Consider the following 72,089-nt stretch of genomic DNA (forward strand, 5'->3'; position numbering starts at 1 on the left):
ACATTTTACCTCTATCATTAAAAGTCTGTCATTTTGGCTTACCTCTATACCCAAATGTTTCTGTCTCCTTACCAAGCTTATTTTTGTCCTTTAAAATATAAATAAAAATATTAAGTGTAGTGACACTATTGAAAATCATGTGGGTGGAACTCTGAAATCCTTTTCCTCCAAGGAAGCAACAAATAAACTGACAATAATAGAATAAACTATCTCATGATTCTATAATCAAAAGTTTACAACCACCAGTGGTATACTTACTTAATGAAGAACAAAGCTGCTGAATTTTGTAATTTAGCTCTGTGATATTTTAAGTCATCTTGTTACCACCCTCCAAACCCCCCAGGTCAATGGTAGCCTTGAAGACAGTAGCCCATACTTCTGGTGCAGGTTGCAGGTGCTGACTGGAACAATATAGACCTTCTTTGTGAAGAATTGTAGTAGTATGATATGACCTGTCTGGTGGTCCCTTGAAGAATTAGCTCAAAGAATTGCCTTTGTTTTATTTACTTTTGATCTTACCCAGAGCTAAGGTAGCCTCTCAGGTGATCTTTTTCAAAAATTTAAGTGAAAATGAATTAGTTGCTGTTGTCTGAGACAAGAAATAATTATTAAAGAAAAAAATAGACAATCAAACCTGAGAAGAAAGAGTTTCGGAAAGGAGATACTTGAGAGAATAAAGGCTTTTAAAAATTCTTGCCCATTCTGGGAATCCAGAAGGCCAAGCACAGGCCAAGGGCTGAAGACATTCCAGCAAAAAACCTGAGAAAAACTGGAACTTTCATGCTTCAGTTGAACTTGGGGATCTAAAAAAGCAGGATTTGAAGGCTAAGGCAGAGTTGTCATCAGACATGGCCAAACATTACAGAGATTTAAGTGACCTCAAATGACAACAAATACAGACTTTAAGACATTAATTCAGAAAATCACTTGGCAAACAAACAGCAACAACAATCCATGCAGAAGGTGGAGAATATAATTTCCAAAGTTGTCACAGGAAAATATTAAAAATATCCAGCCTTTAGAAAGTCAATGTATATGCAAGTGATCAAGAATGCGTTGTCCCCTCAGAAAGGAAGTAATATAAGCTGTGCCAGAGGAAGCCCAGATATTAGACTTCCCAGGTGAAGATTTTAAATCAAATGTTTAATTTATGCCAAAAGTGTTACAGGTAGTTAGACAGGTATGATCAGGGCAGGTCCCAACCAACCTGCCAGGAATGTCAAGTGCTCCAGTGATGGTTCAACAATTGTCACATTGCCTTTCTCAAAATGATAATTTAGCAGCCTGTATCAGGCAGAGACAATCTCCTGCTGATTCACAGTTGTTAGTATTACAATGTTAATTGAATGCAGGCTCCAGGGAGCAACAGAAAGGGCTTCCTGGGCATGCGCATTAAGAGAGAGAATGGTGAAGTATAACCTTTTGGGGGACACTCCACCAGAAAAGGGAAGAAAGCCTCAGATGGACGTGAGTACAACTTCCTAAACACACTGCTTGTGCTCACTTCCCAAGGGCAAGAAGGGCAATGTGAATGTGGGCAGCCCACCATAAGGGAAGAATCATGGGAAAGGGTACAAGAAGCTAGAGGTGGGCCAGTGTATAAAATCCTAGAATCAAGGTCAAATATCACAGTTGTTCTTCAAGTTGCCTGGTTGGGTCTATTCCCAGTGTATCTTCCTTTCTTTCCTGTTCTATAGCTCTTTAATAAACTCCCACTCATGCTCTAAAATTTACCTTGGTTTCTTTTTCTGTTTTATGCTCTTCAGTCAAATTCTTTCTTCTAAAGAGGCAAGAATTGAGGCTGCTACAGATCCCTATGGATTCACCACTGATAACTCGAACACCTTCCATCAGTAACAAAATAACTGAAGGAAGCCATGGACTAAATATACACATACACACACGCAAAAACAAGTAAAAAACCAAACAAGAAAAAAATGTCTTACCAAATAAAAATAATCAATACATTTAACAAAGAGAGAGATAAGTAAAAGTAGGAGTGGGTCATGGTGATGCCTATAATCCCAGAACCTTGAGAGGTTGAGGTGGGAGAATAGCTTGAGCTCAGGAGCCCAAGGCTGCAGTGGGCTATGACTGTGCCACTGCACTCCAGCATGGGTGATGGAGCAAGGCTCCATCTCTAAAAAAATACAAATAAAATATTAAAAGGAACCATAAAGAGACATATAAATAACACTCTTCTACACAACAAGGGAATAGACATTCTTTTCAAATGTACTCAAAATGTCCTCCATGACAGACCATATTTTAGGTCACAATGCCATTCTCCACAGTTTCGATACTAATTAAAACAATTTTATGTAATCATAAGAGTCGAATCAAAGTATCATCTCTAACCACATGAAATGCAACCAGAAGTCAAAAACAAAAAAAATTGAAAAATGTACCATTGTGTAAAAAAAGAAAATATATTAATAAGCAACTAAGGGCTCAAAGAATAAATAACAAGAGTAAATGCTTTGAGACAAATTAACACAAAAACACAATATACTTTAAGTTATAAGATACAGCAAAAAAGTGAGGATTAGAGGAAAATATATAGCTGCACTGACTACATTAAACAAAAAAATCTAAAATCAATAAACTAATTTTATACCTAAAATAATAGAAAACAAAGAGGAAATTAAATCCAGTTGGGCAAATGAAGGAAATAATAAAGATTACAGCAGAGATAATTAACAAAATAATCAACAAAACAAAGTTTGCCCTTGAGAAAATCAACAAAATTGACTGATTAAGAAAAAAAGAGAGAAGACTAAAATTACTAAAATCTAAAATGAAATGTGGTAATATGATCAATCTTATAGAATTAAAAAGAATTATTATTATTATCATTATGATGATACACAGTCTTACTCTGTCACCCTGTCTGGAGTGCAGTGGCACAATCTCAGCTCACTGAAAACTCCACCTTCCAGACTCAAGCAATTCTCATACCTCAGCCTCTGGGTAGCTGGAATTACAGGTGTGCACCACCATATCTAGCTACGTTTTTTTGTATTTTTAGTAGAGACAGTGTTTTGCCATGCTGGCCCGGCTGGTCTTGAACTCCTGGTCTGTAGTGATCCACCCATCTCGGCCTCCCCAAATCCTAGGATTATAGGTGTGAGCCACTGTGACTGGCCAGGAGTGAAAATAATCATCACAGAAAAGTATGAACAATGTTTTATTAAAGTATGAACTACCCTACATGAAATGTGCACCTCATAGACATACATGAACTACCTTTTATAGACTGACTTGTGTTCCCCCAAAATTCATATGCTAATCCCAAACTCTAACATGTCCTTATTTGGAGATGGAGTCTTAAGGAAATAATTAAGGTTAAATAAAGTTATAAGAGCTTTGATCCAATTTCACTAGTGTCCTTTAAAAGGAGAAAATAGATACCAAAGAGATATCTTCTCACTCTCTCTTTTTTCTCATACATGCATCAAGGAAAGGTCATATGAGTACACAGTGAGATGACTATCTGAAATCTAGAAAGAGACTTGTTCTGGAACTTTCAGTCTCACAAACTGTGAAAAACATAAATTTCTGTTTTCTAAGCAACCAAGCCTGTGATGTTTTCTTATGGAAGCACAATCAGACCGATATAGTTTGGTTCTGCATCCCCCCCAAATCTCACCTTGAACTGTAATTCCCACGTGTCAAAGGAGCAAACTGGTGGGAGGTGATTGGATCATGGGGGCTGATTTTCCATGTTGTTCTCATGATAATCAGTAAGTCTTGAGATCTGATGGTTTCAAAAGTGGCAGATTTTCCTGTGCTCCTACTTCACTTGTCACCTGCTGCCATGTAAGCTGTACCTTCTTCCCCTTCTGCTATGACTACAAGTTTCTTGAGGTCTCCCCAGCCATGCAGAACTATGAGTCAATTAAACCTCTTTATAAATGACCCAGCCTCGGGCAGTTCTTTGTAGCAGTGTGGAAATGGATTAATACAGTAAGTAGGCACAGCAGTGAGTGAGATACTGCTGTAAAGACACTCGAAAATGTGGAAGCAACTTTGGAACTCGGTAACAGAAGAGGCTGGAACAGTTTGGAAGGCTCTATAGAAGGCAGGAAAATGTGGGACTATCTGGGACTTCCTAGATAATTTGTAAATTGTTTTTGCCAAAATGATGATAGCGATATGGATAATGAAGTATAGGCTGAAGTGGTCTCGGTGGAGATGAGGAGTCTATTGGGAACTAGAGTAAAGGTCACTCTTGCTATGCATTAATGAAGAGAATGGTGACATTTTGCCCCTGCCTTAGAGCTCTGTGGGACTCTGAACTTGAGAGAGATGATCTGATATTGGACCTTATGTTTAAAAGGTAAGCAGAGCTTAAAAGTTTGGAGCTTGCAGCCCAACAATGCAATAGAAAAGAAAAATCCATTTTCTGAGGAGAAATTCAAGCCAGCTGCAGAAATTTGCATAAGTATTAAGGATCCAAATATGAATAGCCAAGACAATGGGGAAAATGTCTCCAGATCATGTTGGAGACATTCACAGCAGCACCTCCAATTACAGACCTAGAGGCCTAGGAGGAACAAATGATTTCCTGGCTGGGTGCATGGCCCTGCTGTACTCCAGATCCAGCCAGCACTAAAAAGAGCTAAGATACAGCTTGGGCCATGGCTTCAGAGGATGCAAATGCTACAACTTGGTAGCTTACATGTGGTGTTGGGCCTGCAGGTGTGTAGAAGTCAAGAACTAAGGCTTGGGAACCTCTGCCTAGATTTCAGAGGATGTATGGAAACTCCTGAATGTTCAGGAAGAAATCTGTAGGAGTGGAGCCCTTATTGAGAACCTCTGTTAGGGCAGTGCAGAAGGGAAATGTGAGGTTGGACCTTTGTACAGAGTCTGCACTAACTTACTGCCTAGTGAAGCTGTGAGAAGAGGGCCACCATCTTCCAAACCCCAGAATGTTATAACTACCAACAGCTTGTATGATGTACCTAGAAAACCAAAGACACTCAGTGCCAGCCTGTGAAAGGAGGCAGGAGTGGGACTGTACTCTAATGTAACCACAGAGACAGAGTTGCCCAAACTAATATACTTAAAAATTAAACATTTGCAAAAACTTATTTTATCAACAAAGAAAAATAAATGTCCAGTAAGCATGTAAAAAGAAGGTCAACATCACTAATCATTAGAAAAATGTGAATCAAAATCACAATAATATACTACTTCTCATGTAGTAGGATGGGTATAATTTTTAAAAGTAGAGAAATTTAAACCCTCACACATAGCTAGTGGGAATGCAAAGTGTTACAGTCACTGTGAAAAACAGCTTGGCAGCTCCTCAAAAGGTTAAACATAGAATTACATGTGGCTAAACAATTTTATCTCTAGTATATACCCCACAAAAAGGAAAAGAAGTGTTCAAACACAAGCAACGTAATCATAGAAGAACTATTTCCAATAGTTAAAATGGCAAAATGCACAAACAAAAGTGTTTATCAAATAATGAATGGATAAACAAAATTGTATATGTATATAATAGAATGTTATTCAGTCATGAAAAGAAATGAAGTACTGATACTTGCTACAGCATGGATTATCAATGAAAACATTATGCTAAGTAAAGATAGCCTGACACAAAAGATCACATATTGCATACTTCTATTTATATGAAATATCAATAAGAGGTAAATCTATAAAGTTAGAAATCAGATTAGCAATATTTAGGAGGTGAAGGGAGAGAAAAATGGGAAATGATGCTAAAAGGGTAAAGGGTTTCCTTTTGAGATGATGAAAATGTCCTAAAATTGCAGAGTGGTGACAGTTATACAACATTGCAAATATATTAAATACTATCTAATTGTACTTTCTAAAATGGTTGAAGTGATAAATTTTTCCATGTAAATTTTAGCCTAAAGGAAGAAAATTATTAAAAGATAAGTGTTTACTTTGTAGTGATAATGAATTTATAAGGAAAAAAAGATGAAAAGAACAGTAAAGGTTTACAGTGAATTCATAAAATATTTACATATATTGAATTTGCAAAAACAAATTTCAAAGAGTAAATTGAACAGTTTAATATCTGTAATATCAGAAACATTTAAGGGCACATTGCTGGTAATATTAAATGATTGAATAGTAAAAAGAACTTATCTACTCCCTAAACCTTAATTTAAAAGAAATAATTTTTGAGTTGTGTCAAGATGGCAGACTAGAAGTAGCTCTTGTCCACTGCTCTTGCAGAGGGGATAAAAATGGCTAGGAACACTGATCCTGCAAGCCAGTTTTCTAAGGAACCACATTGTGATCCATCAGGTCAGCAAGTAGACACAGAGAACAGAGAGGAGCAAATCTGGGCAGCAGCCCACTGGAATTAGCATGGAGCCAGGAGAAGCTTCTTAACACAGGTAAAGAATCAATGGGTCAGAGACCCTCCAGTGGATTTACATTCGGCAGAGGGACCTGTGCAAGCCTGAGAATTGGAGAATCCTCCTGACCCCCACCCACATGCCTCTTAATTGAGACAGCCACTCAGAGTTTTTGCAGAAGCAACTCTCAGCTCCATGATGACCTCTACAAGCCCTTGTCCTTGGGACAGACTAGCATCAGTGCCATAGTTCCAACAGAGGCTGCAGTTGCGGTGCCTGGGAGCAGTAAGATTGCTCCAGCAGCCCTGTCACCAAAAAACATTCAACACCAGCATCCAACCTGGCAGTCCCACTTACGTTTGAACTCTGGCAGTGAGTGCATCCTCCCATTCCCACAGGAAACATCCAGATTGTAGGGCAGGTGGTTCCACCCACCCCCACTGCTCACAGCCAGACAGGCAACACCTGTGAGAGATTCTGTCTCAGTGGTCCTGCTTCTGTCTAAACTATGCCAGTATTCCATCCTTCTGTCTTCCTGAGACAGTCCTGAAACAAGAGGGTGGGTAACTCCCAACCTAGATTGTAAGAAGGTCAGTGGGATCAAGGAGAAAGTTGAAACTCAGTCAAAGAAATCCAGATAACAATTCAGGATCTGAAAAATAGAATAGCCATTTTAAGAAAGAACCAAACTGAACTTCTGGAACTGCAAAATTTACTTCAATAATTTTACAATACAATTGGAAGCATGAATAGCAGAATAGATCAAGCTGAGGAAAGGATTTCAGAGCTTCAAGACCAGTCTTTTGAATCAACTCAGTCAGACAAAAATAAAGAAAAAAGCATTTAAAAAAAATGAACAAAACTTTTGAGAAACATAGGATTATGTAAAGACACCAAATCTATGACTTAATTCCCAAAGGAGAAAGAAAGTAAAGAAGTTACTTGAAAAATGTATTTGAGGATATAGTCCATGAAAATTTCCCCAAACTTACTATAGGAGGAAAAATTCAGAAAATACAGAAAACCCCCTCAATACACTAGACAAGATGACCATTCCTAAGGCACAGAGTCAACGGATTAACCAAAGCCAGTGAAAACAAGATAAAACAAAAACTTTAAAGGCAGGTAGAGAAAAATTCAGGTAACCTACAAAGAAAACCCCATCAGGCTGACAGCAGACTTCTCAGCAGAAACTCTACAAACCAGAAGAGATTGGAGGCCTATTTTCAGCACGCTAAAGAATTTCCAACTAAGTATATTATATCCAAACTAAGCATCATAAGTAAAAAAGAAATGAACTCCTCCTCAGATAATACCTCCTCATTTCTACAAGATCACTCTTAAAAGAGGTCCTTATGGAAGTGCTAAACATGAAAACAAAGCACCAAAATGTGCTAAGTCAAAAAATATATTTACGCATATAGCCCACAGAAATTGTAAAGCAACTACACAATCAAGTCTACCAAACAGGGAGCCAACAACATGATGACATATAAATCTCATATATCAATACTAAACCTGAATGTAAATTGTCTAAACACTCCATTTAAAAGACAAAGAATGGTAAGCTGGATAAAAAGGCAAGACCCAAAAGTCTGCTGTCTTCAAGAGATGCATCTCACATGTAATGATCTCTACTGGCTCAAAGTAAAGGGATAGAAAAAAATCTACCAAGAAAATGGAAAACAAAACAGAGCAAGAGCTTCTATCCTCACAACAGATAAAACAGATTTTAAATCAATAACAATCAGGAAGAATAAAGAAGGGAAGTACATAATGATAAAGGGTTGAATTCAACAAGAAGACTTAACTATTCTAAATATAAAGATATCCAGCATAGGAGCACCCAGATTCATAATACAAGTGCTTCATGACCTATGAAAAGACATAGGCAGTCACATAATAATAGTGGGTGACTTTAACACCTTACAGCATTAGACTGATCATAAAGGCAGAAAACCAACAAAGAAATTGTGGACTTAAAGTCAACCTTTGACCAATTGGACCCAATAAACATCTACAGAGTATTTCTCCCAACAACTACAGAATATATATCCTTCTTATCCATGCACAGAATTATTCTAAGATCAACCATGGGCTCAACCATAAAGCAAGTCTCAATATATTAAAAAATAATTAAAATTGTACCAAGTACACTCACAGATCACAGTGCAATAAAAGAAAAAAAAAAAAAAGAAATGGAAATTAAACAACTTGCTTCTGAGTAACTCTTACATAAACAATAAAATTAAAACAAAAATTTTAAAAATTGGAATTAGTGGAGGTAGAGAAAAAACTTACTGATACATTTGGTGTTAAGGCAGTGTTAAAAGGCAAATGTATAGTTCTAATAAATGCCTTTATCAAGATGTATCAATTTACCATACAATCATCACCATGAACACATGAAAAGCTTTCAATAAAATTCAATGTCCCTTTATAATAAAAATTCTCAATAAAGTAGGCATTGAAGGAACATATCTAAAAATAAAATGATCTATTCATGACAGTCCCACAGCCAACATCATACTGAATGGACAAAAGCTGGCACCATTCCCTCTGAGAACTGGAACAAGATAAGAATGTCCATTCTCACCACTCTTATTCAATATAGTACTGGAAATCCAAGACAGGGCAATCAGGCACAAGAAACAAATAAAAAAAGCATCCATATAGGAAAAGAAGAAGTCAAATTACTCCTCCTTAATGATATGATTCTATACCCAGAAAACCCTAAATAATCTGCCATTTATCACTCCTGAAAGTGATAAATGATTTCAGTTAAGTTTCAGGACACAAACCCAATGTACAAATAATGTTCTAGCTGAAAACCAAATCATGAACACAATTCCATTTACAAGAGTTACAAAGTAAATGAAATACCTAGAAATCCATGTAACCAAGGAGGTGAAGATCTTAACAAGGATAACTACAAAATATTGTTGAAGGAAATCAGATATGACACAAGTAAATTTAAAAAAATCAATAATCACATACTAGAGAATCAATGTCATTAAAATGGGCACAAAACCAAAGCAATCTACAGATTCACTGCTATTCCTACCAAAATCACAATTTCACTTTCCACCAAATTAAAAACAACTATTTTAAAATTTCTCTGGATCCAAAAAAAAAAAAAAAAAGCCTGAATAGGCAAAGCAATTCCTAAGCAAAGAGACCAAAGGTGGGAGCACCACATTGCCCAACTTCAAACTATTTTACAAGGCTACAGTAATTAAAACAGCATAGTACTGCTACAGAAGCAGAAACATAGGCCAATAGAACAGAATAGAGATCCCAGAAATAAACCTGCATATGTACAATCAACTGATTTTTGAAAAAAATCAACAAAAATAAGAAATTGGGAAAGCATTCCCTATTTAATAAGCTATACTGGGATTATTGACTAGCCATATGCATAAGAACAAAACTGGACTCCAGCTCCTCATTGTATGAAAAAGCAACTCAAGATGAATTAAGAATTTAAATGTAAGACCTCAAACTATAAATATCCTAGAAGAAAACTCAGAAAATATTCTTCTTGACACAGTATTTCACAAAAATTTATGGCTAAGTTCCCAAAAGTAATTGTAAGAAAACCAGAAATTGACAAGTGGGACCTGATTCAACTAAGAAGCTTCTAAACAGCAAAAGAAATAACCAGCAAAGTAAACAGAAAACCTAAAGAATGGGAAACTATACATATTTTGCAAACTATGCATCTGACAAATACATAATGTCCAGAATCTACAAGAACATAAACAAATCTGTAAGCAAAAAAGAACCAATCCAAGTAAAAATGGGCAAAATGCATGAACAGACACTTCTCAAAGGAAGACATATAAGGGGCCAACAAACATATGAAAAAATGCTTAAACATCACTAATTACTAGAGAAACACAAATCAAACCATCCTGGAACTGGCTGTCTTTTGGTTCCCAGAGTTACACATTACTAAGCTGAATCAATGTTTATTATAGGACATGTTATAGACAACATCACATTTTCTCTATGGCTTTGTGGGTTTCAATATATGTAGCATGAGTTGAAGTCTCATACCTGCAGTTCTCTCAAGCTGGCATTGGATAGCAGTGACTCTATAGTTCTGAGGTCTTGGAACTGAGCCCATCTCCCAGCTCCAGTAGGTCTAATGTGAACTGTCTTCAGTCGGTCTCTTCCCACAGTTCTGCTGAGCATTGCCTTAGTGGAGTATCTTTGTAGTCAAGCCCTGTGGAAAAAGTCTTCCTGAGCCCCAGGCTATCTGTAAAATCCTTTGAAGTCCAGGTGAAGGAAGCCATACTCCTACGTCTCTTGCATTCTGCACTCCTACAGAATTAAGAAAACATGGATATTGCCAAGAAATACCACTTGCTCCTTTTAAAGCTCAGCTCTGAGCATACTTGGGCTTTCTTGAGCCACACTTGGGGCAGCTGAGAAATGCTGTGCCAGAATGCAGGGGGCAGAGACTTGGGGAAGCCCTAGGCAGTGAGTCCTATGGTCCAAAGTGTGCCCTAGGCCTCTCTTTTGACATATTTTCTTTCTCCATGTCTTGGCCCTATAAGTCTGTGATGAGAAAGGCTGCTCCAATAATCTCTAAAGTGTCTTTATGGGTCATTGTCCTACTGTCCTGATAGATGGCCTGTGGCTTCATTTTATACATATTAATCTCCTCATTAGGTGGTCACTTACCACACCTTCGGTTTCCTCTCCTGAACATGCTCATTCATTCTCTGCCATACAGGAAGGCTGAGAATCCTTCAAATATATACATTATCTTTCTGTTTAATTATAAATTCCATCTTAAAATTACTGACTTCTCATATTTTACCATATATACTTAAAAGAAGACATGTAACACCCTGAATGATTTGCTGTTAAGATAGTTCTTCCACCAAATGTTCTAGTTAATTGCTCTTAAATTCTGCTATATGTAAAGTGCCTGGGTATGGACACAATTCAGCTAACTTCTTTGCCACATTATAATGAAGATGGCCTTTATTCCAGTTTCTGATATCTTATTTCTCATTTTTGTCAGAGACCTCATTGGAATTACTTTTACCATTTATATTTCTAGAAGCATTCTGATCAGAGTCACTGATCATAATTTCTAAGAGGTTTTAAACTATTCCTATAATTATTTTGAACTTTCATCAGAATCTCCCTTATTGCTCTGTTTATGGCAACTTGGGCTATTTCCAGCCTGCTATTCCAACTGCTCCAACTCTACTACTTGATACCAGTTTTCTTCCTTAGACTGTTTCATGCTGCCAGAACAGAAACTTGGAAATTTACAAAGAACAGAAATAGGCAAATTTATCCTTTTAGGATGGCATCTATTTCCCCTCCTGCCCCCGATTACCCTTACAGCTTAACCTCTTAAGGGCCCTATTTAATATTTTTTATAATGGCATTTAAATTCCAATGTGAATTTTAGAGGGGATACATTTGAACTACAGTATTCTTAAGATACCTTCTATTTTGAAAATAAATATCTTATGTTTTAAAGTATCTTCTATTTTTACAACTTTTATTTTGGTTGTTAGCAAAATCAGCTTAAAGCAGTTATTTACATTGACTGCTTTATTGATAATAAAAACACATATATTAAATAAAAACTTCTATCAAAAAAACAGAGTTCATTTCTTTGCATTATTTCTAGAGGCTCTATTTATTTTAAAATAACACATTTAAAGTCATTTGTTAGGTCCTTACTTAATGTGAAATAATTAACACACATAATTTTTCTCATCCATTTCTACCTCACTTTTTTTCTTTCTTACCAAGTTTACAGTGTTCAAATGTGTGGTATTAAATTAATGTTTTAAAACCGTAATTCCTCATATTCTTTAGTTTGTGTGCTGATATACAGATGAATTCACTTAACACTTTCCTCTTGTGGTTTCTCCATCAGTTAAAACTTTGTTTTGATATATCTTTCAGTTCTCAGTATGTTATCATCAAATATTTCTTTCCCTCCAAGTGTGACTCATAGGTACTGCTTTTCCAGAATTCTTACTGATCTTAGAATAATACAACTCAACTACTTATAATTTCCTGGTAACGTTTTCTTTCTTAAGAATTTTGTTGGAATTGTTCTACTTCTTTGAAATTGAGTGTCAAACTTTTTAAAAATCTAAAGTAAACAGTTACTTAATCTAAGTGACTTCCCCAAAACTGAAAGATTAGTAATTCTACCAAAGTATATCTTAATGTCAATAGAACTATAATGTATTTTATTCAATAATGTGTGACCTATTCTTTTATAAATTTATATTTACATTTTTATTTTTTTCTATAATCTTCCTTGGGAAAATCTGTTATGTTTACATTTAATTTACATCTTCTAGGTTGCATAGCAATTATCTTATTTACAAACTTTTGTGTACAATTGAATTTTTAAAAATTATTTTTAGGTGATTTAAAAAACTACTATGGTTTTCAATTTATTTATAGTATTGTTTCTCTGATTCCATTATTTAAATTATAAATTTGATTATTTTTATAGTTTTTAAGATTGCATATTGGAGATTTTGTTAGCATGCCTCATCCAATTGGAACAAACAAAATAGTGTCTAGAGATCCATACTGTAAACTTTTATCCAAGGAGAGAAGTTACAGGTCAACAGGAAAAGTGAAAAAATTTTAGAATACTTTGAAAGGACCAGTGGGCAGCAAGCAGCCTGATCCACTGGTTTGGTGAAAGACTGCAAGGTTTCAGAGCATTAAATGGGGGATAGACTGACCTCATAGTAGACATTTCCAGTGGGGAGCCAGGCAATTCAGGCCATGAGGGAGCTCCTTGATTCTACTAAGCCCTGGATCTGACTTGGTGAGCAGAAGGGAGTTTATGAAATAGAGAGGCATCAGGGGTGTTTTAGGACTCACAGAGCCTGGTGCCAATATGACGAAGCCGTATTTTATCTTAATTCATAGAGAACCTTGCAAAAATCTTTTGGCTAACTCAGTTAGTAGTTACAGACAGAGAGGCTCCCAATTGAGATTAGCAATCTAACCTTGTTGGGGGATGAATCCCCATGGCCAGATCTGAGAGGTAAGCAGAGAGTAGACTTTTGTTGCAGGAATATAAATTGAATAACGCCTGCTTTGTGGGCTGGACCAAAAGGAGTATGGCTGAAAGCTGGGATTTATTTCCCATGAAGGGAATCTGGGGCAAATTCACAATCTGAGCATTGACTTCTTGGGACTCAGCTGACTGTTTTGGCTTGCTGTCAGTGGCAGGCTGTCATGTCAAGGGTGTGGGAGCTGAGTGACTGTCACTACCAGGTTTTTGGCTGTGGAGTCTGGGCTGCCACTTTCTTCCCATGAGGGCTCTTTTGAGCAACAGAGGTGCTTCTCCCTGCACATTGCTTCAGCAGCCAGGGAACATCTTCTGACCTCCATTAGGTGTCCCACTTTGCCTGTCATTAGAAAACTTAAAAAGAGTTTTTTTTGTTGTTTTTTTTTTGACCAAGCCCTCACCCAGCTTTTCTCTCTCATTCACCTTGTTGGCAGAACATGAGAGAGAAAACACCAGAAGTTCCATGGCTCTGCCCATCTCCTGGCACATATGAGTACTTCTGGTTAACAAAGGTCAAACATAAATCTCATAGTCACCACTGCAACTGGCTGTTTTCTTCAAGAACCACCTACTGGTCAGGTGTTCACCCTATATAGCCCATTAAAACATCTGCTGACATGATTGCACAGCACTCAGGAATGAGACAAGCTTTGCACAATTTCAGCTACCACCATCTCTCACAACACTCCAAATACTTAGAAGGCCCCAACCCTACTCACTCACATGATACCTTACTACTACATTGGCATTTGAGAAAACCACCACACTAAGTCTAACTATAACCAAGGAATTCATACAGAGCTTTGACCCCCTGAAAGCACCCAGAAGCAAAACCAAATGACCTATTCAATGTACATTACTGTCACTTCTTCATTGGGGATGTGGAGTCTCATCCAAATAAAAATAACTTAAAAAATAAGAAGGGACAGTCAATCCCACCGATGAAGATAGGTCCCTCAGACATCCTCCCTCTTACTACTGTTACAATGATATTTAATATTCTTACATTATAATATTACCACTTTTTTTTTTTAATTCTCCAGATGAGAAGAAACCAGTGTAACAATTCTGGCAATATAAAAAGCAGGGGTGATGACACCACCAAAGTATTATTCTGGTACTTTAGCAATGAATTCTAACCAAAATGAAAATTCTAAATAAAGGACACAAAATATGGATAATACAGAAGCTCAGTGAGATCAAAGAGAAAGTTGAGAAATAGCACAAAAAAATCAGAAAAACCATTCGGAACATGAACAAAAAAATTACTAAAGAGAAAGACTTCTTTTAGTACCAGACAAACAAAACTTCTGGAAATAATAATTCATTTATAAATTACCAAATTCATTAAAAATTTTAACAATAAACTCAAATAATAAGAAGAAAAACATCTCATATCTTGAAGACATGAAGACAGATTTTTTTTTATTATTACACTTTAAGTTCAAGGGTACATGTGCAGATCATGCAGGATTGTTATACAGGTATACACATTCCATGATGGTTTGCTGCATCCATCCCCCCATCATCCATCCCCCCGACATTAGATATTTCTCCTAATATTAGCCTTCCCCAACCACCCCCACCCCTTGCTATCCCTCTCCTAGCTCTCCCACCCCACAACAGGCCCCAGTGGTTTTTTAAATTAACCCAGTCAGACAAAAATAAAGAAAAAAATTGAAAATGAACAAACCTTTAAGAGATGTGGGATTATGTAAAGCAACCAAATACCTGAGTTACAGTTATTCCTAAGGGATAAAAATAATAAAATATTTTGATGACCTATTTGAGAAAATAATTGAGAAAAACTTCCCTACTAGAGATTTAGACATCCAGATACAAAAAGATCAGAGTACTACTGGAAGGTACGCCGCGAGAAGGATTTCACCAAGGCATATAGTCATGAGACTATGTAATGTCAATGTGAAGGAAAAAGTTCTAAAATTAGCAAGAGATAAATGTCTAATCACCTATAAAGGAAATCCTATCAGACTAACAATGGACTTTGAAGCATAAACCTTACAAGTGAGAATATATTGGGATTCTATTTTTACTCTTCTTAAAGAAAAAATTGTCAGACCAGAATTTTATATTCTGCTAAATGAAGCTTCATAAATAAAGAAGAAATAATGTAGTTCTCAGACAAGCACATGCCACAGAAATTTGTTACTACTAGATTGGCCTACAAGAAATACTCAAGCCGGGCACGGTGGCTCAAGCCTGTAATCCCAGCACTTTGGGAGGCCGAGGCGGGTGGATCACGAAGTCAAGAGATCAAGACCATCCTGGCCAACATGGTGAAACCCCGTCTCTACTAATACAAAAAATTATCTGGGCACGGTGGCGCGTGCCTATAATCCCAGCTACTCAGGAGGCTGAGGCAGGAGAATTGCCTGAACCCAGGAGGCGGAAGTTGCGGTGAGCTGAGATCGCGTCATTGCACTCCAGCCTGGGTAACAAGAGCGAAACTCCGTCCCAAAAAAAAAAAAGAAATACTCATAGGAGCTCAAAGTAAGGAAATGAAAGGCTGATATCATCATTAATACACACAAAAGTCTGCAGTACACAGTTTTCATAAAACAATTACACAATTAGACTATAAAGTAACTAAAATTTAACATTGCTATAGGAAAAAACCCTCATATGTAAATAGTAATCCTGAAGGTAAATGAACTAAGTGCTTCACTTAAAATATGTAGATTGGCAGAATGGATTAAAAACGTAATAACACAGGATTCAACCATGTACTGCTTATGAAGAAACCAACCAACTGGTAAAGACATTCATAAACTCAAAGGAAAGAGGTGGAAAAACATATAATTTCATGATAACAGAAACCAAAAGGGAGCAGGTGTAGCTATACTTACATCAGATAAAACAGACTTTAAATCAATCACAGGGGAAAAAAAAGAGAGAGAGAGCCATTATGTGGAGATAAAAGGATTCAATTCAATAAGAGGATACAATAGTCCTAAGTATATATTCCTCCAACACTGGAGCACCCAGATGCATAAAAACAAATTCTACTATACCTAAGAAAAGAGAGAGATAGTAATACAATAATAGTGAGGGACTTCAACACTCTACAGACAAAATAGACAGACAATCTTGGCATAAAATCAATACAGAAACTGGACTTAAATTATTGCGGCACTGTTTACAATAGTAAAGACGTGGAACCAACCCAAATGCCCATCAATGATAGAATGGATAAATAAAATGTGTTACATATATACCATGGAATACTATGAAGCCATAAAAAAGGATGAGTTCATGTCCTTTGCAGGCACATGGATGAATCTGGAAACTATCATTCTCAGCAAACTGACACCAGAACAGAAAACCAAACACCACACGTTCTCACTTATAAGTGGGTGTTGAACAATGAGAACACATGGACACAGGGAGGGGAACATCACACACTGGGGCCTGTCAGGGGCTGGGGGGCCAGGTAGAGGAGGGATAACAAGGGTGAGGGGATTGGGGAGGGATAACATTAGGAGATATACCTAATGTAGATGATGGGGGGGGATAGATGCAGCAAACCACCATGGCACGTGTATACCTATGTAACAAACCTGCACATTCTGCACATGTACCCCAGAACTCAAAGTACAATAAAAAAAAAAAGGGATGAGATAAAAAAAAATTGTACTCTGGGCCAAATGAACCTAACAGATATAAAACATTCTACCCTACAATTGCAGAATATACATTCTTCCATGGTGAATGAGTTACTTAAGTGACTGTGTTTGAGACCAATCTAAATAACATTATGAGACCACATTTCTATAATTTTTTAACAAAATTAGCCAGATGTGATGATGTATTTCCATAGTCTTAACTATTTTGGAGGTTAAGGTAGAAAGGTTGCTAGGTCCTTGGTCTTTGAAGTTATAGGCTATGATAGTGCCCTAAAATCTAGCCTGAGTGACAAATCAAGATCCTGTCTCTCTCTAAAAAAAGTTTTTATCTGTGCATAAATCATCCTCCAAAACAGACCATATGTTAGGTCGTAAAACAAGTCTCCATAAATATTTAAAAACCAAAATTTTATCGGATATCTACTTAGAGCACTGTGGAAGAAAACCAGAAATCAATACCATGTGTAGCTCTCAAAACCAAAAAAATCATGGATGTTAAACAACCTGCTCCTGAACAATCTTAGAATCAATGAAAAAATTAAGGTATAAACTTAAAAATCTTTTGACATGAATGAAAACGAAAGAACAACATACCAAAACCTCTAGAACACAGCAAGCACAGAGCTGAGGGAATTCTAGAATGTTAAATGCCCACATAAAAACGATTGAAAAAATCACAAATTAACAAAATAACATTGCACCTCAAAGAACTAGAGAAACAAGAATATGCAAAGAAAAGAAATAGCAAATATCAGAGCAGAACTAAATGAAATCGAGGCAAATGAAGGATTAACAAATTCAAAACTTGGTTCCTTGAAAAGATAAGAAAATTTGAGAAACCACTAGATAGATTATCCAGGCAAACAAGAGAGAAGATTCAAATATGCATAAACAAAAATTAAAAAGGAGACACCATAACTGATACCACAGAAATACAAAGGATCATCAGAGAATACTTCGAGCATCTCTACACACACAAACCAGAAAACCTAGAGAAAAAATAGTTAAACTTGTAGAAACATACAACCTCCCAAAATTGAACCAGGAAGAAACAGAAATCCTAAATCAGCCAATATCAAATAGTGAGGTTGAATGAGTCATAAAAATCTTTCAATAAAAACAGAAGCCCAGGATAAGGTAGATTCAGAGAAGACCTAGTACCAATCCTCCTGAAACTGTTCAAAAATTCCAAGAGGCAGAAATCCTCCCTAACTCATCGTCTGAAGTTAGTATCACCCTAATACCAAACTCATGCAAAAAATCAACAATAGCAACAACAAAACTACAAGCCAATATCCCTGACAAATCTAAAGCAGTAGGGTGGGATTAGTATCTTGATCAAGGGGGTTTTATTCTAGGGATGCAAGGAAGGTTCAAAATTGACAGATGAGCAAAAGTGATTTGCCACATAAACAGAATTAAAAACAAAAACTCTATTGTCTAAGTAACTACAGGAAAAAAAATTAATAAAATTTAGCATTCCTTCATAATAAAAACTCTCACAAAATTAGGCATAGAAGAAACATACCTCAGTGTAATAAAAGCCATATACAAAATCCCACAGCTAGCATTATACTGAGTGAGAAACTGTTGAAATTATTTTCCCAAAGAACTGAATGAAAACAAGGATGCCCTTTTTCATCACTTTTATTTGACCTAGTACTGGAAGTCCTAACTAGAGCAATTTGGAAAAAGAACGAAAGAAAAAACATACAATCTGGAAAAGAGGAAGCTGAATTATCTGTTTTCTGATTATATGAATGCATATCCAGAAAACTCTACAGACTCTTCCAAAAGACTCCTAGATTTGATGAATGACTTTAATAAAGTTTCATGACACAAACTCAATATAGCAAAATTATTAGCATATGTATATACCAATAATAATCGAGCTAAGTACCAAATAAAAATCTCAATCTTATTTATAATTGCTTCATAAAATTAAATAAAATAACTAGGAATACATTTAAATAAATAAAGATTTACAAGTAAAACTATAAAACACTGATGAAAAAAATTATAGATGACACAAATGGAAAAACATCCCAGACTCATGGAAGGGAATAATCGTTATTGTTAAAATGAGTGTACCACCCTAAGTAATTTACGGTTTCAATGCAATTTATATCAAATTACCAGCATTATTTTTCACAGAATTAGAGCAATAATTCTAAAATTTATATAGAATCAAAGAAAAATCTGAATAACTAATACAATCCTAAGCAAAAAAACAAATCTGGAGGCATCACATCATTATCTGACATAAAAGTATGCTACAAGTCTATAGAAACTGAAACAGTATGGTACTGGCATGAAAATAGACACATAGATCAATGAAACATAATATGTCACTAGGAAAATAGGCACATACCCACAACCAGCCAATACAACAAAGCTGAAAGAAAGGTACACTGATAAAAGGACACCCTATTTGGTAAAAGTTGCTGGAAAGTTGGATAGCCATATCCAGAAAAATGAAACTAAACCCAGAACTTTCATCATATACAAAAATTAACTCAGATTACAAAAAAGCCTTAAATATAAGATGCGAAACTATAAAAATCATAGAAAAAAATAGGAAAAATTTCTGGACATTGGTCTAGGCCAAAAAAAAAAAATACGTTTAATTAAGACTTTAAAAGCAAATGTAAAAAGAAACCAGTAGAAAAATGTGACTTAATCTAAAAAGCTCTTTACAGCAAAAGTAAAAATCGATAGAGCAAACAGACAACCTACAGAATTGGAAAAATATTTGCAAACTATACATCTCACAAAGGGCAAATATCCAGAATCTAGTAGAAACTCAATGCAACCACAAAACCAATTGGCAAACAAACAAATAACTCTATTAAAAAGCAGGCAAAGGGCCAAGTTTGGTGACTTATGCCTGAAATTTTAGCACTGTGGGATGCTGAAGAAGGAGAATTGCTTGACCCAGGAGTTTGAGGATGCAGTGAGCTATGATTGCACCACATTTCACTTCAGCCTATGCAACAGAGTGAGACCCTGACTCTCTCTATATATATTTATTTAAAGTATGTAAAAAATATAAACAGGTTTAGTTTTACAAAAGAAGACATACAAGCAGCAAACAAACATGTAAAAAAAAGTTCAACATTTCTAATCATGAGAAAAATGCAGGTGAAAGCAAAAAAATACCATCTTGTACCAGTCAGAATGGCTATAATTAAAAAGTCAATAAATAGCAGATGTGGACAAGGATGCCTGTATAGTGTGCTTGTACACTACTGGTGGGAATGTAAATGGGGGGATGGATGCAGCAAACCACCACGGCATGTGTATACCTATGCAACAATACTGCACGAGCTGCACATGTATCCCGGAACTGAAAGTATAATAATAATAAAGATATGGAAAACAGTATAGAGATTCCCCAAGAACTACAAACAAAACTGTCATTCAATCCATCAAATCTACTTCTGGTTTTCCACCCAAAAGGAAAAAAAAAAGTCATTTCAAAAAATAAAAATAAAAACCACTTGCACACATATGTTTATTTCAGCACTATTCAAAGTAACCAAAGTCATGGAATCAACTTAAAGTGTCCATCAACAGATGATGGGTTAAAGAAAATGTGTTATACACATATACTATGTAATACTATTCAGGCATAAAAGGAATAAAATCATGTCTTTTGCAGCAACCTAGACGAAATTGGAGGCCACTATCTTAAGTGAAATAACTCAGAAATAGACAGTCTAATACCAAATGTTCTCACTTGTGGCATTGAAATTTCTGGGAGCCAAACAACAGGTCCATATAAATGTAAAGAGTGCAGTAATAGACATTGGAGACCTGGAAAGGTGAGAGAGTGGGAAAGGAATGACAGATGAGAAATTATCTATTAAATACCATGTATATTATTCAGGTTATCATTACACTAAAAGCCCAAACTTCTTCATTATGCAATATATTCATGTAATAAGACTGTACTTTACTCCCTAAATTCATAAACGATCATAAAAATAAATTTTATTTTTATATTCCAATTCTGTTCTAAACAGTGTAATATGTATTTAGAATGCAACTTACTTCAAGAATAGATATGCTCATTGTAAAACCAAACATTATTTGCAAATAATCATTATTACCTATTTATTTAAAATGTACATTAAAATATATATATATATGCATTTGCTCAAAAATATTTATTGAGCTTGTCTAACACATAGGTGGGTTTAATAAATACTAAGACATAAGCTGATATGTTACAATTTAAAAAGTGGTATACTTTAAGATATACATAAAATAGTAATGCCATAGACACTTTCGATTAGTATAGCACTGATAAAACATAAAGTTAACATGTAAAGTCTAAAAGATGATTAGACACATTATAATATTATTTACAAAATTTTAAACTACTGTTCAAATTCCTATTTTAATTTTAAATGTAAATTCATAGGGTATGTCTTAATAACTCATATTGGCCTGGCTTAGCCTCTCCCGATACAATACTTAGAGATAAGACTTAAGTCAAGGTAGTTAACCCTCTTCCACTTCAATTTCCTTCTTTCAAATAATGATAGTCAAGTTTTCTTAAGTGCTTAATATGTGACAGGAGTGAAGCTCAACATTGAATCATTTAATTCTCTTAATTATTGTGTAAAAGAAAGCAGACTTCTTAAAATTTAAGTTTTTATATAAAAAGTATACTTGTACATATTTATTTATAAAATTCTGGGAAAATCCAAAGTGATCTATAGTAACAGAAGGACCTGTAGGTTATAGGTAGATGAAGAGATGGATAGACTTTTGAAGCAGTATTAAAAATATTTTTGATATGTATACTAGTAATGGTTTTACAATGAGATGTGTGTGTGTGTCAAAACTTATAAACTATATATTTTAAATATGTGTAGTAAATTGCATATTAGTTGCACCTAAGAAACCCATTTAAGAATTATATATACATATTCCAAGTATATATATAATTATATATACTTTCATTTCTCTTCCCAAGTTTCCTTATCCTGGTCTTCCTTTCCTAAGGCATCAATATGGCAGCTAATTATACGTAGCTGTGGGGTAGAGTTTGTGAGCAGTGCAGGAGCATGAACTGAAGTTGGGCACCCATGCAAAGTGCTGGCTTGAAGTCCTACTGTCCAGTGATGTGAATCCATATAAATATATAATGCATAATTAGATAATATGTATGTGTATATATGTCTATATATGTGTGTGCATATATATACCCATATATGTATATTTATACGTGTGTGATTGTTAGTAATTGTTGTTTGTTCTGTTTACCTGTTCTGTTTAGTCCTGAGTCTAAAATGTATCTTGAAATAAATTACATTTATTAAGAGTACTATTATAGAAGACATTTCCACATAAATTATAACGTGTGTGTGTGTGTGTGTGTGTGTGTATATATATATATATATATATATATACGTGTATATATATATATATATATATTGAGCCCGAATCTCGCTCTGTCGTCAGGCTGCAGTGCAGTGGCAAAACCTCGGCTCACTGCAACCTCCGCCTACCGGGTTCAAGCGATTCTCCTGCCTCAGCCTACTAAGTAGCTGGGACCACAGGTATGCACCGCCACGCCCAGCTTTTTTGTATTTTTAGTAGAGACGGGGTTTCACCATGTTTACCAGGATGGTGTCGATCTCTTGACCTTGTGATCCACCCACTTCGGTCTCTGAAAGTGCTGGGATTACAGGCCTGACCCACCGTGCCTGGCCAACCTATGATTTTTTTTGGAATTAATTTTTATTAACAAGCTGTGATTAAATTAACTTATTAATGATGAATTCTATGACTATTAAAAGAACTATTCAGAACCTAGCAGATTAATTTGAAAATAAAATATAGAATTCTAGTTTGACACATAACCTATGACTCTTGTTTTTTAAAATATAAATTTTAAATTTTTATGTATTGTGGGTACATAATAGGTATGTACACTTAGCATATATTTATGGGGTATATGAGATATTTTGATACAGGCATAAAATGCATAATGGTCACATAAGGGTAAATAGGTTATTCATCACTTCAAACATTTATCTTTTGGGTTACAAAGAATCCAATTATTCTCTTTTAGTTATTTTAAAATGTACAATAAATTATTGCACAATACATTATTGTAAGTGTAGTCACCTTATTGTGTTATGCAAATATTTTAATAAAATAATGGTCTAATAGTAAATACAAATATTTACATTTCAAAGTTACACTTTTATTTTGAACACTTAATATTTTTACTGAAACATAAAAACAAAATTCTAAATTAAATAACCACAATAATAAAAGTAATTATTCCTTTAATAAAATACAAGCAAAGCAGGAAAAAAAGAGCTAAAACTAATTATATAATGTACACTAAACACTTGATGTCTTTTGATTACTCTTCCCAATTACTAACTGGGGAAAAGAAATAAAGTAGCAATTTATTTTTCAAGGAAAGATAGAATTCGGGTCATCCCACTTGCTATAATTTCCAAGTATGTGTCCCTCCAGAATTCTTTTGTTTAAACCTAGTGCCCAATATGATACTATTAATAGGGGGGGCCTTTTGGAAAGTGATTAAGTCATGAGTGCTCTACTCTCATAAGTGGGATTAGTGGTCTTATAAAAGAGATTGAAGAGAAGGCCCTAGGCCCCTTTTGCCCTCCACCCTCCTGCCATATGAGAATACAGCATTTGTTCCTTCTACCATGTGATCATGCAGCAACAAAGCATCATCCTGGAAGCAGAGAGTGAGCCCTTACCGGAAACTGAGTTAGCTGATATCTTGATCTGGGACTTTCCAGCCTTTAGAACTGTGAGAAACAAATTTATGTTGTTTACAAATTAACTCATCTATGGCATTTTTTCAAAGTAGCAAGGACAGATTCAAACATCATTTTTATCTCTAAACATGCTAACTAAATTTCTGGAAATAAATGCAAGCTAATTTGTTAGAGCAGTGGTTCTAGAAGTATGTTCTATGTACCTTTTGGGCTTTTTGCAACCAATGGAAATGATCCATAGGCCTGAACTATTTTTATGAAAATGCTAAGTCATTATTTGTATTTTTAATTGTGTTAAAATATGTGCTTATGGTACAAATGTAATGTTGGTAAAATTGCAAACATCCATAAATGAGTTAAAGTACATCAAATTCTATCAGTAGTTACTGTATTGTATATTCCTATAAACTATTAACTTTGCTGAATGTTACAGAATATCTTGCTAAATGTAATGGTGAAATTTTACATGTCAATTTTGCAAGGCTATAGTACCCAGGTAATGGGGAGTTATTTTACAGATGTGATTAACATCTATCTCAGTTTACTTTAAATGAAGGAAATTACCTTCAACAATACAGATGGACCTCATCCAATCAGTTGAAGGCCTTAAGAGGAAAACAAAACAACAAAACAAAGCTGAGTTTTTTTCAGAAAAGAAGGAATTCTGTCTCAAAACTGTAACATAGAAATTATGCCTGAGTTTCCAACCTGTTGGCCTGCCCTATGTATTTCAAATTTAAGGATGCAACCTTAACTCTTGCCTCAGTTTCCTGCTTACCAGTCTCCCAACAGAATTTAGATTTGCCAACTCACATTAATGTGAGTCAATTCTTTAAAATAAATCTGCATACATTATATCTATATTTATCTATATCCTATTGCTTCAATTTCTCTGGAGAATCTTGACTGTTACAGGTTTTGGTACTGAGAGTGGTTCTAGAAGAACAGAATCTCAACGATGAGTTTTTATGAATTAGTGATGAGATTTCTGGAATTGTCTTATATTATAGTTTGAGTATTTTCCCCTCTAAAATTCATGTTGAAACTTAATCCCCAATGTGGCAATATTGAGAGGTGGGAACTGCTATTACTGAGCTGGGATCCTTAAATGCAATGGGGATAATTGGATGCCAGGGTGCAGGGGTCCAATGGCAGCACTTAATTGCAAGAGATAAGGTAGATGTAGTTACTGCAATGAACAGTTTAAAGCAGTAATCAAAATCGTCTGGCTCCTGAAGACCTATGACATTGTGTCCCCAGGACAGAAATAGATGGGCAGTCTAATAAATTCTTTTTTAATCTGTATAAGTGAAAGAAATCTAGGTCAAGTGAACAGAAGTCTGACTTGAAACATCAAAAAGAGTCATGTTCCCTGAATCAATTCCCAGATTTGAACCAGTTTACAGACCCAGACACCTTGAATGAAAAGGAGGTCAAGTCTCTTTAAGAGAGGACCTCAATAAATGGCTAGAAATGTATACTGTTAATCTTTTTCTCAGCCTTCTCCTAAGGGACACGTGGCCTTTTACCAGGGTGACTGCACTGGAGAAAAGGAAATAATCAGATGTTTGGGGAATTGCTGGGCACAGACTCTAAACTGAAACTAATGCTAGGAGGTCCAAATATCACTGTAGTCCACTAGTCAGAGAAGGGGCTTATGGGAATCTGGTGATCAGTGGAGTTTTAGTTCAAGTTCATCTCATAGGAGGCCCAGTGTGTTCCCAAATCCATCTGGTGATGATGTCTCTCATTCCAAAATGTATAATTGAAATAAACATACTCAGCAATGGACAGACTGCTATATTTCCTGGTCTCAGGAGTGAGGACTACTGTGGAAAAAAAAAAAAAAAGGCCAAATGGAAGCTACTAAAACTGTGTCTACCTAAAAAATAGCAAATACGAAACAGTATAATATTACTGGACAAGTGCAGAAATTAGTTCTATTATTAAGATTCAGAGAGTTCAGGAGTGGGGATTCTTAACCACATCTCTTTTATTGTGCCTTTTTGATCCATGCAATGGGTTGTTGCGTAAAGTAAGAAAAGAAAATAAAGTAGGATAGGTATGTTAGCAAAATACTATGAGCGTGTAATTGTTGTCTAATGCTGCATAACAAATTATCACCAATTTAAAAACTTAAAAGCAACACCTGTTTATTATCCCACAGTTTCCATGCATCAAAAGTCTGGCGTATTTTCACTGGATTCCATACTCAGGGTCTCACCATGCTAAAATCAATGTGTAAGTCTTGATCTTGTCTGAGGCTCAGAGTTTTCGTTGTTTTTGTTTTCTATGCTTACTTGTTATCGACAGTGATTAGTTTCTTTTGGCTGTAGAACTGAAGCCTGAGTTTTTTGCTATCTCTCATACGGGGCTGTTCTGAGGTCTTAGAGATCTCTAATCATTTCCTGTCTGAAGTCTTTATCTACACATTATGGGAGGTGGCTCCTTTAAGGCCAATGGAAGAATCTCTCCTCCCAAATCTCTCTGACCTTTATTTAAGGGCTCACCCAGGATACTATTTGTTTTGAGTAACTCAAAGTCAACTGATTAGATATGTTAATTACTTATGAAAAACCCCTCTGATATGTAAGGTGACATAATCATGGAGAATAATTTTCCATCATTTTCACAAATCAGTTGTACACCCAATGTGAGAATACTATACAGAGTACCTACACCAGGAAGTGAGAATCTTAGGGCCTTCCTAAGATTCTGCTGGCCAAAGAGATTTAGAGTGGTGGGCTGAGTATTTAAACAAAATGTGTAACTAATAAAAATCAATTTATCTTTTAGAAATAGAATAAAAATAGTTAAAGGAGAGTGCACTAGCAGTAGTTTGAAGATAGAGATAAAAGTGCAAGATGCCTGAGACATTTAGTTCTGATAGATTTATTAAAGTAATACTTCTTTTTGTTATGAAATTTTTAAAAAGAATGGAGTAATCTTGACATGAATCAAGATTACTTATCTCAGAAATGATGTAAGATGGTGTAAAAAATTTCAATAACATTGGTAATTAGGGATGTGACAGAAGAAAAAGAAGAAAAGGTAAACAAATTATCCCATCTTGGGTGTCAGGAAGAATGACAGGAAGAAAGCAATCCAGAGGATAATCCTGATTTCGAATGATAAATTCAAAAGTAAGAGATTTAGTATAGTAGTTTCTTATGGATGACATACAAGTTACTATGGCTCACAACAATGCATATTTATGATTTTATGGTTTCTGGAGAGCAAATAAACAAAATGCAGCTAGGCTAGAATCAAGGTTGTGTTTCTTCTGAAGGCTCTAGTAGATTATCTGTTATCTGGCCTTTTCCAGCTGACATTGGTGTCCAGATTCCTTGGTTAAAAATTATCTTTTTCCATCTTCAAAGTCTGGAACAGTAGTTTGAGTTATCACATCCACTTATCGTGTCCTTCTCTTCTTCCTCCTTCTTCAAATTTAAAAGACTCTTGTGATTACATTGAGTGCCCCTGGATAATTCCAGATACTATTCTCATCATAAATTTAGCTGATGAGCAACCTTAAATTTATCTGTAATTATAATTTCCCTTTGCTACATGACATAACATATTCATAGCTTCACAGCATTAGGAGGTAGAAATCTTTGTGTGTCTTATTATTCTGCCTACCACACATGGATAGAAGAAGAGAAACTGGCCACGTGCAGTGGCTCACACCTGCAATCCCAGCACTTTGGGAGGCTGAGACAGACAGATCACCTGAGGTCAGAGGTTCGAGATCAGCCAACATGGCGAAACTCCGCCTCTACAACAAAAATACAAAACTTAGCCAGGCATGGTGGTGGGCATCTGTAATCCCAGCTACTGGGGAGGCTGAGGGAGGAGAATCACTTGAACCTTGGAGGTGGAGGTTGTAGTGAGCCGAGTTCATACCACTACACTCCAGACTGGACAACAGAGCAAGATTCCATCTCCAAAAAAAAAAAAAGGGGATGGGGAGAAGCCATTTAATTATGAATGCTTTCTATTATTTCACTTATTTGGTTTATTTAATAAAATTTCCTTTTACTATTATATCTCTGTGGCTCTCTTTCATTGTTACTCATTTTAACTCTACACTAGTATACCTGAATTGTTTTGCTTCACCTTAATAGATACTACACATTTTCCCTAAATAAATTATTATAATGTTATCCCCTTAATATTAAAAATAAATTAAAAAACATTTTACAGTCTAATTATGAGTACTGAATAAAATACAAATTTCAACTCTTGGGTTCAATATTTTTCAATACACTATATTTTACTTTGGGTTCTTCTCACAGATTCCTTACATCAGCCAGAAAAATTATGTGGAAAGTTCTACATCTGATTCAAAAGCTTTTCTTTACCTTTATATATATATATATATATATATATAAGGGATTGGAACTACAAGTTTATATTGTGTCAACACAGGAATACTTTTGTGCCTCACTATGGGTAAAGCATTCCACTGTTGCGTAAGGTTTGTGAGTACCACAGATGGCAGCAGGTGAATTTTTAATGTTTTTTTTTTTGCATATGCACAACTCTCCACACAAAAATAAGAGTGTCTCATTAACATTTATTGTTTCTCCAAGGTCAAAAAGAGAATGCAGTCAACTCAAATTATGGCTATTATAGACTAGAAGCAATGTGTTTCTAGACAACTCCTAACATCCGCGATTTTATTTTGATAATTTTAAATTGAAATGAAAACAGTGCACATATCCCTGGTCTCCAAAAGCATTTCATTAAAAAATAATTTGTAATGTCAATACATTGCATTCATTTTAAGGAAAAGTCAAGGATATGTTTGTTATCAAAATCATTTTACTACTCTATTGTTCATATACTAGAGACAAGTATTTTATATTAGGTTTCAGGGGATTCATTCTTACTTATTAGGCCTTTCTGGTCAATAACTAAAAATTTACTTTCTAATTAACTGGAAAAATATATAAAATGTGTTGTGATATAGAGGAGTCTCAGAAAATTGCTTCAGGATCCCAAACAATCATGGATCATAGAGACAAGAAATGAAAGAAATGAAGAGAATAATTTATCTCATAATCTAATTTTAATGTTTTTTTCCTTCTCCTCATTCTCATGAATACTTCTTTCTTTCCTCTTATATTCTCTCTTCTTTTCTCTTCTCTGCTTTTACTTCTAAAATTCTCAAAAGTACAGACTCTTCACCCTATTCAGAATCCCCTGAGTTTCATCTTGAGCATATTCTATAGTAGCTCCAGAACTGCATTATAACAATGACCTTGAACTTTCATTCAGCACTTGTGCACACCTATTATATGCTAGTCATTGTTGAAGAATTTTACTATACATTAAGGGTGTTAAAAAAGAATCTTGTTTTTTATATATTTTATGATTTATTGGAAAGAGACAAGCAATAAACAATAGACAATGACTAGTAAATTATATACCATGTTAGAAAATAATGAGCACTATTAAAAAAAAACACTAGAGAAGACTGGAGTGGCCAGAAATGTGTTTAGAAGTAAGTTGCAATTTTAAGTCAAATAATCAGGGCAATCACGTTTTATTGGCAATATTTTTGTGTGTTCCTTGGCTACAATTCTGTGAGAGCTAAGTTGTAACTGATTTACTTCAGGTTGATACAATTCCATTTTATATTCAGATAGTCAGACAGTTTTGATGGCATTTTACAAGTAGTCATGCCCCATCTATGTAGCAGTAAATTACGAGTTTATTTACCATAAAAAAACAAACCCAGAGATGTTCTAATTATAGCATTTCTTAGATTGGACCTCTCTTCTATTCAAATATCGTAGGTCTATTTACCTAGAGTCTTCGGCATATTTAAAAGATGATTATACTGGGTCACATGGCTTCTTTTCTCCCCAGAAACTTCTCCTGGATAGGAATCATGATGTAGCTGCTTAATTTGTGGTTACTCAGAAACATAAGCCCTGCTGTTCAGTATTCTCCATTGTATGTGATTTATAGGTAAATATTACTTTCAGGTCAAATGAAAAATTACCAGAAGAGTAGGCATAACCTAAGAACCATGAATAGACTAATAGTTGTAATCAGCTCCCCATAAACTGAGTCACTAGGGGATACTGTTTCATATCTTTTGTTCAGATGATATGAGTAGAGGATTTAGAAAGAGTTTATAAACCAGCAGGAGAACAATCTTCTTTCTATAGAGAAATCAATATGGAAGCTTCTTCTAATACCATTCATAAGTAAATGACTGATCTGAAAGAGATAGCTAAGAATAATATTCCTCTGCTCTGACCTAGTCACATGGAATTATCCTGATGGCATCTCTCTCTGGGGATTGAAATCTACTTATGTGTATCTCTGCCATCTGCCCTGATGTTTGCCTGTTTCCTTATATTTTCCATTTGACCCTAACCATTGCCTGCCTTGTTCAGGCTCTCCGATTTGTCAGGTGTACTCTCTACCCACCAAGCTGGTAATGATAAGAAATTTATTGATTATTTTACTTGAATCTATACCTGAGCAGATGTTATAGAGTCTGACTGTCCCTGTCACTTGATAATGGACTTGTATTCACAGTCCCAACTTGGCTATATGGAATGAAATTATTCTTCTTCTCAAGTACCATTAAAAATATATATTGTTAAGGGCAGTGATACTGCATCTTCCACATTGTGAGTAATCAATGAGTACTCATAAACTTAAATGTTGCCCAAGTCAACTGTTAAGGCAAAATGAAAAAAAAAAAAAATGACTTCGAGGTGGGAAAAAGAATCAGTTGTATATTTGCACTTTTCCTACTTCTTTATTCACACTTTCTAATCCCAGAAATCTTTCCAGGGAAGTACACTACCTATATATATTTCTTCTATATTCATTTTAGAATAGCTGAATTAACTACATCTCTTATTTCACCTATTTTAAGTGACAGTTCATTTGCTCTATGGCTGGAGAGGGATAAAGAATGTCCATTTGGTATTGTTTCATTGCTCATTTCCGTACTTGAGTTGCAGTGAATGTACATCCTGATCAGAAGAAATGTACTTTGGGTGAGAAGGCTGAATTAATAATGTGCGGTTACAAACCCTTAATTATATTTGCAAGGTTGCTTATCTTACTGGATAAGTGACATCTAGAGTATATTAGGGGTCAATCTTGGTTAATACCCACTTATAGCCACATGGGACTACCATTAATGATCTGATGTAATCCATTTGCTGGCTATGCACTGGCCTAGATCCTTGGAAAATTTTATCCACCTCCATTTCCAAATGGTCCTTAACCTGTTAACATTGAGTGCATTGTTTACATTAGCCATTTCATTCCGTACAAGAGGAATTAGTTATGTCCATGACCATCATTGCATGTCTTGAGCACAGCATATCCAATTATTTCATGAATACAGTAATGACTCTAGGAATCTGATTTAGACGTCAGCATTAGTGTTCCAATCTCTGTCCAAGTTGGGAAGTGGATTATGTTTATTTTTATTTTTCTATGTTTTGGTACCATTATCAGGTATCTCCATTACTTACTTTATCCCTTTCTCTATTACTCAAAGAAAGCCTATTTTAGAGTTATTTTTGTTCTATTATAGAAGTTATTTTGCCTGATAATACAGCAAGTCTATTGGCTTCAGCCCAAGAGTTGTAAAAATTCAAATAATCTAAAAATGAGAGCCCACTGTAATTTTTTATATTTTAAACAGCTTGTATCTTTGCCTCTTGAACAGACTTTATTTTACCTTCTTCCAATAAGTATTACTGCATGCAATCAGAATGCTGCTGGTTTCAAAAGTAAAACCTAGTGTTTAATCCAAACAATCCCATCTGTGAACTGGAGAGCTGCTTTTACATTGAATGGGAGAGAATTATAGACTTCAGACCACACAGCAATGTCAGAGTGGAGGTTTCCTAGGGCTCAACAGTATGCCCTATGGGCAGTGAATCTATCTTCTCATCCACACAGTGTACTACTATTAAAATTCATTCTTTAGCATGCTCTTGAATATACTGTTTCCATATTGGGAGTGAGCTTTAACGTGTTGCTCCTTGACTATTTGAATATCTCTCTAATATCACCCAAGATATAATTGAAAATTCTGTCATAAGAATTACCTAATACTCTTCTGTGTTTACAGGTGTGGAGAGTTTTGGCCAATGTCAGTAACAAGTTAGCAATTGTCTTTCAAATGAAAGTTATCATGTCTAAAACTGAAGAGTACCACTATTTTGCCAAAGTCCAGTCTTCCAGTGTAAATACATTCTGAATGCAGATATTTCTAAAATTATCTGAGCTGCTAGATCACAAGGTCCCAGTGAGGCTGCCTGTACCATTGTCTCTGTGAATTCCTTCATGATTGATTCTGCTCCACTCTGTTACAGAGTTCTTTCCAATGACCTTGTGAATAGGGCTCAGTGGGATTCCTGTTTGAGGAATATTATTTTGCCAAAAGAACAGTAACCTGTTAGCCTCTGAGCTTCTTGCTTATTTCCAGTGTCTATGAGAGGTAGTAACTTTTTCTTTACAATTTTAAGACCATTTTTGATGGCTTAAAATTAACTTATTCCCAGGGATTTCACAGATTAGGCTGAGCATTGACTTTACCTGAAATTTTCCATAAGCCTCTATTAGTCACATGAGTGACTAAGGTACTTAACTTTTTATGAGCTTCTTTCTTTCCTTCATCTTTTTTTTTACTTTCTTTCTTCTTCCCACTTCCATTAAAAATTTTAAGTGAACAGTAAAATATATGATAGTTCAGACCAACTGTCACAATACTGTCAATATAGTGTACTACTAAGTCCAAGTCCCGCCACCTAGATTTTGACAATATGCAGATACATTCGATAGCTCTGTAGGAGAACAGTGAATTTGTAATAATTTTTTTTCAATAAGAATGCAATCTCTGCCTGATCATGTTCCAATACTGAGATTAAAAAGAGAATGATAGATCCAAGGTTATAATATCAACAAATATTTTGATTATAACTTCAATATATCTTCCACTCAAAAGAAAGTAATTCAACAGAAGAATCTGAGGTTTGGTAGAATATCTTTAATGAAAATAGGGAAGTCAAACAAAAGCCTATATATAGATTAGAAAATAAAATAAATATTGTAAAAACTAATAGATCCATAAAAATGTAACCCAGGAACATTTTTAAAGAAAACTTATCTTCTATGAAAAATAATTATATCTTATTCATTTCTGTAACTTGAGGCCCTAGCACATTGTCTTGCATATATTCAGCACTTAAAGAATATATTTTTATTAATTCAAACAACATGATATTTTAAACAACCTAATTTTTAGTTGACATTAGGACTGGGAGTAGGGGCCAGGGAGAGGCAAGAAGAAAAAAAATCACCAAATTTTAGGCCACTTCAACAGTCTACATTTTATAGAATCTTTCTACTTAACTACTCTATCTCTCATGAATACTTAAGCATGGCTCCTTCTGTTCTGAGCAATAACAGTGGTTGATGTACTAATAAAGATGTACTGAGCTGCATAAAACCGAAGTTGACTTGTCAAACTGAAGAGCACATAGTGACTGTTGTCTCCTGTGCACTCAGGATTTAAACTATGTTCTGTCCACAGCAAAACAATCTTCAAAAGAAGTGTTATCACAATACTGAAAAAAAATTGTATTTCTGACTTATTGGTGCATTTTATTATTAAAGCATAAAGTCTCAAACCTTCTCTCCTTTTTTCCTTTCCCTCTCTCCTTCCCTCACTGCTTTCCTCCCTCCTTCCCTTGCTCCCTCCCTCCCTTTCTTCCTTCCTTTCTTCCTCCCTCCCTCCCTTTCTTCCTCCCTCCCTTTCTTCCTTCCTTCCTCCCTTCCTCCTTCCTTCATTCCTTCCTTCCTTCCATTTCCCCTTCCTTCCTTTCTTCCTTCCTTTTTTCCTTTTTTTTTTCTTCATTCATTCCTTCATTCCTTCCTTCCTACCTTCTTGCCTTCCTCCTTCCCTCCCTCCCTTCTTCCTTCCTTCCTTCCTCTTTTTTTCTTTCTTCTTTCCACTTCTATTAAAAACCTGAAGTGAATAGTAAAATTTTGGAAATCATTTTCTCTAAACTTTGCCACAATCTTTTATTCATAGTTGCCATAATACTAATATTAAACTATATTAATTTATTAGTGATATTCTAGACATAATAAAATGATTCTGTGTTATATCACTTGAACATTGGATTTAAACTTTGTAACTTTATTTATAAATGTGTACATACATACATTTACATACATACATAAAGTCATAGTATGTGGATGTATAATCTCATGTTTAGACCATAGGTACACTCAGAATAGAAATATACATACTTAAACCTTCTTTTGGTACGATAACACTATTAATTCAATGATTCTTTTTGAATTTTTGTCAGTTTACAAATAGAGTACTTCTAAGATTTATTTTTATGGTAGTTCATGAAAATCTTACTTTGAGAAGAGAAGATGGCTTCATCATAACAATTTAATGTAAATTGGATGAATTCACACCAAGGAAGAAGAGACAGATGTAAAGTTTAAGGCACACTTCGCCTTCTATTAGGTTGGCTTCTGGAAGTAGAGCCTGAAACAGAGATTCCTGTGCAAGTGATTATTGAGGGGGTGCATTCAGGTAGAACTTGCACTGAAGTGACAGAAAGGATAGCGTGGGGGATGAAGAAAAGCAAATTTGTAGCATCAGTTGAAGTCTGGGCTCATTCTGATCCCATGGAAACTTTGGGAATATAAAGAACAGTGATTAAGTGTTCTGACGTGGGACAAGAGAACTTTTCTTTATCCATATCAAGCAGTCACTGAGGAGAGGCCCTCCTCTGCAAGAGTGTTCTTACCTCCCAGGCAACTCTGTGCAGATCCAGCTCTGAGTAACAGAGAAAGTTCTCAGGAAGAGTCCAACTGCAAATTGTTTCCAGGCAAGAAAATTCATTTTATATTGTGGCTTACAATCTAATGCTACTTTATATCATATATTTTGTTGCTTGATCTGTTCTGGTCTTAGTCATTGGGAACTCTTTCAGTTGTCTGCTATGTCCCTTTAAGATGAGCATATTTGTCCTCCTCCTTTCCTTCCTCCTCTTCTTCCTTCCTTCCTTCCTCCCTCCCTTCCTTCCCTTCCTTCCTTCTCTTCCCTCCTTTTCTTCTTCCTTCCTTCCTTCTATCTTCTTTTCTTAGCACTTCTTTACCTTCTGACACTATAAGTTGGTTCAAGCTGTTCTTGTATATTTCCTACTTAAGTCATTCATTTCCTCAGGGAACTCTGGTTCCTTTCATTGAAGAAAGTGATATTAGAAATGAAGATCTAAGTGTCATGTGTCTCTATTGCTATGCTGTTGTTATTGGTTTTAGGAACCCTCATCTGGCTGAGCAAATAAATATATATGTGGATACTGCCTTGTATATGTGCACATATATATACATATTTATAATGCAAGCATCTGTACATATATTAAGCTAAGGATATGTTCATATTAATATCTCCAACTGTGTAGTCCATTGTGCACATATATATACATATTTATAATGCAAGCATCTGTACATATATTAAGCTAAGGATATGTTCATATTAATATCTCCAACTGTGTAGTCCATTATCACATGAACCAATATGCCTCCTCTCCTTGCTTATCTGTAAATTCCCACCTCAACATTCATAAATCTGGCTATCACCAGCCACATTTCATTTACTTAATTTTTTAAATTTTAGTTTACATTTATAGCAGTATTACAACTATTAAAGTTTACCCCATGGGGGAAAAATCTTAGCAATTACAATACAGTGCTTATGTTCACTTCCCTTTGACTTTAGTAATACAGACTCTATATGCATCTAAAATTGCATGTTAGCAGCTTTTCCTCCACCTGCTTCAGTGAAGTTGTTGAATACATTTTTAATACAGTTAGATTCTCTTGTCGCAATTTGAATTCCTTTCTATATTATCAACTTCATAAATAATATGTAAGTTTTAACTTATGTATATTAAGCCTCACTTCTTGTGCCACAGGGTTCTTTGGGTTTGGACAACTGCATAACATCATACAGACCATCTCATATGTAATAATTTTGTTGACTTAAAAAATTATCTGAAATTCACCTATTTCACCATCCCTTTCATGCTATAATGCCTGATAAGTAAACACTGATCTTGTTACTTTTTTATAAGTTTGACTTTTCCAGAATGTCATATAATTGGAATCATACAGTGTGCAGCCTTTACAGACTGGCTTTTCTCACTTAGCAATATTGAGATCTATTGATGTTCATTTATTTCTTAATAGCTCACCTTTTATTGCTGAATAATATTCTCTTGTATAAATATAACACCTATCTTTCACCTATTGAATGACATCTTAGATGCCTCCATCCACATGCAAGCTTTTGTGTGGACATAAATTTTCAAGTCAGTTGAGTAAATACCTAGAAACACAACTATTGGATTAATATGGTAAGGCAATGTTTAGCATGTTAAAAAGCTACTAAAATATCTTAAAAAGTGACTGGATTATTTTCCGTATTTGTTGGTAATTAATGAAAGGTCTCATTGCTCCTCATGCTTGCCAGAACTTGGTATTATCATTTTGATTTTTTGGATTTCATTAGTTCTCATAGGTTTGCAATGGTGTTTCAATTTTGTAAAATTGCAATTTCTAATGATAAATTGTGTTGAGCATCTTTTCATGTACTATTTTTGCTGTCTGTATGTCTGCTTTGGTGAAGTGTCTATTCAAATCTTTTGCCTATATTTTAATTTTTTATTGTTGAATTTTAAGACTCTTTTGTGTCTTTTGTTTACAATCCCCATTTAGATATGTTTTGCAAATATTTTCTTTCAGTCTGTAATATGTCTTTCCATTGTGTTACTATTGTCTTTTGCTGAGCAGAAGTTTTCAATTTAAATAAAACTCAACATATCGATTCATTCTTTCATTGTTCATGCTTTTAGTATTATAGCTAGAATCTCATTATCATGTTCAAAGTCACTTATTCCCCTGTGTTTTCTTTTAGAAGTTCTATAATTTTTCCTTTAAATTTAGGTCTATGATCAATTTTGAGTTCATTTTTATGAAAGGTGAAAAGACTTTGTCTACATACATGTATTTTCCCATATATATGTTTTTGCCCATATGGATGTAAGTTTTTTTCTAGCATCATTTGTTGAACTAGCTATCCTTCATTTAATTACTATAGCTGCTTTTTTTGTCAATGATCAGCGAACTATATTTGTAGGGATCTATTTTTTAATTTACTATTCTGTTCTATTGATCTATGCATCTATTATTTTGCCAATGCTGCATTATTTATTACTGTAGTTGTTTTGAAGTCAGGTAGAATCTCCACATTTGTTATTCAGCTTTAATATTGTTGTCTATACTGGACTTTCACTTTCCATGTAAATTTTAGAATCAGTTTGGTAATATTTACAAAATGTTTGCTGTGCTTTCTATGGAGATTGTGTTGAATCTATAGGTAAGAAAAAGAATAAATAATATTGGCATCTTAACAATATTGAGCCTCGCAATTCATGAACAGAGAATGTCTTCATTTATTTAAATTTTTTATTTCTTTCTTCAGTTTTTTGTAGTTTGTATTCTTTGCTTATTTTGTTAAATTTACACTTAAGTATTTAATTTTTGATGCTATTGTAAATGGTATTGTGTTTTTAATTTCATATTTTATTGTTAATCCTAGTACACAGAAAAGCAATTGACTTTTCTATACTAACCTCGTATTCTGTAATTTTACTATATTCACTTATTATTTACAGAAAGTTTTTGTTTGTGATTCGTTTCTGATTCTTTGAGATTTTATACATAAGCAGTGATGTCAGTTTAAAAAAAAAAAGAGAATTTTATTTCCTGTTTTCAAAGCTCTGTACATTTTTTCGTTGTTTTTTTTTTTACATGATTACACTAGCTAAGACTTCCAGTACAATTTTGATTAGAATCTGTGAGAGAAGACATTCTTACCTTATTCCCACTCTGATGGAGAAAGAGTCCAAGTTTTTATGATTAAGGATAATGTTAGCTGTAGATTTTTTATGTTTTCTTTTATCAGGTTGACTAAGTTCTGCTCTATTCCTAGTCAGCTGAGAGCTTTATATCTTACATGGGTGTTAGAGTTTTTAAGAAAGCTACACTTATTAATTTGATCACTAAAATTTTGATACCTGAGTATTTTGAGTATACATTCACAACAGATGCCAGATGCTGATCAAGAAAATTATGTTCTACACAGGAGTTTTTCATGTGGAAGAAAATGAATGGACAGAGAAGGCTAAACATAAAAAGCAAAGCTAAAACTGTTGTTTGTCTATTCAAGAGTCCAGCTGTTTCTACAAATGACTTCACAAATTTCCAATATATAATTTTCTTTTATTTTCATAAAATGTATTTTTGTCCTAATCTCTACTATCAGTAATTACAAATCTCTCTGGAAAAATGTTACCTAATACTGTAAACCCATAAACTTATTCTCTCACATTCAAAACAACAATGAATACTACCCAAAAGTCTTTTAAAGTTTGACATGTAAAAATAAGCCTTGAAAACTACATTTTGCTAATCAATAGTGAAACTGAAATTTATTCTGTTATATTCTGAGTGTGTTATTTACTTTTGAATGTTTGTTTGTCGTGACTGTTTTCATTCTAAATTATTGTTTAGTGATTTTAATTCTTCTGGCTTAATTTATTTATGGGTTAAGAAGGGAGACTCTGGGGTCTGTTGTGGGGAAATAGGGGAGGGACAGCGGGGGATGGGGAGTTGGGGAGAGAGAGAATGGGGAGGAAGGCAGCAAATCACACTGCCACGTGTGCACCTATGCAACAATCTTGCATGTTCTTCACATGTACCCCAAAACCTAAAACGCAATTAGAAAAAAAAAAAGGGAGACTCAGTTTAAAAAATACTGAATATTACCACTTTTATCAAAAATTATTTTCCTTTTTCACAAACTTTATATGGCAGATACATTATATAGCATGTGGTTTATATAGCACAAACTTCATATAGCCTAAATTATATGCTATATAATATACAACTATGTGCTATATAATGTATATACATATATAATGTATATGTATATTCTATATAATGTTTGTACATACATAATGTAAATCATATATTATATAATGTGTATATATAGATAAGGTATACATATATGGTATATAATGTATATACATATATAATGTATATGTTTATACTATCTAATGTATATGCTATATAATTTATAGCATGAATATAGCTATACAATATATAGCTATATATTTATAACATTATATATTAAATGTTATATTTAATATAACATTATACATTAAATAGCATATAATTTATGCTATATAAAGTTTGTGGAAAATAAAATTTAGATAAATGTTGGTAATATTCAGTATTTTTTAAAAGTTGAGTCTAAAATGTTCTTTAATGTTTAAAGAATGATTTTGTTCTTCTTTGGAACTTTTCCAACTTTACTACACTATTCATTTGGCTTATCTTTTCTTGTCTGAATTCCTAAATAGTTTTAATTATTGTAGGTTTATAATACATTTTTTTCTGTTAATGTAACAAATCCCTCATAAAACTTACAAAATATATTGAATATCTCCATAGAAAGATTCCAATATTTTCCAAATTCTATGAAAATACACCAGTGAATTATTTTAAAAATACAGTGAGGCAAGTATTGTGTGTGAGTAGAGGAAGTCAAGTAAATTTGTGAACTAGGAAAGTGTAATGAACATACACTGAAGTGTTTAATTAAATGGTAGTATACTGAAACCATTGTAGGCAACTGATGAAACAGAAGTATGTCACCCTAATATATATATAAGAATTGAATGTACACTGAATAGCATCCTATGTAAGTAGGCAATATATTGTAATAAATTAAAAAAGAAATAAGCTCATCTGAAAATCTCCCAAAGTATACTCCGGATAAATTTCAGAGTTGGATGTAAAACTAAGAGCCCAAAACAACTAGAATCAAACTATATTTATAATGTATCACATGTAGTTTCAGAAAAAATGTCAGAAATATAGGAGACATTAAAAAAAAACTATTATAGCAATAGCACAGAAGAATTGTTACCATTTTTAAATGTGTACATAAAATGTTCAGAGAAATAAAAGTGAGATAATATTTTGAACAACTAAGAAGTAATGATAGATGTTATAATGTATTTGAAAACTTTAAATGAGTAATAACAGGGACTGAAAAAATCTTGCCAATGAAATAAACAAGCATTCTGAAAAGAACTGCAAATTAGAAGAACATGTAAATAATGGATATCATTTTCACAATAAATTTGCTAAATCTTAAAAAGGGAAAAATATTAATCATGGGAGGTTACAATTAAATAGACTATCTTTTTGAAAACAAATTAACAATAATGATAGGGTTCCAGACATGCTACCTCTAAATATGGCACCTTTGGCATTTGAGAAAACAGCAGAAGCAGGAAGATCTCTCTGAGCATATCCCAACATTCTACCCCAACTGATAAAAGAATCCTCTAACCTTCTGCGAAAGTAGGTCATAAGACCCTCATTCCAGAGGTGTCCTCCTTTTATGTAGAGAAATATCCTTATCACTGAAGACAAATACGTAGAGAAAAATCTGAGCAAACAGGTTTACTAAGTCCCCTCAACCTGAGTTTCTTACCATCAGATCACACTCTTCTGTTCAATTATATTTCTACATGGCTGTGAACTCTTCACCAAACCTAAGAATAAACATACATTTTTATCATAAAGTTTCTTTGGATCAGCTATTTCTTTGAGTTTTTATTGCTAAAAGACTTATGTGTCATGTAAAACTTACCTTAAATAAATTTGTATGTCACTCTTTTGTTAATCTTTATTTTATTATAGGTGTCTCAGGCACAAGCTTTGCAATGAGTGATGAAAAGATACTACCTTTTCTCCCCTACTATATATATATGTGTGTGTGTGTGTGTGTGTATATATGTTATTATATATACTATATATATATAGTATATATACACTATATATATGTTGTTTTATATATGGGAATTTCTTTAATTCTTTAATGAAAAGATACTACCTTTTCTCCCCTATATATATATATATTTATAGATATGTACAATACCTTTTTTCCCCTACTATATATATATATATACACACACATATATATATATGGAAATTTATTTAATTCCTTAGAAAACTTGTTAGAGTTGTTTATATATATCTAAATACAAATAAATAAATAAATAGAAAGAATATTATGTGCAAGTTATTATTGTAAAATGGAGATAGTGCCAATTTTAAAGCTCTTTAAAATTTGCAGAAGTAAATGTAGTATAAAAAGGCTGATGTTATGATACAAAAATAATAGAATATAAGCTCTACATAATTTATTCTAAAAGTTTTGGCAGAACGAAGAAATAAAAATATTTTAAAATAAACTTTTATGTGCACATTAAAAAATCTCACTGTTCATGATGAGTAGATGAGAGTAATAGGAATGAGAAGTGAAAGTTGATGGGGTAGGAACAGATTATATAGTTCTTTTCTTTTTTTTTTAAGGATTTTAGAGGACACAAAAAGGAAATTGCTAATGAGTTATTTGATATCTTCCAATGTCACTAACCAATGAAATGCAGATACATAATTACATATTTGACCAGTTTCTCAAGGTTTTCTAAAATAGTGAACACCAAACATAGATAAGGATATTAAATCTGTCTCTTCAAATGGGGTTTCAATGATAATTAAAAAGTAATTTTGTACTATTTATCATGAATCTTTCAAATCCTTGAACTTCTGGACATAATATCCTCTTTCTGAAATTCTGCTCTAAGTATTTTCATATATATAACAATAATTTATTTGCAAAATGTTACCCAGGTTCAAATGATCCTCCTACCTCAGCCTTCAGAGTAGCTGGGATTACAGGTGTGTGCCACCATGCCCAGCCTAGAGTAGCATTTCTTTTAACTGAGGTGTTAGTTACTAAAATATACTCACACATAGCTGTTAAAAAATAATGAATGAGGTTGAATGAGGTTATTTTCTTTATTTAAATACTAATGAAACTGTCCAAAGCAATAAGTAATAAATTAATTACAATAGAATATTAAAGAACAACATTATTGTGAATTAGAAGAGGTTAGTCAAACTTTTAGGATTATTAATAATCTGAAATTCATGTATTTATTTAAGATTAACAGTGTGAATGATAATATATTCCTTGCAATGTCTTCTGTATGTTTTACCAGTTTTTGATGAGAATAAATGTAAGAAAATATCCAAAGATAAACGTTTTTAAATAAAACTGGGGATAAAATCAGCAGCCCATGGAACATGTAATTCCTACAAATAGGTTTTATTTTTTCTGTACATTAAATTTTTTTTCAGTATTTTCTGGTTATATAACACCTGTAATTTTCTAAAAGTTTCATCATTTGTGTTATTTAAAATTAATTTTAATTGGCAAGTAAAAATTGTTTCATCATTCTTTATTATATAAATTGCTTAGTGCCTGAAAGCATGTGACCTTGTGACTTTTGTACAAAACCTTTCTGGTTTAGCATTCAGTGAGAATTACATTTGACACATGTTCATGTGCTCTCACTCTCTTTAAAATTTGAAACAATATTCATTGCAGTGATAATACAGTAACCTGGGGAAGTAAAACTTACATTTTTAAAAAAGTATACGACGCATTAAAGCTGAAGAAAGCACACTTAACTCCACACTTTGAGAACATATCTGATGACATAATTACTATAAATAAGGAAGGATTAGAGGTTATTACTCCTGACAAACTTTGCAATTGATCTGAATCTTTTTTAGTTTTTGCTATTCAGATAACTCAAAATGGATAATGATACTGAAATGTAGGTGGGGAGGTTTCTAAGACTTACTACATACAATGTATAATACAGAACAGATAAATTTGTTAATCATAATACATGTATACATGTATATTTTCTTTTTCTTTTTGAGATGGAATCTCGCTCTGTTGCTCAGGCCTGACTGCAGTAGCACGTCTGGTGTGTCCTGGATCACTGCAACCTCCAACTCCTGGGTTTAACCAATTCTGCACATTCCACCATGCACACGCACATTTAATTTTTTGTATTTTTAATAGTAGTGGGGTTTCACCATATTGGCCAGGCTGGTCTCGAACTTCTGACTTCAGGTGATCTGCCCACCTCAGCCTCCCAAAACGATGGGATTACAGGTGTGAGTCACCATGCCCAACCCAATATGTATATATATTTTAAAACTTTATCTTGCAGATATTTAATTGGTTTTTATTAACTCAAACATGAAATGGAAGCCCAAAGAAATCCATTTTAACACAGTGTAAAATCTGTTGTTTATAAAAGCATTTAAACTGAAAATATTGATTATCTGGATCAATCTTAAAACAGCTCCTGAAATTTTCTGATTAGTTCGTTAGTAATGGTTTACAACTTCCTGGTAGTCTTTGTAAATCCAAGATAAAGAATAACAAGTCTCCAAGTATAGGACCAGTTTCGGATTTTCTGTTCTAAGGAATAAATTTAAAACAAGGTAGTTTTACGGATATTTACTTTAAAAACATTGCCTTAAGTAAGATAATAAAAGATGACACCGTTGAACACAATGATGTTGGCAGCAACAACGTGAAGTCATAGGACCATAAAGCAGAGTCTACCACAAAGGTCCTGGCACTATTTATAGACTGCACTGCCTCACAGATCAGGGGCATCAGCATCACATGCCCACAATTCATGCCTTGAGAAAGACCACAGAAATATCTTGGCAGCTGCACTGTTGATGTAGATAGATTTTTGTATTAGTCTTCTCTTCTATTCCTATAGCATATTTTTAAGTAGCCTTGAAAGATTGGGCTGCTGTCATTCACTGTAGTTACTGCTGCTGTGGCCCTCTCTTGACCATGCAGCAGCTGGTCCCAGGTGCTATGTCAGCTCTGCTTGTCCTCCTGGGGCCTGAACATCTCTGTATTTTTAGTTTCTGCTTCTGACTCATTTTTTACAGCTTGCTGCTGAACTTAACTATTAACTTAGGGATTTATTGCACACTTAATAGTTTTTCCACAGAAAATCATGGCTTATGTTTGGAAATTGAAAGTAAGTGACTTCCAGCTAAGTTGTTCTTAAATTTTCTCTTTGATACATCCCTTTTGGTTCAAATACATGGCAATAATAGATAAACCAGAGAAACAAAAATAAAATAGACAAAGTGCAACTAAGAACAAAGATAAACATTTTAATATGCTAAAGAAGGATCAGGAATATTAAGAGTAATGGCTAAACTGAAGTACTGCTAGTTTTAAGCATCAAGGAGAAGAACAGAAAGTGTAGCTCAGAATTTAGCATCTGCAGGATGAAGGAACTAAAACTACTACAGAAATGGACGTGAAGCCAAAACACAATCTGGTGAAAAGCAAAAACAAAACAAGCAAACAAACAAAAATCCTACGTATGTTTCCAATAATCTATTACTTCTCATTTTAGCAAGCTGTTGGCTGATGAAGCAGGGGACTCATGCATAGCCAACCTCAGGAAGTGAACCCCAATGCCCATCGGGTCTATATTTTTGACATGGTTTGGCTTTACCCCCACCCAAATCTCATCTTGAATTGTAGTTCCCACAATCCCCATGTGTCATGGGAGGGACCAGGTGGAGATAATTGAATTATCCCCCATTCTGTTCTCCTGATAGTGAGTTGGTTCTCACAAAATCTGATGGTTTTATAAGGGGCTTCTCCCTTTACTGGGCACTCATTCTCTCTCCTGCTACCCTGTGAAGAGGTGCTTTCTGCTGTGATTGTAAGTTTCCTGAGGCCTCCCCAGCCACGTGTAACTTTAAATTACTTAAACCTTTTTTCTTTATAAATTACTCATCTTGGGTATTTCTTCATAGCAGCATGAGAACAAACTAATACCATTATCCTCAATGCCAGTGTAGGCAGAAGCAGTGAAACGCCATCCAGAGTGACAGAAGAGCACAGGAATAATTAGAACAACCATAAACTACTGATCATAAAATGGTGATTAAGGAGAAATTGGCCTGGGGCAGTGGCTCACACCTGTAATCCCAGTGCTTTGGAAAGCCAAAACAGGAGGATCCCTTGAGGCCCAGAGTTCAAGACCAGACCAGGCAACATAGCAAGACCCTATCTCTACAAAAAAAACAATTAACTGGGTGATGTGGTGCATGCCTGTAATCCTAGCTACAGGGGAGGTTGAGGTTTGCAGGTTGCTTGAGCTCAGAAGCTTAAGACTGCATACCACTAATCATACCACTGTACCCCAGCCTGAGTGATAGAGTGAGATTCTGTCTAAAAAGTTCAAAAAGGGGAAAAGAAAATAAATAAGAACACATGAAGAGATAAAATAATTGCTCAAAAAAAAAGATGAGACACTATTATTGAGAATTTAGTGAGCTCTCCATCTTTGAAATAATATGGGTATTGAGATATCAAAGAGTGTGGCTAGGATGTTGAGAAAGGTTCCTATAAAAATGAGGAGCCAGATTAAGATAATCTTTGCTCTCACAACATCTCAATGAAAATGAGCCCAGACAATAATATACATTAGAGTAGAGTGACAAAATTGTGAGTGGAAATTTATAATCAACCCAAATAAATATGAAGATCACAATTATATTTTTATAAAATTTTAGCTTTTATTTTTATTCATTTGTATGTATAAATATAGATGTATATATTTTGTGGGTATGTGTGATATTTTGACACATTTACATACTGTGAAATAATCAAATCAGGTAATTATGATATGCGTTACCTTTTTTATGCTTGGAACATTTCAGTAACTCTCTACTAATTATTTAAAAATATACAATAGATTATTGTTTACTATGTCACTGTGTAGTGATTTATTAAATACTAGGTCTTATTTATTCTATTTTTTTATGTTGATCTGTATTTCACATAAACATCATCTTTTTAACTGTCAATGAAACATTTACCACAGTACTGCAACACTGTACTCAAGGACATTGATGGTACCTGGAAGACCAAGGCAAAAATGTCTTTTCGTTAATTCTAACCAAACTCTAGAAAGTGTTAAGTAGGGATAAAGGAAGAAGTGTAATGGTTCCCCCTTAGATCAGAGGAGGGAAGATTTTACATTACCTATTTACCACTTTAACTGAGAGGGGGAGACATGTATGTGATTGAATATCAATTTGATTTAATATTGGTAACATCTATGCTGGTTTTTAAGGTGCAAATTGAGAGAGTGCTATGTTCTATACCAATGGTTTCCAAACTCTATTATGGTTCAGAATCACCTGTGGAACTGATTAAAAGTAAGTGAGCCCCACAACCTCAGTTTCTGAATCAGTGAAATTGCTGAGAGGCCTGAGAATTTATATTTCTTCAAGTTCCCAGGTGATGTTGATGCTGTGCTGGACCAGGGAACACACTTTTAAAACCACTAATCTATGTTATTACTCAAACTAAGTGTTGTGGAGAAACATTTTTTCCAAGGAAATGTATGTGACCAGTCCTTTGGAAATAATGCATGTGTGTCTATTTTCTCCCACAGTCAAATCATTTGGTGGTCCTTAATTTATTTTACTTATTCCTATTATAATATGCAAATTATATGATAATTTTTATTTGGTTGGTTGGCAGTTTGGTTAGTTGTTTGGTACAACAAAATTTTAACAAGTGTAGTTAAATTTACCGTTTATTTTGCCCCAAACTTTATTCATTGCTCTCTTTTCTACATTTATCAATTTCACACAGAAGTTGAAAGGCTGTGTACATTCCTAAAATAAACCTTTGTAAGATATTTTAAAACCTTTGTAAGGTGTCGTGGATTTGGGAATCAGTGTCATATGTACCTTTAAAATGCTTGAAACATATTTTTTTTTGGCTCATGTATTTGTCTCTGTTTTGCTGTTCTGTACTGGTTAACTAGATGTTCTTCAAATAATTGGGGAGCTATTGTGTGAAAAATTCAACTCATTTGGTCTAAAGAGACGAGAATAATAAGGAGATTAGTAATTGCTCAAGATAAAAAAAAATAAAAAAAAATTGCTTTACAATTTAGTGAATTCTCTACTTTGAAATACAGGGAGTGTGGATATGAAACTGTGTGGCTAAAATTTTAGACAGGTTGGTAAACATCCTTTCTAAAGGAATGGCCAGATTAAATGGTTTTTGTTATCAAAAACAATCTTCCAAAGTAGAAGGTTTTAATTGTTTTCCATTTCAGCATTCCAGGAGCTCAGTTTTCCATTAAATCACCTATTGAAAGTTAAAAGAAATGTTGTTAAAAATGAAACCATTTACCATCAAAGACCATTTCCGAAAGTAAACTGATTCTAAGAGATATATGTTTCTCTGAAACTAGATGTTTGTCACCATAAATGGAAATAACACGTTTTTTTTTTGTTTTGTTTTGTTTTGTTTATATTCTCTGGTCCATATACTAGAGACAATTTGGACACACAGAAAAACTTGATGATTATTTGTTTTCTGCTGTGTAGGTAATGTTTCTAGAATCTTCTTTTTAAAAACTCAATATATTTTCATAGCAAATAAAATCAATATATTTCTTTCCATACACAATCAGAGATTAAAATTCTCAGTAAATAATTATCATAAAGTAGGCTGAACTAGCTGTTTTAGATTTTATTACAATAAATACATTCCCAACTAAAAAATAAGCACTGTAGTCTTAAATAACATATGATGCTTTGACATTTATGTGCTCCTTTGGTACAGATATAAATTTGGAAAATGTATAATTTGGGTTATGAAAAAGGAAGATGATAGCACCTTCCTCAATCAATGCAATAGTAGATATGCACACACATATGAAAGACTCTGACATAGATCAGAAAACAGAATTTTATCAGCTTACAAAAATCTCTGAATAAAATCAGGTACATTCAATATATCTAATGTGTTGTTAACTACAGATGTTATTCAAAAACTGGTAAGCACACTTTAAAAACATTGCATATTTGTAAAATGTGGAACTGCCAATGATACCCCAAGAATACTTGTGAACAAGAGTTATTACTAACATGTACATATTTAGATTACTTGTCTTTCCATAAATATGTCAATCAAGAAAACATAAATCATCCTAGGTATTTCAAGCACAGGACATTGAATAGAGGGTATTGATTACACATATCTTGAAATGTTGAAAGAACAAAAAGTGGATGTTACTTATAGATTACCTATAGATTAAGAATTTCAGAAGATTTAGTGAATCTTGACGTATTTTAAGTTCTTTTGTTGTTTGTTTAGTGCCATACATGAAGGACAGTCTTTACATGATTTACACAGATATTCTACTATCTGATTCTGCACATACAACAATTTTTTTTCTGATCTGAAAAAGAATAATTTATTGGTTGTTATAAAATTTTGGAGTCATGTTGGCATGTACAGCACTCCAAATAACCATCAATCAGAAAATGCAGAAACTACTTAGAGACAATGTTTTGATCAGAATACTGCCTTCTCTACTGGAAAGTATGACCACTGATCTTTCTTTCTGTTCTTGTTTCATTATTTGGGGGAAGGGGAGTGGGAATGGGAAAAGAACACCTGTTTTGCTGAGTTCTGCTCATGAATCCAATCTATCTGTCTTGCAATGCAGAAAGGAAGGATTTGGACCCCTTGGCATTTGTGGTGAAATATTATTTGACACTTCATACAAAGGAGAGTAGAAAATCAGTAGGCATTAGCCAGGACCAACTATTCAGGGAAGCCAAAGAATTACAAATTTTGAAAACAAAGCAAAAGAGTGAGACAGCCACATTCTTATACACAGAACCTTAACCTAGATTTGAAGGTAGAGATATGGATGGAAAGACAAATACTTTTAATAAAAAAAGAATGAATTTTTGGAGTAAACACAACAAGTGAGAAATGCCTAATGACAGTGTAGCTGAAAAAAAAATGTCAATAATATAATTTATATATGGAAGGGAAACTTCTCAATGATTTTTTTAAAATGTATTCTACCAACTTGTTTTAGTGGTTTTGGGGAAGTAAAAAAATAAGGAGGATGACTAATGTGAATGCTACAGTAAAAGATGATATGAAAAGCAAGAAGGGGAAATATGCCACAAGCTGAATGAATTCAAAAGAAGTAACTTAGGGTCAGAGATGACTTGGAAAACTTAAGCAACCTCTAGCCTACAGATACACCTCATTAGCATTAACAAATTCTGAGATGTTGGGAAGAATGTTGCTTCTTAATCTACTCAGAACTGGGATTTTTTGCTCAACTTTTATTTGATTTTTAAAAGGTAAAAGACCAGTGCTACATATTTATATTTTTATTTCCAAACATCTAAATTAATGCCTCTTCCTCTGTAAAGTAGCCTAAATCATGTCTTTTTTCAATATTTGTTAATGCCAATAGATAGAATACCTTCCAAATATTTTTAAAATGTTAAGTAGCTGTGACTAACTTAGTTTAAATCCAGTATAGTATATTTAGTTGTCAGATGTCAGATGAATTTGGAATTAAAATATATTCATATAAATTACTGAAAATTATTTTTAGTAGTTAAAATAGCAAAAGCTGATGAACAAGAATATCACTGGGAAATCAGTTTTTTCCTTATAAAAAGTGATGATTGGCTAAGTACAGTGACTCACGCTGGTAATCCAAGCACTTTGGAAGGCCCAGGTAGGCAGATCATGAGGTCAGGAGTTCCACACCAGTCTGACCAACTTGGTGAAACCCTAACTCTACTAAAAATACAAAAATTGGCCAGGCATGGTGGCGCATGCCTGTAATCCCAGCTATTCAGGAGGCTAAGGCAGGAGAATTGTTTGAACCTGGGAAGCGGAGGCTGCAGTGAGCCAAGATGGAGCCACTGCATTCTAGTCTGGGCAACAGAGTTAGACTCCATCTCAAAAAAAAAATGATGATTATTTTACAGTTTTCACTTCTCTTCATGAATTTTGTTCTGTGTGATATGTTAAGCCATTGTCTTAACGTGACAATAGTTTGAATTGAGTAGAAAAGAGGAGCTTCTACCAACCTTGATGAAAGTGATTAGGAATCCTATATATATCTATCTGTGAAATTTATCTACTTAATACTTTCACTCAGTGTCATAACACTGAGAAGAGAAACTTTGGGAAATATTGAAACAGGGTTCTTTAGTTAATGTCTAGCAGTGTGAGAGCATGATCATCCCAGAAATGTTTATTTTTATTTAAAGAAATGAGATAATAACCAAATAACTCCAAATAACCACCAAATAACTCTAAGAAAGATTAGTGGTCATACTTTCCGGTAAAGAAGGTAGTATTCTGATCAAAATGTTGTCTCTAAGTAGTTTCTTCATTTTCTGATTGATGGTTATTTGGAGTGATGAGAGTTATTTACATCTCATCTATAAGCACTTTTAGAAAGGAAAGTTATACCTCTTCAGATCCAATCATCTCTCTTAGAATATTTTAATACTACCTGTTTATTACTCTCTATAAAATATCAAAGAATTGTATTATTGAAATGAAGTAGAATTACAAAAGAGTCTGATAGCTTTTTTTGTTTAAAAAATTCCATGTAGGGGGTGTGTTGAAGATTAACACAAAAAAGAGTAAGTGAATGTCCTATAAACTATTAGTCAAATACCATTAAACTACCATATTCAAGTACAAAAAAAGATATTGTGTAAGGGACAGAATGTATGAGCTTATTGCAGGGATTAATTTCTAATTCAAATTTCTTTGGTGAGGATATGAGGAATCTAGGCTTAAGAAGTACTTTAAAGCCTAGAAAGCTGACTGGTTGCCTTGGAGATGGAAGGACAATTGAGAAGACTCTGTGGGAGATGGCTTGTCATAAAGTCTTTAGGTTTATAATAATAAAGAACTAATCATCCTCTTGATTCTCGCAAATAGAGACAGAGCAGGAGAGTTTTTCAGGTATGTGTCTCTATTCTAAATAGCCATGCACTGCAACATGAGTTTTCTTTTTGAGGCTCTGTTTTAGAGGGAGCCGCATTCACCACTCTGACCCTGGTTTCCAGCTGAGTTGGTGACATATAATAGACTGCCAGTTAACATTGGCTGAATGATTATCTGCAGGTAGGAATTACTTCAGAAAAAGGTGAATACAGTTAGAGAGAAAGAATTGTTTGTGGTGTGGTTAATTTAACTGACACCTAAAATAGAGGAGTATAAATTGCTGAAGACTTCTTGAGAGAAAGAAAAGCAGGGTAAAAAGAACACTTTGTTTCAATAATAGCCTGATAGCATCATAATCATTCTATGTATTGACTGAGTGCTGTACAGTCAACAAATACTTAATGAATGTTGGTTATATGCTGCATACTTAGCCCCTACAATTCAGTGACTATTGGCCAAGTTTAAATTTGTAAATAAAATGATGGCAGGCAGGATTTTGGCAATGTGTTTCTGATCTCAACAATGTGAATTGATTTGGGGGAGCCATGGACTATTACTACTATGGTATAAACATTTTTATTCTCCCTGCAAAAAATATTCTAAAGTTGAAGACAGATACCCAATGTAATGGTAGTAAGAAGCAATGGCTTTGGAAAGTGACTAGGTTATAATGGAAAAGCCCTATTGAATGGAATTATGCTTCTTTATCCCTTCTACAATGTGCGGACACAGTGAAGAGTTGGCAGTCTGCAACACAGAAGAAGGCCCTCTTTGGAACCTTATTATTTTGTCACAGTGATGCTGACCTTCTCAGCCTCCAGAGCTACAAGGAATAAATTTCTGTTGTTTCTAAGCTACTCAATCTGTGGTACTTTTTATAGCCACCTGAATCAACTAAGAAAATCACCTTCAATCAATGCCTTGCCTGCCATGAATGATTGGTCTAAACGGGTAAAAAATAAAATACAACATTTTATTATTCCATGAAATTTAATATAATCTAGAATAAACACTTTACAACACATACACCCTTCCACACATTCACCATTGTCAAAGTGAGTTAATGATGACTCATAATAATAATACTATTAATAATAAATGATGTACTTGGAAGGAATTATTTTTAATGTGGCTATCATTTTGCAGTGAAGTGAAACAGGCATCCTCTCCCTACAAATATTGTTGAAAATAATACTGTCTCAAAACAGGTTCCCTAGAAGCAAAACCTGAGAAAAATATTTTTTGATTTATGTTGGATATGAGATTACTCAGATGGAGACTGCTTTTTGTTTGATCCTAGGGTAAGCCCTAGAACACAAATTATATCAGAGTTGAACTCACCTTGAGGCAGAAGGTCCAGTTTCTCTACGCCTTTCATTTCCCTAGCCATGCTCTTTGGTTGTGGGGAGGTGGTACAGAGTATGTGGCAGAGGTAGAGGTGGGTGAAATGAAAGGGAATACTACTGTGAGGCAGCTCCCAGTGTCCAAAGACACAATAGCATCCATCACATATACAAAGTGAGAATAACCTCCAGTGGTCTTAGAATAGCAAAGCAAAAGCTCTGCATTCCCTTTCTGCTCTAAACTACTCTAAGAGTGATACTCTAGGCAATACATCAGTGTTGCTGCTGTGTCTTGGTTCAAAAGAGTGACATGTATAAAACTTAGCTCTGCTATCATAAACAGATTTACTTTTCAAGGCAAAAGTCAATTTCAAGCAAATAACGTGAGAAAAAGAGTTTGGAAAATATGCTGTTGAATCTTATGAAATTCAAAAGAAATGATCAGAATGTTTTAGATTCTTTTGATGGCTGATAAAATCTATGTATATATAATTATATGTAAAAATAATTAACTACAAGTGAAAAAATAATTGTGATTAGTAAATAAGACTGATATACATTAGAAATAGTTCTAAATAAATCCAGAGAAAGATATGGTTTTAATTCTAGAAATGTCACTGACTTAGATTTAGAACTAGGCTAATTTGTTGAAGCCTTATAAGCTTCTTTCTGTTTATATAATAAGGTTTGGACTCAATCTTCTAGAAAACTGTGGTTTTAAACTTTAAGTTATAACTCTCTGTAAAAAGTGTATCTGAATTTAGATTATATGCAATATAAAGTTATAGTCTAAGCATATATAATAATTTTTGAATAGAATGAAAACATTTTTTAAATTGTACTTTAAGTTCTGGGGTACATGTGCAGATCTTGCAGAATTGTTGCAAAGGTACAAACATGCCATGGTGGTTTGCTGTCTCCATCCCCCTGTCACCTACATCAGGCATTTCTCCCAGTGTTATCCCTCCCCAACCTCCCTGCCCCACCCCATGCCTCCCCTAAGACACCACCCCCAACATACCCCAGTGTGTGATGTTTCCCTCCCCGTGCCCATGTGTTCTCATTGTTCAACACCAGCTCATGAGTGTGAACATATGGTGTTTGATTTTCTGTTCTTGTGTCAGTTTGCTGGGAATGATGGTTTCCAGATTCATCCATGTCCCTACAAAGGACATGGACTCATCATTTTTTATGGCTGCATAGTATTCCATGGTGCACATATAAAAATTATTTTAAAATACAAAAGGAATTTAAAATAATTTGTCACACAGATGCATTTCTTCTCATCCTGAAGGAACTCTCCATAAACAACATATTCTACCTGCCTTTCCTTTCCTCTTTCCTTTCAGGACAGACACATCTGTGCCTCTATATTAGTCTGTTTTCACACTGCTAATAAAGACATATCTGAGACTGGGCAATTTACAAAAGAAAGAGGCTTGTTGGACTTACAGTTCTACATGCCTGGCAAGGCCTCACAATCACGGCAGAAGGGGAGGAGGAGCAAGTCACATCTTTCATGGATGGCAGCAGGAAAAGAGAGAGCTTGTGGAGGGAGACTCCTGTTTTTAAAATCATCAGATCTCGTGATACCCATTCACTATCACAAGAACAACACAGGAAAGACCCACCTCCATGACTCAATCATTTCCCACCAGGTCCCTCTCACAACACATGGAATTTATGGGAGTTACAAGATGAGATTTGGGTGGGGACACAGAGCCAAACCAGATCATCTGCCCCTCCCTCGCCCCTCCCAAATCTCTTCACATTTTAAAACCAAACATGCTTTCCCAACAGTACCCCAGTCTCAACTTATTTCAGCATTAACTCAAAAGTTCACAATCCAAAGTCTCACCCAAGATGAGTCCCATATGCCTCTGAGCATGTAAAATCAAAAGCAAGTTAATTACTTCCTAGATACAATGGGGGTACCAGCATTGGGAAAATATACTTATTCCAAATAGCAGAAATTGGTCAAAATGAAGTGGCTAAAAGCCCCATGAAAATCTGATATTCAGAAGGGCAATCAAATCTTAAAGCTCCAAAATGATCTCCTTTGACTCCATGTCTCACATCCAGCTCACGCTGATGTAAGAGTTGGATTCCCATGGTCTTGGGCAACTTTACCCTTGTGGATTTGCAGGGTACAGCCTCCTTCCCAGCTGTTTTCATGGGCAAGCACTCAGTGTCTGTGGCTTCTCCAGGCATACAGTGCAAGCTCTTGGTGGATCTATCATTCTGGGGTCTGGAGGACGGTGGCTGCTTTCTCACAGCTGCACTGGGTGGTGCCCCGTAGAGACTCTGTGTGGGAGTTTAACCCCAGATTTCCCTTCCATACTGCCCTAGCAGAGGTTCTCCCTGAGGGCCCCACCCCTACAGCAGACTTCTGTCTGGGCATCCAGGCATTTCCATACATCTTCTGAAATCTAGCTGGAGGTTCCCAAACCTGCATTCTTGACTTCTGTGCACTGGCATGCTTAATACAACCAGGATGCTGTCAAGTCTTGAGGCTTGCATCCTCTTAAGCCATGGGTCGAGCTCTACTTTGGTCACATTCAGCTATGGCTGGAGTAGCTGGGACACAGGGAACCATGTCCCTAGGCTGCACACAGCACAGGAACACTGGGCCAGGTCCATGAAACCACTTTTTCCTCTTGGGCTGCCAGGATGAAAGACCAGGGATGGGAGGGACTGATGCAAGGGTCTCTGGCATGTCCTTGAGACATTTTCCCCATTGTCTTGGTGATTAACATTCAGCTTCTCATTACTTATGCAAATTTCTACAGCTGGCATGAATTTCTCCTCAGAAAGTAGGATTTTCTTTTCTATTGCATTGTCAGGCTGCAGATATCCCAAACTTTCATGCTCTATTTCCCTTTTGAAACTGAAAGCCTTTAACAGCACCCAAGTCATTTCTTGTATGCTTTGTTGCTTAGAAATTCCTTCTGCTAGATACCCTAAATCATCTCTCTCAAGATCAAAGATCCAAAAACCTCTAGGGAAGTGGTTAAATGCTGCCAGTCTCTTTGCTAAAACATAACAAGAGTGACCTTTGCTCCAGTTCTCAACAGGTTTCCTCATCTCTATCTGAAACCACCACCACCTGGATTTTATCGTTCATATCATTATCAGCATTTTGGTCAAAGCCAGCATTTTGGTCAAATTGCCCAAGTTCCTAGGGAGTTGCAAACATTCCCATATTTTTCTGTCTTTTTCTGAGCCCTTCAAACTGTCCCAACCTCAGCCTGTTACCCAGTTCCAAAGTCACGTCCACATTTTTGGGTATATTTTCAGGAACTCCTGACTCTACTGGTACCAATTTACCGTATTAGGCTATTTTCATGCTGCTGATAAAGACATACCCGAGACTGGGCAATTTACAAAAGAAAGAGGATTATTGGAGTTACAGTTCCATATGACTGGGGAGGTCTCACAATCATTGTGGAAGCCAAGGAGAAGCAAGTCACATCTTACATGCCTGGCAGCAGGCAAAGAGAGAGCTCATGCAGGGAGACTCCCATTTTTAAACTATCAGATTTCATGAGACCTATTCACTCTCATGAGAACATCATGAGAAAGGCCTGCCACCGTGATTCAGTCATTTCCAGCTGGGTCCCTCCCACAACACATGAGAACTATGGGAGCTGCAAGATGAGATTTGGGTGGGGACACAGAGCCACACCATATCAGCTTCTTCCATTTCAAATCCCCAAACCTCCTCTCCTGCCTTAACCATCACTCTAAATCTTCTCTTACTACTTTTTCCCTTTCTATTGTCTCATTATGTCTAGTTTTCTATCACAAAAGTGAAAGTAACTAATCTGCCAAGGCAAAAAAAAAAAAAATGCACAAAAAATTAGCATACAGTAGAGTTTGGGAGTTCTGGGCATGCTAAAATAGAATTTCCATTAGAAAGGTAAGAGAGGGTGATGCTGGGATCACTTACATTTTAATAATGTATGTCCCTGATAGGTTTGACATTTTAAAATTAAGAACAAGTAAAATTAAATATTGTGACTAAGACTAGTCACGGAAATACTTTGGACAATAAGAGTCAGAAGCTGTTATTTACATTAATTAACAATTTCTTGTCATATGAAAGTAAGAGGCTTATACTATTTTTTTTTCTTTTTTTAGGTTGCCTTTATTTATTTAACAAATTGTGGTACATTCTGTGTGATATGCTGTCCAGATCTTCCCTTGAGGATTGAAACACTATTGCCCCAGTTTTAGAGAGTTGGCAAGTGATGGTTTCTTTCTTTTTTTTTTTAATTGCTTTTTAGGTTTTGGGGTACGTGTGAAGAACATGCAAGATTGTTGCACAGGTGCATATGTGGCAGTGTGATTTGCTGCCTTCCTCCCCTTCACCTATATATGGCATTTCTCCCCATGCTATCTCTCCCCAACTCCCCACCCCCCACTGTCCCTCCCCTATTTCCCCCCAACAGACCCCAGTGTGTAGGGGTCTGTTGTGTCCATGTGTTCCCATTGTTCAACACCCGCCTATGAGTGAGAACATGTGGTGTTTGATTTTCTGTTCTTGTGTCAGTTTGCTGAAAATGATGGTTTCCAGGTTCATCCATGTCCCTATAAAGGACGCGAACTCATCGTTTTTGATGGCTGCATAATATTCTGTGGTGTTTTTTTTCCTTTATTCTGAGGGGAAAAAAGTATAGGAAGCTGCTATATACATATCATAAGAAAGAAATAGCCTAATATGTGACTGAGAAGCTGAAAATTCTGTTTGAATGGTAAATTATGATATATGGCTGTATATCCATAGGTCTTTAAATTTTTTAAAACTTCCCTTTTTTCGAGAAGAGGACATTGGAAATAGAGGAAAAAATACCTATTTCATGTAAACATATTTCATTCTATCTATTCCATATAAACATATTTCATTCTATCTAAAACCATTGTCTGTGTTAATTTTATCATTTGTGTTCTTGTTTGAGCTGGTGACTTAGAGGACATAAGCTGAAAATGATTACAGAAAGAATATAAAGTCAACATTTTACTTCCTGCAAAAGAGGGGACGTTATTAAGACCCTAGACTAGATGGCAAAGTCTTACATGTGACTTTGTTTATTCCTAAATATCCAAAATTTACTGATGTTAGCTTCTTCTATTGTATATAATTGCACTATTTTAACCAGAGGGGATATGACATCACTGAGTCATATCACTCTTCTAAGAAAATTCTGGTCTGATGACTCATCAGTGACATCACTTATCACTCGTGAGTCCTCAGACCAGAATTTCCTTAGAAGAGGACTATGCTGGTATGGGAAATGCGCTTGGCGAAATCAATCTTGGTTAACAAGAAGTATATATTAACTTTTCTTCCGGGACTCTTTATAAATGGGCCTTGATAGCAGTTCAGACATTTTTGTGTCTTCCTTGCACTGTACGTGCACTTGAAAATGCCAGGAAGAGATTCACGGGGAGCTGGACTCAATACACTGGCCTTTGAGCTACACAAAGAGAAAATTCTAGAAGTTGGGTTATCATGTTCATCTGTTATTCATGAATATTCAGTAAAGTCTTGTTAAAAGTTGCAACCAATTCTCCACTCTACTATAGAGACATATGGTGAGGGCCTGCTCCATGCTACAGATGCAATAGAAAAGAGGTGTAGAGAGAAATGGAGCCAACAACAAGCAGCAGCATCAGCCTGAGGAATGCCATCAATCATGTACACGAGGTGATCGCTAGAATAGGATCCAGATGTCACAGAAACTGTGGCATGTGGCCAGAGACAGAGCAGGAAAAGAATCAACTCTGTAGAGCCATTACTAATATATGCAGAACAAAATCATAGGGAACTCAGAATGCTCTAAAGAATTGCTGCTAAGGAAGCTCTGAGTCTATATAGTCAGACCAAAGATATGTTGGTTAATGTCTGTTTTACCCATCACTGTAACTAAGAAACTAGAGTGATGCCTAATGTATGTGAGAGATAAAATCCGTATTTATGAATGAATTTTCAAGAGAATAAAAAGTAATTAGGCCATCAATATAAATTTTAGCCACATGCTGGTGAGAGATAAAATAGACCCATCTGCTATATAAGAAAACTGTAGTTTTTATACAATTCTTTGTTTCCTCTGTAGCTGAATGGAATTCTAAATGAATAATATTGGATTCTGTCAAAGACTGCTTCAGCTAAATTAATAGACAAAGCAGTCTGTTTGAGATATTGACATTTAAACAGGTGATTTCTATTTTATTGGAAATATAATCTATACTGGTAAAGTCTGTTGTTACACCTTTGGCAAAGTTGTTTATTATTTCTGGATTTAAATATTATCTATCTCAGAAGATTGACACTAACATTTCAGACTAAATTATAGTTAGATGCCTTAGCAAAAAGATGCCACATTATAGATTAATTATAAATGTGCCAAAACTCCACTTCTAATTCCAGATGAGCTCCAACATGATGAGTGAATGTAACATTCCCGAAGATCATATTGACCATTCTACAGGTACCTGAATGACCATGGAAAAAAGCTGTTGCAAAAGCTTTTGTGTTACACAGGTTTAAAGTATAAACTGACTCCTTATTCAAGATTTGATCTCAGGAAATGTCCGTATTGTTAGTGGTTCTGAGATACTGTATTTGATGACACTAGAAACTCCCCCAATTCTAATCTTGTGCTCCTCAATTTTGTTGGAAAGCTTAGAAAAAGCCTTTATTGCATGTGATTTGAAAGCCAAGAATCATGAACTGTAAGCCAGGCTACCTTTAGATGAACAGCTAGTACCTAGTTCATCATTGAGGAAGTTGAATATTCTGCTTGAAGAATCAAAGTAGTCTGCACAACGGCTTGGCAGTGATGAGTGTCATCGGTGGAACAGAAACTATAAATGGTCACTGGCATGCAGAGTAATGTCATGTTGTATTCTGAATCAAATTCTCTCCTTTTGGCATGAAAAAGAAAAAACTAATGCCTTTTGAATCTCCTAAGTCTATGGGACTTGTAAAGTTTTGAGATGAGTAGAATTTAAGAGAGGAGCTGTACTTCTAACTAACAAAGAATATGGGTCTTTGAATAAATAATTTGAATACATCATCTATATTCAAGGATTTCTCTACATTTATTGATGAGCATGAGCTTCAGTATTAAGAATAAAGTCCTCTTCAATTTAAATGTTAAAAAAACTTACTAAATAAATGATAAACTCCTGTTTGCAAAGTTAATCTTATGTAAATGTACAATAAAGTAAAGAAAAACCTCCATCATACTCCATTTTTAAAATAATATGTACATTTGATAATTACAGAAGTAGATGAGCTAAACAGCAAGTTACAATATATCATCTTTTCTGAAAGGGGGCTAAAAAAGGCACAACATTTTACCAGAAATATTTTAATGTTTGTATTTTTACATTGCAGTGACATTTACCTATCATGTACTGTGTTTGATACGCATAATGGGGACTACCACCCCTCTGGAGGATTATATCTTATTTTGCCACTGTTTTTAGACATTTATAAATTCCAATAGACAATTTATTTCTGTTTAAGTTTCATTTTATTTTATCTTATTTTTATTTATTTATTTAGAGACGGATTCTCACTCTGTTGCCCAGGCTAGAATGCAGTAGCGTTATCTGGGCTCACTGCAACCTCCCCCTCCCAGGTTCAAGCTATTCTCCTGCTTCAGCCTCCTAAGTAGTGGGGATTACAGGTGCTTGCCACCATGCCTGGCTAATTTTTGTGATTTTAGTAGAGAAAGGATTTCACCATGTTGGCCACGCTGGTCTCAAACTCCTGACCTCAGGTGATCCTCTGGCCTCGGCCTCCCAAAGTGTTGGGATTACAGGCATGAGGCACCACACCTGGATGAATTTCATTTTATTTTTAATTGACACATAATCATTGTACATATTTGTGGAGTGCAAGTGTGATGTTTTGATACATGCATACATTGTGTAGTAATCAAATCAGAGTATTTAGTATGTCCACCAACTCAAGCATTTATTACTTTTTGTGGTAGGAACATTCACCATCCTCTATTTTAGTTTTTTTTTGGAAATACACAATCTAATATTATTAACTATAGTTACCTTACTGTGCAATGGAACACCAGAATTTGTTCTTCCAATCTAACTGCAATGCTGTAACCATTGGTCCATCTCCTTCTTCCCTCTACCCTTCCTCACCTCCAGTAACCATTATTCTACACTGTACCACCATGAAATTAACTTTCTTTTAGATTCCACAAAGAAGTGAGATTATGTAGTATTTGTACTTTTGTGCCTGGCTTATTTTACTTACATGATGTTCTCCAAGTTCATCCATGTTTTTTAAAATAAAAATATTTTATTATTTTTATGACTAAATAGTATTCCATTGTGAATACACACCACAAGTTTCTTTATTCACTTATCCACTGTAGACACTTAGATTGATGTCGCATCTTGGCTATTGTGAGTAGTGCCTCAATAAATAGGGGAATAAATACATCTTTGACAGAATTTTATTTCCTTTGGATAAATATCAAGTAGTGGAATTACTGGACCATATGGTAGTTCTATTTTTAATTTTTTTAGAAATCTATATGCTGTTTCCTATAGTAGCTCTACTCATTTACATTTTTACCAACAGTATATAAGGATTTCCATTTCTCCACATCCATATCAGCTTTTTTTTTGGGTCCTTTTTATAACAGCTTTCTAATTGGGGTGAGGTGACATTTTTGATTTGCATTGTTCCAATGACGAGTGATGTTGAACAGATTTTTTATATATCTGTTGGTCATTTATATGTCTTCTTCTGATAAATGTCTATTCAGATATTTTGCCCATTTTTAAATTGGATTGTTTGTGTAAAGGTTTTTTTTTTTTTTTTTTTTTTTGCTATTGATGTGTTTGAAATGTTTGAGTTAATCTAATCTAGATATTAATCCATTCTAGATGCTCATCCCTTGTCAGGTGTATAGTTTGCTGATATTTTCTACCATTCTGTGGGTTATTTTTTTCACTCTGTTGATTACTTTCTTCAGTGTGCAGAAAAGTTTTAGTTTGATATAATCTCCTTTGTCTATTTTTGCTTTTTTACCTATGCTTTTGAGTTCTTATCCAAATATTTATTGCCCGGACCAATGTTCTGAAGTGTTTCTTTTATGTTTTTTTCTAGCAGCTTTAAAATTTTGGATCTTATATTTAAATATTTAATCTATTTTGTGTTTATTTCTGTATATTCTGAGAGAGAGGGGCTTAGTTTTGATATTCTGCATGTGGATATCCAGTTTTCCCGGCACCATTTATTGAAGAGAATATTCTTTCCCCAATGTACGTTCTTAACGCTTCTGTCACTGCATTGATTTATGTTAATCTAGTGGAAGAGTAACCTTCTTACATTTTATAGAGTGACTTTTGTAGGGATAGATTTTTGCCTGCAGATGTGTCCTAGAGTGTCAATTGGCTAGGGTGTATTTGTTTTTGAATAGCCACAGGGAAGGCTCTTCATCCGTAGGCAACATCAAAGATGCCTGCGAGAATGCCTCAATTGTCTAGGCTGAAGGAGTGTGTGTGGCTGTTCTGCCTGACACAGCCTTCACACAGTGGGTGGAGCTCAAGGCTGTTTCATGCTGGACTGGAACACCTGTTCCTTGAGAGGCCAGGCACCATGTGCGCTAGGGTGCCAGAGTTACAGCTGTAACCTGTTCTGCTGGGCCTAGGCTTTGTGTGCCTCAGGTTAGAACACTGCAGCCAGCCACTGGAGTGCCTCCTAGTTTGCTCATTTCTGGGAATAGGCAGGTGTAGCTGCCCAGTGGCAAATGGTGCACTATCACATATGGGTGCAACATAGTGGCAGTGAAACGTCAGGGATGGAGATGTGCAGTAGCTACTGGTCCCCAGAAAAGGATGCGCTCTAGTAATGACTTCAGTCTGAAGATGGTGTTGTTTAGCTGCACCTTGGATCATGGTAGGGCTCATTCTTTGGAGTAATGCAGCAATTTAAATTTCGTAACTCTCTAGATTGAACTCAGAGCCTGTGATGACTGCAGGGTTCTCCAGAAACAAAGATGGTAGGTGTCTGTGGTACAAAGAGGCACTTCTGGAGACCTGCTGCTGACCTTTTTCCTCACCGGAGTGTCCCTCCTGGCTTTGAGCTTATCCCAACTGAGGAGATGTGGTATCAAAGGCACCTTTTCTTGTGGCCATCATGATCTCTATGTTCCACAGGGTATCTGTCATTCACCTGATATTCCAGCACTTTCCTTTACATATTCTAGTTCAAATGTGATTATTTCTTAATTGTTTTGATCCCTTTTCATAGAGGGAGGATGAGTGTTAGGCATTTTTATTTACTCATCTTGGTAACATCCCAAGATAATCTTTTTCTTCAGGGCGAGGGGAGTGGGGAGACATCCCAAAAGAATTTTTTTTCTGTGGTCCAGGCTGGAGTGCAGTGGTGTGAACTCAGTTCACTGCAACCTCTGCCTCCCAGGTTCAACTAATTCTCCTGCCTCAGCCTCCCAAGTAGTTAGGACTACAGGCACGTGCCCCCACGCCTGGCTAATTTTTTATTTTTAGTAGAGATGGGTTTTTACCATGTTGGCCAGGCAGTTCTTGAGCTACTGACTTCAAGAGATCTGCCTTTCTCAGCCTCCCAAAGTACTGGGATTCCAGGTGTGAGCCCCGCCTGGCCTGAAGAGATAATTTCTTAATGCAGCTCTATTTTAAAATCATACAGAAAACTTTAAAACAGGTAAACATACATTAATTAATATTACAACTAAATTCAATTAGAACCATGTTTTCCCCAAATCACTTTATTATCACAGCATGAATAAAATATATTACTTAATTAAATTTCATGCTCTGCTCCCTAAAAAGTATCATATAATTTGTATATGAAAACAGTAAAATTGCATAATTATTAAGAAAATCCTATGCTGTGCCTGTTACTAACTTGAGCTTGACTGAAGGCAAATGACTTTTTTTCCTCTTCCTTTGAAGAAAAACCCGGTAAAAATAAAGAGTTTTATTTCAAATAGTAACTATTATGTTACCAGTTCATAATGGATAGTCTCCATTTAGAATCATTATAAGGTTGTGTGCTGCCATTTTGAACATGTGATATATATATGCAATATATTATATATAATAATGTGATATCATATATATGCTCTCTCTATATATGTATACGTATTATGTGATATATGTTCTCATTCTCTGTAGCTGCATTTGAAAGACCACTCATAATCATTTACTCTTCAAGTTTAAACATTAATTCTAATTGTTAAATATTCAATATGATAAAACAGTTTTCTGAAGCAAAAGTAAAATAAAATACAAATGAGGGAATCAACAATTGTGTTAAATTGTTAAAATTCTATGTTAAAACAATTATAGTACTGAGACCTAAATATTCTGTGAGACCTAAATACATCTATGGGATATCCCATAGAACCCTTTAGAATATCCTACAGGATACTACAGGTGTAAACTGCACCTGGCCCCTAGAGTCTATGGAATATTTCTTTAGAATATCCTACAGAATGTTTAAGTCTTAGTACTACAATTGTTTAAATGCAGGATTACATTTACCATCAAGCACCCCTTATATTTTCTAGGGTTTGAGAAAGTAAGAGCAGGCTGTTATAAACTACTTACACCAAACTGCTTTTGTTATAACATATCTCTCTGGGGGACACAATTCAACCCACTACACTTTCTTTAGAGTATAATATTATATGAGTGCTATACAGAACTGTTCAGTTAGTACAGTAGCATTGTATAAAAGTTGTATAATATTTTTCTTTGAAATTAAAAATCCTGTGTTTTACACCTGTGCTTAGATTTCTTTCTATCACGTTTATCCACAAACTCTTTACCAAAAGTCAGAGTCCTAATCTACTTAAATGCATAGCATAATCCACCAGGTTTTTGTCAAAGAAATGTGAAGAATATGAGACTTTACTCAGAATTTCAACACATTATCCAGCCAGTTTCATAGTTTGTAACATAAGACATAGACTATTGGGGTCAGAGACAAAAGACAGTTATATGGTTTGGCTGTGTCCCCACCCAAATCTCTTCATTAACTGTAGTTTCCACAATCCCTGCTTGTTGTAGGAGGGAACCAGTGGGATGTAAATGAATCATGGGAGCAGTTATCCCATGCTAGTCTTATGATAGTAAATTCTCACAATACCTGATGGTTTTATAAGGGGTTCCCCTTTGCTGGACACTCATTCTTCTCCTTGCTGCTTCCATGTAAAAAGGACAGGTTTGCTTCTCCCTTCTGCCATGATTGAAAGTTTCCTGAGGCCTCCCCAGCCATGCAGAACTGTGAGTCAATTAAACCTCTATTCTTTATGCATTACCCACACTTAGGTACTTCATAGCAGCACAAGAATAGACTAATACAGTAAACTGGTACAGGGAGTGGCAGGGAGTAGGGTGCTGTGGTAAGATACCTGAAAATGTGGAAGCAACTTTGGAACTGGGTAATAGGCAGAGTTGGAACAGTTTAGGGGGACCCTCAGAAGAAGACAGGAAAATGTGGGAAAGTTTGGAACGTTCTAGAGACTTGTTGAAAGGCTTTAACCAAAATGCTGATAATTATATGGACAATGAAGTCCAGGCTAAGGTGGTCTTAGATGGAGATGAGAAACTTGTTGGGACTGGAATAAAGGTGATTCTTGCTGTGCTTTAACAAAGAGAATGGTAGACTTTTGCCCCTGCCTTAGAGATCTGTGAAAATTTGAACTTGAGAGAGATTACTTAAGGTATCTGGTAGAAGAAATTTCTAAGTGGCAAGGCATTCAAAAGGAAGTAAAGCATAAACGTTTGGAAAATTTGCAGCCTGACAATGCAATGGAAAAGAAAAAACCATTTCCTGGGAAGAAATTCAAACTTGCTGCAGAAATTTGCTTAAGTAATGAGCAGAATGTTAATTGCAAAGACAATGGGGAAGATGTCTCCAGGTCATGTCAGAGACCTTCAGGGCAGCCCTTCCAACACAGACCTGGAGACATAGGAGGAAAAAACAGTTTTATTGGCCATGTCCAGGCCCCCCCTCTTCTGTGCAGCTTCAAGACGTGGTGCCCTGCATCCCATTGCTTCAGCTCTAGCTGTGGCTAAAAGAAACCAAAATACAGTACTGGCAGTTACTTCCATGGTTGCAAGCCCCAAGCCTTGGTGGCATTCACATAGTATATTGAGCCTATGGGTGCACAGAAGTCAAGAATTGGTGTTTTGGAACCTCCATCTATATTTCAGAGGATGCATGGAAACGTGTGTATGTCTAGGTAGAAGTTTGCCACAGGGGCAAAACCCTCATGGAGAACCTCTGCTAGGGCAGTGTAAAAGGGAGATAGAGAGTTGATGCCCCTCCCCCCCGACAAAGTCCTCACTGGGGCACTGCCTAGTGGAGCTATGAGAAGAAGGTCACCATTCTCCAGACCCCAGAATGGGAGACCAACCAACAGCTTGTACCACGTGCCTGGAAAAGCCACAGACATTCAATGCCAGCTGTGAAAGTGGCCAGGAGGTGGGCTGTATCCTTTGAAGCCAAAGGAGCAGAGCTGCCCTAGGCTGTTAGAGCCCAGCATTTGCAACAGCATGACCTGGATTTGAGTCGTGGAATCAAAGATCATTTTGAAACTTTAAGGTTTAATGACTGCCCTATTAGATTTCACGCTTGCCTGAGGCCTGCAAGCCCCTCTATTTTAACCAGTTTCTCCCATTTGGAATGGGTGTATTTACCCAATGCTTTTACCTCCATTATATCTAGGAAGTAACTAACTTGCTTCTGATCTTACAGGCTCATAGGTGGAAGGGACTTGCCTCTTCCCAAATGAGATTTTGGACTTTGACTTTTGAGTTAATGCTGGAATTATACTTCTTCATATGTCCCAAATCTAATTAGTATCTTAAATCTCTGAGTATCGGTGTGATTTTTACAATTAAAATGAAGCAAATGTTAGATTAGGGCAAGCTACAATCCTACAGTGCACAGACATTGGGGAAGGTCTTTTGGAAAGTCCTTATGCTGATGGCCTACATGTTTGTAGTCAGAGTGTTCTACTTTTCTTTCTAGGTCTGACTGGTTGATTTTTTGAAGGGAAGCTTCAGTCTTTGCAATGTTACGCAGCTGGGTGCAGCTGTAGTCAATACAGTGTGTAATGAAGTGGGGAGGGATCCCTAGTCCCACATTCCCTGTCTGCCTCAAATAAAAACTCAGAGAATTATGTCCCAACATTTTTGTTACTTTTTGTTTGTTTACTCTGGTTTATTTTGTTTAGTTGTTTTTCCCCTCAAGGTACTTTCCCTAGACCTTATGTTAGAATAAAAATGCTCAATAATTATTTTCCCTAGAAGCAGCCTCAACTAGTGATTGACAGAAATAACTAAGTTCCACTTCTCTTGGAAGAAATTTAGGTGAGTTTTCCACTGACTCCCAGATTCATTACTCACTGAATTAAGTTTCAGTCATAAACAATGGTAGCTGTCTTGATAAAACATACTTCATTTACTCCCTGATATATATATTTTCTCAATCTCTATTCATGTTCTTGTTATCCCCTAAATTGTTTATCCATTTGGAATTTTTGTCTCAGGTTCTACATATGGAGAATACCAACGTAGGACAGTAGTGTTTGTCCTCTTTCAATCTTAACCTCACTATTTCCTATTTCTCTAGCAAGTGGAAACATCTTTCAATTTTTTTCTTTTAAATCTGTATGATCTATACTTGTAACATAAACTAATTTACCAAAGGACCTGGTATTTCAGAAATAAAAAAAATATATATATATATATAAACACCCCCCACACACACACATACACACACACATATATATGTTTACATACAAACATATATATAATTTTCGAACACATATATAACCTCAAAGTGTGTATTTTAAACATATATATGTGTATGTATGCATGTGCATACACATACACACATATATATGTTTATATACAAACATATATATAATTTTTGAACACATACATAACCTCAAAGTGTGCATTTTAAACATATATATGTGTATGTGTGCATGTGCATGTGTCTATGTGCACTTGTGTGTGTGCATGTATAAAAAAACTCAACTATATATGACCAACTTGATTGTCTCATTCTGCAGAGTCCTTGTGGCTTAATGAAGAAGAACCTCTGAGTAATTTTAGAATGATGAGTAATCAAACTTACTGCAGGAAGCATATGAAGTGCCTCTGTAAGATATACTCAGTGTTTGCTGTGCAAATGATTAAACTGATTAAATTGAGTCTATATTGAACTATTTTATTTATATCCTGGAGTATTACTAAACTAATTTCCTTCCTGGATGAGACCATACATACTTATGGGTTTTTCATCTTTTGGTGGGTAAAGTTGTGAAATATATTAAGAAAATCTTATGTTTCCTTAGTGCTTGTTATTCTGAAAATAAAACTCATAGGATTTCATAACATAAACAAATGTATTTTCTCAAAGCTTAAAGTATATCCATCAAGTTCTCATTATATTGGTTTTTAGAAAATGAAAGTGGAAACAGCATTTTAAATTATGCTTTATTCCTTTATCTCAAAAAATAAAATCTATCATGTCAATTATAAAGATGGAAGCCAAAATGATATGTCAATGATACATAATACATTAATAAATGCTTTTACAAAAATAACCTACATATCACAAGATAAAAGCTTTTCTTGATCATGTTAGAAACACTTTCTTGATATTAATAATGGTAAAATTGAAACCCACTAAATTGATGGCAGGATAATTTAATTTATATTAATGTTTTTCAGCATTTCATTTTGAAGAGATTAAAGATTATTAATAGATGCAACAATCTTGTTTTCTGTCTTTGCGATTGTGGATTTCACTGAACATGTATGAATCAAGTACTTTTGTGAGACTTACAAATATTTAGTTCAGCTTTTACTACCAGATGTAATAAACTCTGTGAAGTACACCTTTGAGTTTCATTATATTAAGTCAAAAAAGCATTTGTCTATCTAATATTCAAAAAATAATTTTCAATATTTGCAAGGGTAGAGGAAATAAAAATCTTTATACCATGTTGACAAGGATATAAATTGGTCCATAATTTGAGAGTGAAATAATTATTATCAATTTGTAAAGAATCTGTATAAATTCTTTGTAGCCTTTGATACAGAATTTCCTTCATTAGAAATTCAACCTAAGCAAATCAATAGAAATTTGTGCACATTTACATATGAAAGGTATTATGAATCATTATATATAGCATTATAAAAAATTGAAAACTGCTGTTTCAAAAGTTCAATAATGGACTATCGGACAAATAAAGTGTTGATTAACAGCAGGATACTTTGTAGCTTTATTGAAACTTATGGTTTGGAATATTTAATATGAGAACATTTGAGGTATATGAAGAAGAAAATAACATACAAACTGTATGACCTTGTAATTCAAAGATGAAGAAAATGTACATATTCACATGAAAACATTAGTAACTGGAAAGGTAAACGTCAAGTTGTTAATAGTTACTACATACTGTTTAAAAATGTAGTTCTTGAAATGTACTTTGAATATTTTTGTGCAAATCAAATGCTCCAAGATTAGCTTTTGTTACTTTTAAAATCAGTTTAATGCTTCCTTGAAGTAACTAACGGGCAATTTAAATTGTGTTGTTCAGGTTAAAAGACAATTTGATTATTGCAGTTTATCATATAACAGAAGTTAACATTTACTGTAAGTTAATGATGGATGAATAACTTCATTATTAAAATTCATACATTAAATCATTAAATGTTAAAGTCATTCTATGAAGTATATTATGCTCTTATTCTATCTTTTTATATGAATGAGAAATGTGTTAATTGCTTAATTATATCGAACTTAAAGATTATTGTCTGGATTTGTCTCAAACAAAATATGTTTTCAGAGTTGTGCTTATATTTAACTAATAAGTTTCAACTTTATAAGTAGAAATAAAGATTATGCTGTGCTAATAAATAAACAGAATTCTTAAAAACAAAATACAATGGCTTATGCACAGTAGGTGTTTTTTACTCACATGAAAGACAAATTGGTAGTTCAGAAAGACACCTGAGGTCTTGCTCAGTTATTTCTTCTTGTTCTGGAATGTGGAGGTTACCCTTATTCCCATGGATGAAGATGTCCATGTTCCAGCCACCCCAAAGAGAGAAACCATGAACGTGGGGGGCACACATTCCAATTAATGATACAACCCAAACTGGCACATACTCTATCTATTCACATGCCATTAGGCAGAGCTTAGTGAAATAATAAAATGTTGCTCCAAGAGAGGCTGAACATTCATTTTTATGAGGCCTGGCCATCTTCAGAGCTAAAATTTAAGGTTAAATTAAAATCATAAAGGAGAAATAAATATTAGAAAAACCATCTCTGCCACACATATAGCATGATGCTGGGATCTTCATATATTCTTAAGAAGCTCTGATTTATTTTTTAATTTCACATTTAATTTGGTAAATTATTTTAATATTATTTAAAAGTTTAGATGCATATTTCATTATTGTCCAATTTTTAAGCATTGATATTTGCTTGTAATATTTTTCTGTATTTATCAGTAAATTTTAATTTTTTTGTCTTAGCAAGGTACTATATATGAAACTAATCAAAGTGAAAGTTTAGACCAACAAGGTCCTTCTGGGTTGTTATTATAAACCTGTTTATATTTTAAATAGATGGTTTATATATATGGTTCAAAGGTGAACACTCAAAAGATTAAAAAAAGACAGTGTTTTCCATTAAGAGGTACTCATACATTGGGTTGTGAAATATATTTTTTATGTAACAACAAATTGCTTTTCCTAGCACTAAAATGAGATAGAATAAAACAAAATGAAACAGAATATATTATATGATATGTAAATTTCTTTTCTTTATAAATTACCCAGTTTTAAGTATTTCTTAGTAGCGGACTAAGAATGGACTAATACACCCTTTCTGCCATCCCCTGCTCCCCCCTGTAAACACACACACACACACACACACACACTTAACCTTTCCATAAATTATTTTGGTATTCACAGAGGAGAAAGATTCTTAGCTCACAAGTAAACAGACTCATAAAGTCTATTTTCAAAGCAATTCAGTGTGTGAGAGAGTGTGTGTGTGTGTGTGTGTGTGTCTGTGTGTAAAGAGACAGAGAGAAACCGTGAGGAGTAATAGCAAAGATAGGTAAATGTAGATATCTGAAAATAAATTTAGATAGATTTTGGAAAAAAAGAATTACATTATTTGTTCCAAACAGTTTAGGTAATATGACACTGATTGACTAAAGCATTAAGTTTTGTTTGTTTATTTTTCAGATGAGTTTATTATTCTTTGAACACATAAAATATATTTTGATTGGCTGGAGACATAGATTTTCCTCATCATTTCTCTCCATATTTGTATGCATAAATCTATACACTTACAACCAGATAGACAGACAAACAGATGAGATAGATAGATAGATAGATGGATAGATGGGTAGGTAGATAGATAGATAGATAGATAGATAGTATATATAGCAACCATACATAAATTAGGTTGTTTAGAAATTTCCTTTTTAGTGCATTAGGCAGCACATCAGTCTCATAAATTAGGTTGTTTAGGAATTGTGATTCTCCACTATCACTCTAGGAGACATCTGAAGGAGGTAGGAAAGGTGATTGACTGGGAAGGAAAATTTTTTCTATCAAGTAGCAGCAAACTGCAATTCTAAGCAACACAAAGATAAATGCATGCTGCTGTCCATATTAACTTAGTGATTCATCAGTTTGTACCATTAATCCTGAAGATTTGTGTCCGCATCTCCACGTGGTTTTTCCAAACTTTCAGTCTGTCATACATGCCATGCCTCTTTTACCTTTTTGCTTTAGTTGCCAGAGCGCTATGAGAAACAGTTTTCTTTAGGCTTTCAGGGACAAATATGCCCTCCACAATTTAAAGAAGGCTCACTGTTTTGACAGCAATGTTGGTACGGCTCCTCCAGAAGATTCTTTCCCAATGATTCCTTTATATATATTAATATCCTCCAGTTTTCGCAGTTTGGCAACTCACATTTAAGGGAGCATTTGGCAGAGAGAAAGTGTGATTTTAGATGTAGGGTGATAATGGCCTGAAATAGGTTGAACTAATGTTGGGGCTTGTATTTTTTCATCTTTGGATTTGTATTCTACGTTTATTGTTACCATTGGAGAGGACTTAGACTATAGAAAGACCGATTTTTTTCTTTCCTTTTCATGGCAATTGCCTTTACCTGCTATTAACAGGCAAGCTGCTTACAGCTGAGTTTATGTAGAATATGGGATCTGATAAAGAAAAATCAAATCCCAATTTCCCAACTGCCTGCACGGACACCTTCTTGACCAAGGGGACACCAGAGAAACCTTCAAAACTAAATTACCAGCCGCGATGGAATGGAAGGTCAGACACGCCTCAGTGTGCCCTTCCTTATTAACCTGTCATCAGATTTCATTCCCAAGGAGTAAGCAGAAATTAGCCCTGAAAAATAAGAAATGGACTACCTATTCCTTTATCACCTTTAGCCAGTCATCTAAAGCCATAACCTGGCTTCTCCTCCCTCTGCAGTTTCAATACAACTCACCAGTTTCACAATGCATCCCATTTCTAAGAACTGACAATCATCTCCAGACTAGTTTTCGGTGACTTATGGAAGATGCAGTGATGGTTTCTGTGTCCTCACTCTCTCTTTTTGACATGAGCGTACCGCAAACTCCCCACTCAGGTCCTATGCTGATGCAGCCATTTTCTGAACATGTGACCCATGAAAAGGCAGGAAGCTGAATTGTACATAAATATTCATGACTGCTTGATATGGTGTGGATCTTTTTCTCCTCCAGCCCTCATGTTGAAATGTGATTTCCTCTGTTGGAGATGGGGCCGAATAGGAAGCGTTTGAGTCGTGGGAGTGCAACCCTCATGGGATAGTGCACTTCCCTGGTGATGAATTCTTGCTCTAAATTCACTCAAGATGTGGTTGTTTAAAAGAGAGTGGTACCTCCCCGCTTCCTTCCTCTCTCTCTCTGTCTC

Source organism: Aotus nancymaae, unplaced genomic scaffold (genome assembly GCF_030222135.1).
Source record: "Aotus nancymaae isolate 86718 unplaced genomic scaffold, 86718_ANA_hifiasm-v0.15.2.pri h1tg000006l, whole genome shotgun sequence".
Classification (NCBI taxonomy): Eukaryota; Metazoa; Chordata; class Mammalia; order Primates; family Aotidae; genus Aotus; species Aotus nancymaae.